The sequence below is a fragment of the Lethenteron reissneri genome, chromosome 31, assembly GCF_015708825.2.
Source record: "Lethenteron reissneri isolate LAM-NWPU_2019-01 chromosome 31, ASM1570882v1, whole genome shotgun sequence".
NCBI classification, from domain to species: domain Eukaryota; kingdom Metazoa; phylum Chordata; class Hyperoartia; order Petromyzontiformes; family Petromyzontidae; genus Lethenteron; species Lethenteron reissneri.
The window spans coordinates 761094-814920 of NC_083809.1; the positions used below are offsets into that span (position 1 = coordinate 761094).

Sequence of the window (53827 nt, forward strand, 5' to 3'; positions counted from 1 at the left end):
TGCATAGACCACCGTCTTTGTTTGATAGATCGCCAAGTCCGCTGCGAGGATGACCGCAGTTCGCGTGATGGTTTATGCTCCTTGACGAAATCATTTGTGGTAACCACTGTGATCACAACGCAATACAGCATTTGTTTAAAAATCACAAGGGTTTTGGTCAATTCCATTAATGAGTTCCTTGGCGTGTGTGAGTTCCTACAACACCTTGCAAGCCCTGCGTGTGGACACTCTTCCAGTACTGACCAGGAGACCTCACAGTTGGGCTCATTCAGGCCGGTTTGGTCGCAGGCAAAGCAATAGTCGCTCTACCCTTCCCTCTGCAGCTGCTTTCAAAAGTCAACGTGAGCTGTATGGTTTGTTAAAAAATGTAGATAATGCCATATTGTAGAGTGTTTACAAATTGTCACACTTAACATCTCCATCGTATTTCATTGCGATCCCTCATGATGCTGTAGCGGTGGGTGTTGTGCTAAAGAGTCCGAGACGCTGGCACTGCGGCGGCCAGCAGGCAAGCCACGAGGCGAGGCGACGGGCGAGTTGCTTTACTCTCCCCGCTCTCTGTAGAATTGTGGTCGGGTGAAAATCGTGGGGGTTCTGCCACCTCTTCCAAGACATCTGTCCAGCATGGTAGACGATGCCTAAATAGCTTCTGGAAGGGCTCTCGGCATCTCCCGCTGGTGGAGGCCGTTCCAGCAGCAGCGGCGTGAGCCAAGTCATTGCAGGGCTGCACCTTTACCTGTCTACTCAAAGCTACAAATTAGTTTTTCCAACCTCAATTTCCACTTATAAATGACTTTGCTGGGTCCTTGACTCGTCGAATCACGCTTCGCCGTGTGAGTTATCGTGTTTCACCGACTCGTTGTGTCTTTCCACAGCGTAGGAGGGAGGTGAATCTCCCCAGGCGTAAATGAGCGAGCTGAAGCACTAAGTCGGCTTCCCATCACGCGTCCGGGTCCTGTGCCTTACGCTCGGCCCGCCGGTTGAGACGGGGGGGGGGGGGGGCTCTACTGTCTTCTCATTGCCATAAATGCTCAACCAGCGCTAAATATAACGCATTAACCCAGCGGCGGCGATGGTGGGGGGGGGCATGGACACGGAGCCAGAATTTAAATAGCACGGCCGCACGGCCGCTGCCTCTGGCCTGGCTTTTATAAGTCAACTCCCCTGCTACCAGACGGCACTGCACAGCGGGGGTGGCATGAGGGTCGCTGGTCGCGTGGCTGGAGGCGAGACCGCGGGGTCGGCCTCACTGCGCGGTCCTCCTCGCCCCGCCCTCTGTGGGGTGTCGGCTCGTGGCGCGCGCGCGTTCCCCGCGATGCCCCCGACGTTTCGCTCCGCGTGCCGGAATTCCGTTGATCGGTTGAAGGGAGAAAGTGAGCCGCTCGATTGCGTTCCCGAAGAAGCTCCCACAGCACGTGGAGCGGAACGTCGGACATAGTGCCGGTTAGTTAAATAATTTACGCGATCTAACCCAAAAACCTCTGTTATAGATAGTGCCGGTTGCCAAACGAATAGATTATAAGGTCGCACTTATTACACAGTGCTTTCTAGCACAATATCTTGCTGGTCTGGTCAAGGAGCATCAACCATCAGGGAACTCCGGTCACCCTCGGAACGCCTTTTGGCTGACCATCGACCAATCGACCAAAGACGGTCACCGCATCGCTCGCTTTCAGATGCGCTGCTTCTGCGGCTGTCTGGAACGTTCTTCCTTCCGATATTAGGACGCCACTGGAGCTGTGCACTTTTACATTGACATTGACAAACTCATCTCGTAGGATTCATTTCTGTGCTTAGTTTTTTGTCGTTCCCCCGCACCTCCGATAAGCGCGGTTGTCTACGTACGGTGTGAAAGAAGTTCAATGTACTTTACAAACAACACGCGCGGCACGAGAACGCGTCTGGGAGCCGTGCGAGACCACCCCCCCCCCCCCCCCCAGCTCATCCGTGAGTCGAGCGGTCGACCGTGGGACATTTCTTAAAGCGTCCCCCGTTGTTTAACGAGCGCCGTGCATTGCGCATTTCTTGTGCATGAGTGTTCTGAACCATTACCGGGATTTCATCATCTCGCTCAACTCATCTCCACACTCTCCTGCCTCTCCCCTCTCATCTCACTCAACTCATCTCCACACTCTCCTACCTCTCCCCTCTCATCTCACTCTACTCCCCTCCACGCACTCTTCTACCTCTCCCCTCTCATCTCACTCTACTCCCCTCCACAAACTCTCCTGCCTCTCCCCTCTCATCTCACTCAACTCCTCTCCACACTCTCCTACCTCTCCCCTCTCATCTCACTCTACTCCCCTCCACGCACTCTTCTACCTCTCCCCTCTCATCTCACTCTACTCCCCTCCACAAACTCTCCTGCCTCTCCCCTCTCATCTCACTCAACTCATCTCCACACTCTCCTACCTCTCCCCTCTCATCTCACTCTACTCCCCTCCACGCACTCTCCTACCTCTCCCCTCTCATCTCACTCTACTCCTCTCCACACTCTCCTACCTCTCCCCTCATGTCACTCAACTCCCCTCCACGCACACTCCTGCCTCTCCCCCCACGCGCTCTCTCTGTCCCGCTACCAAGGCTTTCAGTCGAAATCCTTCTGCTGCCCCCATGGTCTGGAGCTGCTTTCCCTCAGCCCCCTGTGTTCTCGATTCCCCCTGTCAAGGTCAAGCTCAAGGCCATTATTTGCCTTTGCCAATGACTGACTGCCTCTCTATAAACTAAATATCCACGCTGTTTCTGTACGGCGTCCTGGGATGCGGTCGCGTTTAAACAAAGCCGTTATACATCCACATTGTGTTACATAATGTTGCCCTGGGGAGATATTCCTGATGCCGGCACTCAGCACGTGAGGACATTTCAATTCCAGCGACAAACTCTCACGAACAACCATACAGTCCTGTTGCACTGAACATAGATGTTACATGTTTGATTCATATCACATGTAAATGTAAATAGTCAATTCTTAACAAAACACAACCTCTTACATAACCGCAATGCTAACATTCCTTAGTCAGGTGAAGAATCAACGCCCCGTACATGAGTGGTGGGATATTACTCTGGGTTGGTTCAGAATTCTTTGGTTGTGAAATGCCAATCACAGTGCAGCACCGAACAACTGAGTCATCACTGTGTAACCGCAGTTGTTGGGTGCACACTCAAGAGCAGCCGTCGGCAAAGATCACGACTCGTTCTGAAGCAGGTTAGATGAACCTGGGAGGAGGGGTCGTGGGTGGCGCTCGAAAGTCGCGCAATGGAAGGCGAAGAGGATCATCTTTGACTCCTACAGTGGAAGTTGATTGAGCTCGGCACAGATCGAGTCCTTGAACGATGACGGCTTGAACGCAGCGATTTTGTTTTTAAGTGGGACGAGGAAGTGACTGGGAAGTCAACGACGACGTTGACACAACATGGGGGGTGGCGTTTACAATTTGACTTTGAACTCTGCTGTGCTCGAAACACGGCGCCGCTGCGAGGACGAGGTGGGGGTCGAGGTGGTGGGGGTCGAGGTGGAGGGGTTCGAGGTGGAGGGGAACGAGGTGGAGGGGGTCGAGGTGGAGGGGGTCGAGGTGGAGGGGGTCGAGGTGGAGGGGGTCGAGGTGGAGGGGGTCGAGGTGGAGGGGGTCGAGGGGGTCACGCAGCTCGTGGTGCTGCCGCGTCTCCTGGCGTGACGGCACCGCGAGCTCAGGTGTGAGGAGGGCTGCTCGGCAGCCTCCAGGTGCGGTCACGGCTCCACGACTGAAGCCTCGGCCGGCGTCCCGCCTGCACTTGACGTGTCGCCTTCAACAACTCGCTAGGGGCGTCTTCTCATGAGACGCATCGCGGCCGCCTCGACGCAAGGTCTGAGCGTGACCTCGAGTCTTGACGGAACTCGCGATTCGGAGCTGCGCCGCGTGTGCGCCAACGCGCGCGGTGTCTCTCCCACGTGGGCAGCGCGCCACCCGCGATGGGCGTCTGCTGCGTCGCTCGCTCGGCAGGGCGAGCGAGCCCCTCGGCAGGGCCCCGGTGGGCCCCGCTTCTCACGCCGCGTCCACTCCGCCTCGACGCCTGCGTTGTTTTAGACCCCAGAAAACACTCGGCGGGGTTTTGTCGGATTGAGTTTATCGAGGACTGTGTGTGCTCAAGACTTTCCCGTGTCGGGGTACTTTACACGATTGACATATAGGGAGCACTGAATACTTAACGCGTGGCCGTAAGGGTGGACATCTGTAAAAAAGTGCTGTAGAGCTCATAGGATTCCTCCAGTATACATCAATATTCTGATTGTGTGCATCTTTGGTCACGTAGTAGTTTGCGAACGAGCCCCTCTTGTTGACATTCCGTGGAGGCGTTTCCTTCGGTCCGGATGAGAACATCACGAAGCCGCCGCGCCTCACGCACCCAACGCACAATCCTCGATCGGCCCGCGGGTGGCACCGACACAGATCACGGCGAGCGCCGTCGAGGTGCCGTGATCTGTGCCCAACGAGCGGCAGCAGGAGCAGCAGGAGCAGGAGGGGCAGCGGGGGCAGCAGGGGCAAGAGGGGCAGCAGGGGCAGGAGGGGCAGGAGGGAGGCAGCAGGAGCAGGAGGGGCAGCAAGGGCAGCGGGGGCAGCAGGAGCAGCGGGGGCAGCAGGGGCAGGAGGGGCAGCAGGGGCAGCGGGGGCAGAAGAGGCAGCAGGGGCAGGAGGGGCAGGAGGGGCAGCGAGGGCAGCGGGGGCAGCAGGGGCAGGAGGGGCAGGAGGGGCAGGATGGGCAGCAGGGGCAGCAGGAGGGGCAGCAGCAGGGCAGGAGGGGCAGGAGGGGCTCCGTCTCTCTCTCTCTCATCACCCCCCAGCCGGGGCTATATCAAGGTGTTGCATCTGTTCGTGTCCATCACTGCGCGAGTGGCGGGGGGTGAGGGAGCCGCGGGTGGGGGCGGCGAGGAGGGCGCGATGTGAATGGTGGGGAGCTGCGGGTGGGCACTGTTTGGGAAAATGTCCCGGCAAAAATACTCCGCGGGCACCCTCAGCGGCAGGGCGAGGGGAGGAGGATGCACCGCTCGCAGCGACATCGCCGAATCGCTCGACGATAAAATTTGATTCTGCGCGTGCGTGTACTCGCAAGCTTGCATCTTCCCGGTGAGTAATTTACAGCAATTGCCTCTCCCCTCCTCTCCCTACCAACTGCACCAGCAGACGTCGGACGGAAACCCGTCCGAGAGTCGCGATCATCCTCCATCGCCGCCGCCTCAGGCCACATCGGCACGCGTCGCGGGACTCTGCCCGCCGCTGATTTGACCGCTGCGGGCAGAGTCAGACGAGGGCGTCCTGCACGCCGCACGCCGCCGGGGTATTTATAGGAGGAGCCGATGCCGCAGTGACAACGAAAAGCGAGCAAAGTTGTCCCGAAAATCATTCCCGACACGTTTCGAGTGCAGGGGGGGATGAGTCGGTCGTTGTCTGCTGAAAATCCCCCTCGTCGTGGGCTCTCCTCGTGCGTTCAGCGAGCGCGATGCTAAATCGCCTCTGGACGCGTGCAGGGATTTGCCGCAGAGCGTGGTGGTGTAGATTAGTCGGTTTTTTATCTTCTGCGATGGGGCTTATCCCTTGTGCCACAGCAGCAACGAACACACCGCGTGATTTCTGCCCTTTGCGGTAAAACATCTCCAGTGTTGATCTTGTGAAGTTAATGTTGATTTGCTGTTTATATGTTTTTTACATGTTCATCTGTTAATGGATATCTCTCAGGCTATCGGCGAAAAGAAAGGTAGTTGTTTATGACTTCCGATGAATTATTGATGACCGCATAATGAGGCAAGCGCCATAATAGTTTCGGATCGTTATGGACAGCAGAGGTCAATTGTTGTACTGTACTATGCTCCCACGTCAATGCCCCCCCCCCCACATTCACCAACCCGCACAGACCAGCGTGGTGAAGTATGGCCATATCGTGACGCCCTCACGAATCGCGATGTGGGGAAACCCTCACCCAGCCATGGATTGATGAGGGAGGGGGCTTTACGCGTAGAGATATATACTGCAGCGCATTACTTAATTTGTATAATCACGTGGTTTGCAATTGCAAGGGGTGGAGGCAGTAAATCGTGAGCTCTGTGATAGCAAAGTTACGTGCAGACGCAGAACCAGCCCTATCTAAGGATACATTTCTAAATTCGTCCGTACTATTTGTGTATCTCCATGGGCATACATTCTAGTAATGCATACAGTACATCTTATAAACATTTGTGCATATCTGTAGAGATATGTATCCTCGTATGCTTAGACTGTAACTCTTCAGAGAGGCTTAAACAGGCGTGAACTCAAAACTGTGGCTCATTTATGGGAGAGTTTGACATTCGTCACGAACAATATTCACTATATTTAACGTTTTAAAATGTCCAGTGGATAGTGCGCTGCGCCATGAACTCTGTGAACCTGAGCTGGATTCCCAGCCTCGGCTACCATCGGCAGCGAGTGACTTGTGAACCGATTCTGGACAGTCCCCTTCACGACCCTCAAGTCGCCAGCGTGGTGACGTGTAGCCAAACACTCGTCCTTGACCGACACGGCCTGCGGTGGCATTCATCCGGCAGTGGATTGAAGAAGGGCTGCAATTGTTATTATTATAATCGACACTTCCATTAAAACAATGTTCTTGTTTTAGCACTTGGATAAATACTATTTCCAGTGTACTCAGTCCCACAGAGTCCAGAGGCCGCTGACTATCCAGTTGCATGTATTAGGTACGGCCCTGTGAGCCACGCGGCTCTTGACTCGGGTGCAACCGTAACAAACAAAAACATGAACAAGAAACATCTTAAAGTGACGACGCGCAACAGAAACATCCAAGAAAAACCAGCAAAGTCTTCCAGAAAAAAGCACCGTGTATCACTGAGCCGTGCACCCCATTCGTTCGACGGGACTGGAGTGAGTCACCTACACAATGCTGAGTGGGTCTGGGGACCGTGACCGGAATCCACAAAGTCCGCGCGCCGGTCTTTGAAGGTGCCAGCGCGCCCGCGTGCTATTCGCGTGGCTGATGGATCGGCTGTGCGTGTGCGAGTCTGTAAACAGCTGATGGCTCGATGCGTCTCGTATCGTCGTCTCGCTATCATCGGCTGCACCCCCGGCAGCACTGTGGATTTTGTAGATGCCCCCTCCACTCCCCTTATAAGGGATTCAGTGAATAACCTCTTCACCACTGAACATTGCTTTTGAAAAAGCCCCGTTGCGTGATTTGAATTGTAAGTGGTGGGCTGAAAATTAGTTCTACAAATGTTCTTTGTTTCCCTTCGTTCTTTCTATCATGGCAAACAGAATGTGCTTTAAAGTTTGGTTGACTCTGTTATGTTATTTAAATCCACACCAAATTTCACGGATGTTTACGTTTCGTGCTCGGCCGCTGACAGCCTGAATCTACTTTGGTTCTGGCAAATTGTCGATTCCTGTCAAACACGTGGAGTTGTGTGGTGCGCGCGCAGGGCGCGGTGCATGTGGCACACCGACGTCGTCTTCACGCGCGCGGTGCTTGCTCACGCGCGCCTGCGCGTTGCCCAGACCTGGCCTGCACGGCTCTTCCCTTCGGCCACAGAATCCTGCCTTGAGTCGACGTCAATCGCATTGCATTTCTAACGTAAAGGCGCAGCCCTGCAATTGCGCGCTCGTGTCACTGCTGGCAGAAAGGCCTCGAATAGAGGGGGCTCTCGAGGATACTCGGCCTACTCTTCCACGCTGGCCAGTACGTCTGGGAAGAGGCGGGAGTTATCCACACTGTTCCCCCAACTCTACCCATTGATACCGCTGGGCGGACAGAGGTGGGAGGGATTTAAGAAACCTGCACCTTTGTTCTAAGCGCCATGCCAGGGGATTGCACCGGCAATCGGAGACCCCTGGATTGCAAGCCCAGCGTGCTAAACAATAATCTACGGCAGCAGCTGCAGCAGCAGTATCTCGTACAGTTGCACGTGACCGGTATTGGTGTTTACACCTCACCCTTTGCCTGTGCTGTAAATACTTTCATGGCTCTGCTGAAAATCGCCCCATCTCCTCAACGCCTGACTTCACTCGTCTTATCGTCTGTCGATGATTAGAAAAACTGATCATTGCCACTTGTTTCCCAGTTGACTATTTCATCCGTGGTTGTTGAAGAATGTTAATATTCATTATTAGTATGCAGACACTTTATAAATCACAATTGCAAAACACAAGCATACCTGTAGTCAATAATAATAGTCTTGTCAAACATCGTGTCATATTGCCAGAGATTGGTTGTGTTTAGAGGAAACTAGCTCACGAACAGAAGGTCGCGAGTTCAAATCCTTCCACAAGGTCAACTCAGAGTTTCTACTTTCAGTGTCAAAAATATATATACCTCTTTGTGGGAAGCTCACAGTGGCTGTCCACTCAATCGGCTGGTCCCTCTGTATGTTTGTTGAACTTCTTTTACACATACGTAACCAACCGTGCTCATCAGACGTGCGGGGGAAGAACAACAAACTAAACACAAATAATGACTGTAAATAAATAGGTTTTCAATCTAGATTTAAAAGTGTATAGCTCCAGTGGCTTTCTACTTTGAGGGAAGAGCGTTCCAGATGGCCGCAGAACCGTATCTGAAATAACATGATATGGTGCTCGTCTTTGTTCCATGGCTAGCCAAAATCCGCTGCGAGGATGACCGAAGTTTGCGTGATGGTTTATGTTCCTTGACGAGATCAGCAAGGTAAAAAGGTCCCTGCCATGGGAATGTCGAATTTGCACCTCTAGCTTAAGACCTGCGATGACCGCTCTGTAAATCTCTCTTGAGCAGCAGTAAGTAGAACTTGCCTCCTTTCTTTTGGCTAAATGCTGCAGTGTACGTACGCTGCCGATCTCATCAGATCTCAAAAGCCAAGCAGGTTTGGGCCACGAAGGTGCCTGGGTGGGCGACCACCACACACGGCAGGCTTGTCCTAGGCAGCTACGCTGTGGGCAGCAGAGGGCCGTGTGGGAAAACCCATTGTCGTACTGCACTTCCATGCTCCCACGTCTACACTCCCCGCCGTCACCAAGCTGCACTGACCAGCGCAGTGAAGTACGGTTCTATAACCCCCACGATTATCACGCGGCGTTGAGAGGTCCTCGTCCAGCGGTGGGTTGGCAACAGCATTTTGTGGAGTGGTGAGATGTGGTTGTTCTATGATGCACTGGCCTCACTAATATGAACATGAACTTTCCACTGCTGGTTTGTGTGGTTGTAGAATGGCAAAGGGCCGTACAAATACGGGGCGAGGACATGGTCCTGCAGTCACGTGTTTGCTGCTCGTTGCAGAGATTTGCGGTTCGATCTACACAGCCACCATGGTTAATACTGCCGGTTTATTAGCCATAAAAGACACGCCGTCTGCTTCACAGTGGCATTTAAATATCCCACGACGGTATTCCAAAAAAGTTGTCCATGTGTGGTGGCAACATGTTCCAAATTTGCAAAAAAATGTAAATCAATCGCATATTACTCAATTGCGAAAGGGCCACTTAACGGCATTGCGAACTCACTGGCAGGCCAATGGCCACTTGCAGGCGGGGTGCTGCGTTCACCTCGTGCCACACGGGGACCGCTGCCCCGTGGGCCAGCCCCTGGGCCAGCCCCTGGGCCAGGCTGCCGCAGGGGCAGCTCGCGGTGTATTTTACGCGACGGTGAGATGACCACGACGACGATGATTCTCGTCCAGTAGCCTCGGAGGTTCCATCAGTAGCAGAGCGCGAGATGCTGTTGCGATGACACAGGCCGCGCCGCAGGGGCTGCGAGTCCCCGCCGGGAGCCGTCGGAGCCGCCGTCTGCGTCCGGGTGTCTCTCCGTGGCGCCGCGGAGGAGCTCGCCATGGCTGCAGCGCTCCCGCGCGCCGAGCTGTGCGCCTACGCGGGCGTGCTGGGGGCCGCGCTGCTGTGGGCGGCCAGCTGGGTCGCTGCCGTCTCCGAGGGTGCGGCACCAAGGCGCGCGCGCGCACACACCGATACGCAGACAAAGATCCCCCATGTAGCCCGTAACAGGCTGTTAGGGCAAGTGCTGTCAGTGAACGCCGATGAAGGCCGGCACAGTGAACCTATACACACGAGTACATGCATACACGAGCACGTGTATACACGCGCACACACATACCTGTGTATTTACACTATGCAGGTAGACTAAGACAAGATCCCCTGTATAGATGCACAGAGTGTTGGGGCAAGTGCTATCAGCCAGGAGAGAATGTGAAGGACGGCACGTTCCACGAGGGGGTGGGTTGGCCAGCACGACAACCGGCCGCCTTTCAGTTCCCCGTGCTGTTTACACACCGCTCCAGATACTCATTTAAGGCTGAGTCGACCTCGGGTAGTGAATTTTGTGAACACCAATCCCAGCCGCACTGCAAGCACAGAGACCAAACTGTTAGCTTGCCAGGATGTGGTTTAATGAGCGGAGGGACGCTGTTGATTGTTCGAACTGGATTCGTGTCTCGTCTCAGAACACGGGGGACACTTCAAGGAAGGTCTGCAGGATGGATGGTCCTACTTCGGAAGGAAGAGGGTGGGTATCGCACGGCCGCACAGCCACACGCCCACGTGCCCTTGCGCCGGTGGGTGGGTGAGTGAGTGATTGGATGCATGGGCAAGCAGCTTGTAGATGTATGGGCGGGTGTGTGGGTGATTGGCTGGGGAAATTATTTGGTGGGTGGGTAGATGGGTGAGTGAGGGATTGATTGGGTGCATGAGTGAGTGGGAAGGTAGATGGGAGTGATGGTCGGTTGGGTGAATAAGTGAGTGCATCAGTCAGGGTGTGAGTGAGTGGATAGATGATTCACTCACTAACTTAGCATCCGCTCATCCATTCAGCTACCCACTCACACCATCATTTATTGCACTCAATCATAGATGAGTTCGTAGATGGGTGAGTGAGTGAGGACGTCGTTGGGTGCATGCGTGAGTGGGGAGGTGGATGGGTGAGTGAGTGCATAGGTGAGGAAGTTCGTGAGTGCAGAGGTAAGGGAGTGAGTGAATGAGTGAGTGGTGGTGGGTGGGTGATCGAGTGCGTTTTTGAGAGAACGAGTGAACCGGCAATCGCGGTGGCCACGAGCGAGCCATGGGAGAGGGAGCGTGGAGGAGCTGTCCCTCGTCACCACCCCAGGACGCGCCTGCGTGACGACGACGTCTCCTGTCCCCCGCTAGGACATCGCGGACTTTGAGTGGCTCATGTGGTTCTCCAAGTGGCGGAACTGCATTCTGCTCGCCTTGTCGGGACACGTGCTCTTCGGGAAGTTCGCGTCACTCCTCTTCCCCGAGGTACCCGGCGCCTGCATCAGTCGGCGCACGCGAGGCGTGGGGGGGGGGGCAGGAGTTGGGGGGCGGCAGCAAGTCACGTGTGGAACTACTCAACATGTGCAAAAAAGAGCTTTACAGCTCATCCGATTCCTCCAGTATAAATACAGATTCAGATTCTATAAAGCTCATTTAAGATGCTTAGGGTTCGTTTTAATGCCCCAGTTCTCACTACGCCAAGTTTTGGGAGTGGAATAGCCAATGGGAAATTCCTGTTTTCCATCTGCTGCAATGTAAATTTTCCGGGTTGGACCCAGCTGAAATTGAGCTCCGAATAAGTCGCCAAACGTCGTTGATGGCACGTGGGTGGCCTCGTGCCGAGCTAATGTTCATTGTGTTTAGTTTGTTGTCCTCCCCCCGCACCTCCCAATAGCGCGGTTGGCTACGTGCGGTGTGAAACAAGTTCAACAGAGTGAAGAAACAATAGGAATAGCTCTTACCCTTTTCTGACAACAAAACAGTTCAGTTCAGGTGTTGAGATGTTCAAACACCTAATAGATACCTATTGCAAGGCATCAAGTCTGCATTAACCACACACATTTGTGGCAAAACATGCAAACAGACGTGCTCTGATAATATAATATAGACATTGTCTTCAAAACTGATTATCCTCCACCGAGATAGCCTTCTTCATGGGCTTGTCGCACCAGTGTTACCACAAGTGCGTGTGGTTCATGCAGAATTAATTCCTTACTAAAGGTATTTATGTGGTGTTTGAACATCGTAACACCTGTTTTATTGCCCGAAAATGGCAAAACCCATTCTTCTTGTTTCATCATTTCGATGCTGCCAAAAAGGCCCCGTAGATCGAGTTCCCCGTCCGTCTGGTGTCCGCGTGCTCCGCAGCGCCGCTCGCTGGTGTACATGGCCTACGGCGTGCTGGTGGTCACCGCCACCATGGGCCTGCAGTACGTGCTGCTCGTGGCGTCGCACTGCCTGCTGCTCTACTCCGTGGGACTCGCCAAGCAGCGCTGGCTCTGCTTCCTCGCCGGACTCGCATCGCTCGCCACCTTCAGGGTCGAACCGTTCAACAGCTGGCAGGTGCCACGGGGGAGGGGGGGGGGAGATGTTTACTGGCTCGCCCGCTATAGAGGAGTCAGTCGTGGGTTCCATCCAGACCCTGACGCTTGTATACCTGGAGTTTGCATGTCTCTCTGTCTCTCTCCACGGCCGCGTGGATTGTTGTCCCGGTCCTCCGGTTTCCCATCCACATTTAGAATCAACACGTATTTCGCTGTTATAAATGTCCACATGATGAGCCACTTATATAGGATATAATTTGTGGGCAGGTCGCTTCTGAAAAATAGCTATATAGCTCAGCGGGCTTTATCTGGTAAAATAAAACTTTTTTATATATAGTTCAGTTCGAATGGGTAGGATTGCCCAAAAGAGTCAGGATGCTCTCGGGGATAGGAAGACTGGATGACTGGGAGAAATACACATGCATGGTCTGGAGTGGTATCGTGGTATCTTTATGCAACTACGACTAAAGGGACTTTAAGTGTCTAGAGAAAACGTACAGGATTTAACAGGGCAGCTATTGAACGTTTTAGGATTATTTTGTGGAACCAGGTGGGAACTGAAGAGACGAGGATAAGTCTCGTTTGCAAGGCTGGCCTGTGTCACAAGAATCACCAAAGCAAATAACATAAAGTAAATTAAAACGATGAAACATATAACAATCAGAGCAAAAACAATCAAATAGCAATCAGAACATAAACAATTAGAAATAAATCAGTGGCAACTCTGGGGATCCAGTCCCTCCAGAAAAACGCGATTATGCGATCGCAAGATTCCACGCAAAATCAGCCAAAGTCCGCATATTTATGCGGGGGGCGCGTTTTTTCAAATACGCCGCACTTTCGCCGCATAAATTGCAGACTTCCGCGTGCAAAATATGCGGGCTTGCATGATTTCATAATCCCCGCATTTTCGTTGCAAAAAGTCACATATATCTTAGCAGGAAAGTTGAAAAATGTTGCGTTTACTTCACACAAGCGCAGCCATTTCCCCTGTTGCCATGGGAACGTTATGAAGTGACGTCACTCATTACAGTTGTAAGATTGCACTTTTTTGTTAGTAGTATGTAAATTTACATTACTGTAAGACTGTACTGTTACTGTATTGCTTACGTTACTGTGCACTGAAAACACTTATTTTAACAGAAGATGTCTGTTTTGTATAGCTACCTCTGTAAAACAGGAAGCACACATTTTATTTTTTAATATTTTATTTATTCATTTTTACAGAAGTTGTAGCATATTCATTTTGTAAAACTACAGAACTTGTTCGACTCAATGTTTTGTAAGTTTGAGCCATCTGTTTGTTAAGGTCTGAAATAAAACAAGATGAGAACTTAAATATTCCCAGCACTTTCTGTGATGTAGTATGCTTGCTTATCATAGGAAGTAATAAGAAATTACTCTTTACATTAAAGTAGTAGCCGAGTGAATAGGGTGTTGGGGGAATCATTTTTTTTTCTCTTTTCATCAAACCGCAGTTTTTGCAAGTTCCCGCAATTTTTGCAAGTTCCCGCAATTTAATCGCATAAAATTGCATAATATCCCGCATATTCCATCGCATTTTTTAAGAAAACGTGCCGCATAATCAACGATTTTTGCCCGCAACAATCACCAAAAAACTCCGCGTTTTTCTGGAGGGACTGGGGATCGAGCTTGTTCATGCAGGTCTCGTGAAGCTGTGACGCCTTGTACAAGAGGATTACACGCATTGAATATTAATCCACTTGAGGTAAACAAGATTTTAACAAACATTAATGCGAGAGGGTAAAAGTGAGATCGTGTATATTAATGATGGAAAATGTCACTTTCCCGGTGATTTAAAGAAATCGTCACAATTCAGAATCATGGTTCAACTCAAGAATACATTGATTGACATTGCGGTGAATGGGCCGCGGGGGTGACGTGAAACCATCACGTAACGCCGTGCTAATCAAAACGCGCCTATTCGTACACGCAATATTAGATGTATGTAATGAATATTAATGAGTCGATGCATCGTTCCCCAAATCAATAAAATGGGGAAGCCCCATATCACACATCAGCTCTGTGACCGTGAGCTTAATATAGAAACCCGCAGCTCCAGCTGCCAGGCCGAGTTCCTGTACCCACGCTGTGGCTGGAGGGGCCTGAGCCCCCTCCTGAAGACTCGGTTCCACCTCCGAAATACAACGATCCTTCGCCAACCGCGGGGGTTACGCTCCTGAAACCCGCCGTAGTTAGAACCCCCCCCGGTTGGCAATTTCTAAGGCCCTATGGGAAACATGGGGTCAGGGAAACATGGGGTCAGGGCAGCCGTGGCCACGGTCACACTCGTCAAGGCCTAACCAGGTTGCCTGTTCCTTCACTCAACGCAAATAAAATTAACAGTAACAAAATAAAATTTCAAATGGCATAATCAATAAAAACTAAATAACGTTATTTACCTTTCATCCTGAGGGTTGAAGTTGACGAGGTAACGTGGTAGGTGGTTGTTCGAGGCACGAGGAGCTCTGCCCACTCTCCAGCTCCCCCTGGTGGTGGGAGGAGAGCGGTGGCCGGGGGCTGGAGACGAGGCGATGCATGGAGCGGACACCGCTATGTGGGAGATTCTCAATGACAAGTGGCAGGTCGCCGTGATCAACCGCGGATATGCGAAACTCCATACCGCGTTAGCAAATTGGTATTCCGAAGGAAAGACGTGGATACGTAAATATCGCGGATGTGAAAAACTCGGCTGGTGAGGGATTGCTGTACTGAAAGTCAAGTCAAAATATTTATACAATATGTCCTCTATACACATCGGGTGAGAGGCAGCGGCATGCACAATCAGCAAGAGTGGTCCTTATCATTACTCTATTCAGCGGTTGGCTTTTGTTTAAATTGGTTTAATTATATTTCACACGTAGGCTTTCGCGACCAATATTATTCATAATAAAGGTTTCTAGGTTAGATCGAGTAAGTATAAACGACACATTTATACTTACGCGATCTAACCCAGAAACGTTTATTATGAATTGGTTTAATTCTGCCGTGATCGCCATCCACCCTGGCTATGATTGAGAGCTTTTGCCCATGACGTCTGGATCTCTCTCCACCCCCCTGTGTTTAATGCGCGGCGCAGAACGGCTTCGTGTCGGGCGACTTCCAGCTGCAGGACGTCCTCTTTGCGGGCGGCTCGGCCTTCACCATTGTGCGCTGCCTGAGCTTCGCGCTCGACAACTGTGATTACAAGGGCGGCAGCTACTCCTTCCTGGACCTGCTCAAGTACAACTTCTACCTGCCCTTCTTCTTCTTCGGGCCCGTCATGGTCTACGACAAGTTCCACGAGCAGGTGACCGCGCCACGACTTCTGCCGCACGCCGAGGCCTCCTGCTTAGCGGCCGTGTGGCTCAGAGGTGCCACTGCTCAGATCTTGCGTTCGAATCCAGATTTCAGCCGCCTGCGATTTAAAACCAGGTACTCGGGTGCAGTGAGTTAAATATTTTAGCCCCGTCACCATCGACTGCAGATGTACATTTGCCTTCTTAAATTTGGTTTTGCACTCTATATGGATATTAAATCATATAGGTTTGAATGTTTGCCGTGAATTTAGCACTCCATAACAGATCGAGTTGAAACGTGCTACCCACTCGTGTGGTGCACCAGAGGTCACTTGAAGGGATCTAAGAGGTAGTTTGTGATTTTCGCTTCCATGGGCCGTTCTCTAACACTCATCTTGGTAAACAGTCACGCGTTTAATTAGTCTGCAGCCCTTTGTCAATCCACTGCTGTGTAGAAGTCGGCCCATGCCATGGGTGTTTTTTGACCATTCTATGCCACGCTGGCCATTACGCGTTGGTTAACGGTGCACACAGGAGGCATTCATTAATGAGCTGCAGTTTCATCGTATCTTGTTTTAGTATCACTTCCCACCGATGGTTTGTGCCCGCGAGTGCATTGGTGCGGTCAGAGGGAATGAGCACTGATCCCACGCGGGTCCCACGGGCAGGTGAACGACTCTTCGCTGGCGCGCAAGGAGCACGAGCTGTGGGGGATCAACGTGGGCGTGTGCGGACACCTCCTGGTCGTGCTGCTCGTGGACATCCTCTTCCACTTCCTCTACATCGTCACCATCCCTGCCGACCTCTCCCTGCTGGAGGACACCTCCGACTGGGGCCTCGGTACGGCGGTGAAGCACCCTCCCTCCCCCTCCCTCCCCCCCTCCCTGCAGACCACGCGGGCAGCAGGAGAGAAGGAGCGATCCTTTAAATAGGATCGCAATTATTAATAACAATGCAATTGCAGTGACACAATGGTGCTTTCCTTTAAATTATTTAAATCATAACAAAACAGAGTCCATTAGAGTGTCTCCTCATTGAAGGAGGCCTGTCTGAAATTAAACGCACTCCGGGCTTCCCCCGCGTGTGGGTTACCCACGAGCCCCGTCTGGGTTATTTAGATTCCCGTTGCACCGATTGAAACAAAACGCCGCCACAGTTGTCATAGTAATCAGCAGCAGCTGTCTATCCAATGGTGGATGAAGAACTCCCCATGCTGGCGCCATCCCTCGTGAGCCGGTGTAGCTGCCGTCCATCTCACTCCTGCACATGAATTGATCTCATCGCTTCACCTCCTCGGTGTACATCCCCATGGACACATTTCTCTGTTTTGACCGCCATTCTGTCCACCAGTTTTGCACATCGGCCATCACCCCATCTAGCAATGGGCCCTGCCCAATCACACTTATTATTGTGCATTGTCAAAATGATGTCACGACCTGCATCTTCCCCCTGATCGACGTCTTCCTTTTTCTGTGTCCCCGTTTAATTGCGAGCATGGATCCCGTCACAGTGCTGACGGCTAAATTCCGCCCTCTTGCTGTGAGCCGATGACCGAGTCGTGTGCGGTGGGGGTTTCTGTCTGTCCTTCAAAGCGTTCCTGGCGTACGCAAACCTGGTGTACGACTGGGTGAAGGCTGCTATGCTGTTCGGCGTGGTGTGCAGCGTCGCCCGCCTGGACCACTTCGACCCCCCCAAGCGTCCCAAGTGTATCACCATGCTCTACGTCTTCGCCGACACGTGCGATACACCGCGCACACACACGCACACACACAACAACACAAGGTCCCCCGTGTAGCCTTTAACAGACTGTTGGGGCAAGTGATGTTAGCGAGCACCTATGAAGGCCGGCACGGCACACAAAGGGGTGGGTGGCCAGCACCACGCCCGGCCGCCCTTGTCTCCCGAGTGGCGATGTTTACACACCGCACCAGGTACTCATTTGAGGCCAAGTCGACCTAGGGGAGGCCCAGGACCACGTCAGATAATCGTCACTGCACACACGTGTACACACACATATACATGTACACACTCTCACACCTATACACATACAAGCATGTGTGCAAATACTTGTACACGCTCACACACGGATACACACATTCAAACAAATGCACGCGTACACACTCACCAGCATACAACTAAAATGAAATGACGCATTCACAAGAGCCAGAGATCCCCATATAGGCCAAGCAGGCTGTTGGGTCAAGTGCTCTTCGCAAACGCCTCTTTAGGGCCAACGTGGCACTCGAGGGGGTAGCGTGGCCGGAACTATGCTCGGCCGCCGTTTTCCTCCCCAGTAAATGTTGTATGTATGTAGCCAACCGTGCTGATCGGAGGTGCGGGCAAAAGACAACAAACTAAACACAAAAAGCAATGTTGACACCGCCACATCAGGTGTGAATTCGTTTTGAGGCCGAGTTGACCTAGGGGAGGTCCAGAGCAGAACTATGGCGGGGCAACCTTGTAGCGACGTGCGCTGTCACTCGACCCGCACGAGTGGCGGGTGCCGCTCGTGACGAGCGGTGTGGGAGGTGTCAGGGAGGATCGGCTGTGGAACGCGCGCAGGCATGCTCCAGGTCGCAGCATGTGGGCACCGCATGTAGCTGCTTTAAAAAAAACAAATCGATAAACGTTGCTCCCTCAGCAGGAGAGGCATAATTATGAGACTACCTACTCTCCTTACACTTCGCGATTTATGGGGTAGCAACCTTTAAACACTACTGTTTATTTAAAAGAGTTAAATTAATCACAATTCTCATTTGTGTTGCAGGCATTTTGACAGAGGAATCAACGACTTTCTTTGCAAGTAAGTACCATTGTTATTATTGTTGCGGATAACAGATGGAGTAGGATTTATGTGCCTAGTAAATTACCTATTTTTGCACAAGTTTTGTAAATCTTCCATATGAGGTCAAAGTGAGAGTCAAACTTGGCAAGGAGCTGCAGTAATTACATCCAAAAAGCAGTTATTGACTGAAAGAAATAATTAATTGGCACCTTTCCATTTGCCCCATAGCCATTACAAGACGCATATCACGTAAAGTGCCTGTGACCGAATAATGTGCAACGTGCCCGGTCTCATCAAATCTTGAGAGTTTCAATGGGGGTGACCGCCATGCATAAGACAACCGGTGTTGTCGACTGGTGCGAGACTGCATTGTTACCAGAGGGCAGTGCAGCAAGATCCATTGTACTGTACTGGAAGGTATTGGCACTCGAAATGCATTGCGACTGACGGATACTGCTGCATGTAAGCTGGACCCAAAGAGGAAGCAACATAGATGTAAGAAAACGGTTGCGCAGAGAAGAAGACGACCTGATGATGCAGGCAGTGATGAGAAGGAAACTGACACTATTTGGACACATATGTAGGATAGATATATATATGTAGGATGGACATATGTAGGATGGACAACACCAGGAATTTTAAAAGTGTGTTTGGAAAAATGTAAGTAACTGGAAAAAAAGAAAGACCTGACAGAGGATGACTTGATGACAGAAGAGATTAGTGCCAGAAAGATGTACACTACTTAGCATATTGGTACAAGACAGAGGAAAGTGGAAACAAATTTGGAAATGTGCAGTGGACACCTACGGCTGTCTGCCCAGGGATTGTGTTGATGATGATTGTGCTCCAACGTCTATGCTGAGGCACGATCAAATAACCTCCACGGCCCGTGTGGTATTGGAATGGTTGAGATGAGACATTCGGCACATTGAGTTGCTCAGGCATTAAAGCAAGTTTCCTCTCTCTGCACGCAAATCCTTATCCTCAATCCTGCACTTCCCCAGATACATCTACGACCGCTATGGAGTCAACCACGACAACATCCTGAGGGAGCTGCTTGGCACGGTGGCGACGTTTGCCTTTGCCACGCTGTGGCTGGGCCCGTGCGACGTCGTCTACCTGTGGTCCTTCCTCAACTGCCTGGGCCTCAACCTGGAGCTGTGGGTGCAGAAGCTGTTTGCGCTGCCTGCCCTCACCCAACTCGAGGTAATTGCCCTCGAACAATGTTCACGTGATTCATAATTGATGTTTGTGTTTCCCCATGTAATGATCTTGACTAGTTGTTGTGACGTAACCCTGCACCAACCGACAAAGCTAAATAAAATTGGCATGTGCACAAGCGATTAACACACCAGGTATTGTTTAAGCTCACCGGTGAGTTGAAGAACAGTTCACAGAAGCAAACCTAGTGATTAGATGACGTTTCACTTGCAAATGTGTCAAACACCTTTAGGTAAAAAACTAGGAAGTCAGAATTACCTCCTGGAGCTGTGGGTGCAGGAAGGCAGAATTGTTTTCCTTGTATCTAAAGATCTTTCATGATATCGGGTGGTGGAGGGTTACACAACATAAAACGTGGACAGTTCATTTGAGGCCTAACCCAACACTCGGTAATGAATTGCAGTTGAGTTGACCTGATCATATACATGGCCAAGGCTTCGAAAACCCTTCCCGTTAAGTGTTAATGTAGACGGAATTTTAAAAAAAAATCAGTGAGTCATAGTCTCGTCAACATCAACCTGTGGAATATTTATGTGTACACCCGCGCGTGTGTTCGTGCGTTCCCATGTGGCTGCGCCCCCCAGGGCAAGCGGCTCACGCTGGAGTGGTCTCGCCGTGTGCGTGCCATTTTTGGGGCGGCCAACTACTGGACCATCATCCTGTACAACGTGCTGGCTCTCAACAGCACCGAATTTGCTGAACTCGTCTCCTGCCGCATTCTGCTCTACGGTCAGAGTCTACGCAGTGCCGCACCGCAGCATCACAGCACCTGCACAACATTTCCCCACCACTCTGCATCTCTGACAGTGAACTGAATAAAATCATACGCAATTTGAATACTTATACAGAATCACGTTTGACGCAACTACATGTCGTTCTGGTTGTACTCTATAGCGACCCGATGTGTAATCGGGTTGTACCGCGTGTTGTAAAGTGTGATGCCCAACATTTTGCTCGACGTTCTGGTGGCTTCTACAAGTTCCGATAAAATTCTAGAAAAAGATCCGAGCAGGTGGTGAGAAACGTTGGACATCAAACCCAGACAATACACGTTACAAACCTTAAACACATCAGATTAAACAAAAAATTAAAGGGTGGAGTGGCCACAAAATTCCCGTATACGCACTATTAATTTCCCCTTGCGCTAAGCGCTGTCACATACTTCCTTGCTTGCACTCAGCGTTGACCACCACAACCACCTTTCTTGTGTGAGCCATACTCTGTGCATTGGCATCCTATTGCACTTACAGCCTTGCAGGGTTATGTTATATAACTCACCTCAGATTAAATGAAGAATGTAGGCAGGAGGCACAAAACCTTCTAGGTGTCTATGGCGGGAGAGAGGGCATGGTAGGTGAGACAGTTTGCCCTAGGCTTCCGATATGGAAAAGCCTCAGATCTGAGGGGGCCTCATCTTGCATTCTGCCCCAGGCTTCCATAAACCTTTCAGCGGCCTTATAAACGGCGTCAGAGGTCTCACGTGACGAATCTCCATCCATCCATTCATCAATGACAAAGGCCTGTTGATGCTGTTTTGTAGGTTTTCCCTTCACCACCATCATGGTGTGGTTCATCACATACTGTGGGGTACAGCTTGTCATGGAGAAGGGCCGTCTGGACGCTGTGAAGGAGAAGACTGAGTGAGGTGCCCCCATGTTTGGAGGACGCCGTGCCATTATACGGGGTTCGTCAGGAAAGACTGACGTTCAGCTTGTAAATCCCAACTTATGTTGCCGACACTATACTGTCATTAAACCACGCGTAGCATTTTATTTTAGTTACTCCACAATTGTATCAACAAAATATTCCTTAAAAAATGCAATGTCATGCCCCATGTCAAGTACAATTTTAATCTATTACCAAACTGTATGGTTAAACTCATTATTTAAAGAGGAAAATGTAACAATATTTAATCAATTAAATTATACCTTGCGAGTTGAGTTGTGGATTATCGCCAACTGTGGTTACTTTGTCCATGTTTATGAACATTAATAACACTCAGCAATGCACTGTGAAGCATCTGCGTGGCCATTACCTGCCGAACGTACCTGTGCCACTGTGTAATTAAACATTTGTAACTGTGTAGCTGTGTAACGCATTGCCATGTTTACTGGGGCATGTGAAGCTAGGAGAGATGAGAGTGAGGGGCTGGGGTGAGTGGCGAGTGGTGTGGGATGTTGCATTTAATTGCGTGTGACCACTGTCCACCATGTACACAACATATATGCAAATGCTATGGTAAAGGTGAACTCTGGCTAATGGAGAGAGGAAAACTGTTAAATATGACAGTACAAATTCTTTTGAAAAAATTAGACGGTGAAAACACGACGAAAAAATAATGTATTGTGACTATTCAAGTTCATACAATAATTGCGGGGTGAATAGTTACATGTCTATGCATGAAACCGCGCGTCCAATTTCTCCCTGAAGTCAAACCGACCCCACTCAAGCTGCACCGCTTGGTGACAAATCAACAGTGGTTGTTTCTACTCGGCAATTCACAGACAATGTGGAATTTCTAAAACTGCCTCCGGATTGCCAATAGATTTGAGCACCAATAAGCAAAAATATAAGCATGGCGACGCTTTGATTTTACGATATCATCACTATCCTTCCGAATATTGCTTAATTCACAGTCTCCCTTTTCCATTAGCATTCTGTAATGGACCCCCCCTGGTCAGTTCTGTACGACTTTTGCATTTGCCCCAGATTTTGCACAGCCTTCGTGAGGCCCCAAGGACGTTTCTCACGCGACATTTACTCGGGCACAATTTGCAGCTCTACAAGGCGTCTTGCCACCTCCTCCCTCCAGCTTCTACCAGCAGCAGAAAGCAACGACAAGATCTCCACTGCCACATTGCATTTATGAATACATGTAAATTAAATACTTAGCACGCCACGGAGGTCTGCTAAATGTGGAATAGATATCTTGTATTCCACATGGAAGCAGAGACGTTAAAGGAAAATCCCCAAAGGACATTAGCTTTTTAATATTTTACAGGGTATTATCATGTAGTGTAAACATAAGTAAATACTCAAGGCATGGAGTGCGATGTGATTGTGTGCAGCCGAATGGCCTTGCAGTGATAATTTTTGGACAATCAACCCATACTGATCATGGATGCTGTGGGAATTCATACGGATAAATGCAATGTCTTATCTGAGTAAATATATGGAATGCAATATAGCTCAGTTCACTCACTTCGTGGAAGATATGATGATGATGATTTTACTTAGTGGTTCGTTCCCCCCCCCCCCCCCCCCCCAATTTTAGTGGAATTAAACAACCAACAACCAAATATATATTCTCAACGTACGTGGAAGCAAGTGTAAATCTGGATTCATCCAGAATGTTGGAAAAATGAAAGTGCTGGCGAGACAAGAGCATGAGTGGTGTTACAATTGGTGTCTCTCTTTATATATTTGGCTTTGTGAAGGATATATAAATACTGTACCGTACACACAACAGTCCCCTATACCAAAATTTGTACAGTCTAGAAAATTAATTTGCATATAAAATACTATAGATATTTTTAGACAGCACAGAAAATGTATAAAGTGCACTCAAAATCATGGGAGGTGGTGGTGGGGTAAAGTGTGAGTGCCCCCATTATTTCCAAATGTCTGCATGATGGTCGAATGTTTTGCACTGTCTAAATTTTGTGTTTATATTTACAAAAATATGCATTACACTTCTGTATAGTGTACTGTACATGGAAAGTAGGTCCTGCATATTTATGTGATAACAGTTTCTATTGAATAATGGAGAGGCAATTGAAGAGACGAAAATGAAAAAGGGGCCGTGATTTAAATAGGTCAGCAACAGATGCAGTGGTCGATCTTACAGCTGGGAGATTTTGCAGCTGGCGTATTGGTCAAGCAGATAATATTGTTTCGCAGGCCATTACAATAGTGGATATCAATATCGTGAATTAACTTAAGTCTGCCACACTTACATGTTTTTCCTCCGATTAGCATGGTTGGCTATGTACAGCGCGAAAAAAGTTCAACATACATACAGTATCCTGGACACCGGGAAGGAGACCGGCACTCTCCAAAGTTTAAATTGATTTCACGGTGTAGAATTTGACAACTAACGCTAAGCTTTTAAGTCATAGCTGGCATTGAAAACCAAAGGCCAAATCGACAGCGTGTTAAATGTTACAGATATGAAATGACATCCGTAGAATTTAAGATTATTTTGGAATAAAGGCTAAATGGTGACATGTAATATCCGTTTTGAGCTGTAGGAAAATGAAGCATAATGGAGAATTATATTAATCACCAGGATAGTAGCTGCAAGTAGAGTGCATTCAGCCAGGTGGATGAGTGTAAGATAAAGTGGCTCGCAACTGCAAGGTTGCGAGTTAAAATCCTGGTTGGGGGTTGACTCAGCCCATCATCCCTCTGGGGTCAATAAAATGAGTGCCCCTCCTCGTGGGGAAGTCAACAGCGGCGGTCTCTTTGGAGAGACCCACCTTGCCATAGGAATGATGAATTCCCACCACGAACTCAAGGCTATAAACAGATGAGCACGGCCTCATTTCTGAATTGAGCAGAAAATCGCTATTTTGTATAATGGTTGGAGAAGGTGGTGGGGCAAGGGCCGCATACTTTTATTAATATGGCAAGGTGAGGCTTAAGACTAAGAATAGACTGCATAACAAAGGCTGAGCCTTTGTTTCTAATGTTTTTACCGACGTGACTTTACCGAAAAAACCTAAGAATAGGAAGAATTCTGTTTTGGCGGGAAAGTCGCCACTTTTTTGTTCTAACCACGACCTCAACGGCTCGCGGCGCGCGCCGCCGTCGCGTTCAAACGTCGCACTTCGATTGGTCAGCGGCGGTGCCGCGTCACGCGCTCGTCGCATATAAAAGGGCGCAGCCACGAGCGCACGTGGAGCCTCGTAGCGTAGCTCAGTGGGGCGGCGTGCACCGATATTGCAATGTTCACAACAGCAAAAATAACAACACAATGCCACGAAAATAACGTGCAAGGTGTTTGTTTCGACACGTCCCAAATGCCGATGAAATAAACGATGAGACCCTCCACCATATGTACTCGTAGAGAAATTGTGCATCGAAATCGTTTCCACGAGCAACCCCCCTCCCGCGCCCACCCCGCGCGTTGGCTCCCGAGTCCCCGGCGCTGGAGGCGGCTGCGCGGCGCGGTGCTCTCGGCGGCGAGCGGGGGCGCACGCGGCGGGGTGACACACGGGACGGGCCAGCCCAGCCAGGCAGGCGGCCCCAGCCTCTCAGCCATCCCGGTGAGCCCGCCCGATAGAAACGCCCGCCCGCCCGCGCTCCCCTCCCGTCCGCTCTCCCGCCCGCCCGTCCGTCCGCCCGCCCGTCCGTCCGCCCGCCCGCCCGCACACCTTGCCCGCCCGCCCGCTCGCTCGCCTGCGCGTCCGCCCGTGCAGCCATCGCTTCGCACGTATCGCATCTCGGTAAATTGTGAACGAGAAGGCGGAGAGGAGAGAGGGAGTGGAGGCGAACGTCGCTTTAACGCTGCCGCGCGTGGTTTTTTACAACGCAGCCGCGCCAATTGTTTTACAGTTCCGCGTCGTTGAATGCGATTCGCACATCCGAGTGGAATGGTCGTCGTCGGTGCGGCTTTGAGAAGAGATGCCCGTGAGTTTGTCGTGAATGTTCTCGCTGTAATTTAATTTTAATTGTAGCGAGGCGCGCGGCCTGGCGCAGCGCGGGAGCCTCGGAGTTTCCTGACCGCCATTCCGCCTCCAGCGACCTTCGGGGCCGCGGCGGCTCCGGGGAGCTCCCCCACAGCTCTCGCAAATCCCCTCCTCGCAACATCCCGGCACAGATTACACGCCAAGTACATGGGAAATGTACTACAAATACAGTGACTATAACATCAGCGGGACGCGTCGTGATCGTTGAGCGCAGCGTCGTCGTCTCGGCGGTAACGAGGCGGCGGTGGTGCGGGAAATGGAGGCGGCGGCGGCGGAGGGGACGCGGCCCCGGGGCGGCCGCCTCGCTCGCTCGTTTACACCGCGACTACCACCGTCGTGCGCGTGTCTCTGTGCGCGTGTGGTGGACGTCGTCGTGGTGGTGGTGTTAGTGGTGGTGTTAGTGGTGGTGGTTGTTGCTGGAAGGTTTTTGTCGCGAGTGCGCGGCCGAGAGGTTTTGGCCCCGCGCCGCGCGCCGCGGCCGCTTCCTCTCCCGCGTCTCGCTTCGGCTCTTGTGTGTCCGTCCATCTTTGCCCGTGCCTATACTAAGAGCATCAGTAGCCTATACTAAGAGCATCAACAGTCTATACTAAGAGCATCAACAGTCTATACTAAGAGCATCAACAGTCTATACTAAGAGCATCAACAGTCTATAGACCGTGTTTGTGCAATGTCCACGGTGGTGGTTTAGAGCGAGGCGTGGGGGAGGCTTTTGTTGTTGTCCGATGGAGTCGTCCCACTCGACCGCCTCCATCTCCCCGCAGCTGTTTCTGCTCCAGTCGGCCTGCATCACGTGCGTGCACATAGTGATACTGGGGGCATGTTTATAGTCTCTCACACACACACAGGTAACGCGTGTTTGTAGGATATCGGCGGTGTTAGTGTGTAAACACGGCTGGCGTTATACACGACGGGGAGGCTCCGCGTAGCCGAGCTCCGCGGCAGTGGCGGGCGCCTCCTGTGCCACGCTGCTACGCCCGACGGTTCTACGTCTCGTGTTTATGTTTACCATGTGAGTGCATGCTCGATGTGTGTAATACACACTGCTCTGTGTGTGTACACGAGGCTGGGTTTAATCGCGAATGGGCGCAAGCAGCCATCTCGCCGGCGTGGCCAAGTCTCCGCGGCCTCCCCCCGGGCCCCACTCGCGGCGGCTTGGGTGGCTTGGGCGGCTGTCTTTGTGGTGTTTTTTTGCATTTTTTTCCGCTCCCGTTCATTTCCTTCAAATGTTTTGCTTCCACGGCCATTCATTTATTGTGTCCAAAAGTGTTTCGCTTACTTCTAATCGGTCGCTACTTATTACAATAGAAAATGTGTAAGCATTCGCTTAATAGATTTCCCTGCGCTGCGATGGTTTGCGTGCGCGCACGTGTTTTGCGTTGTGTTCAGAATGGTTTCAAACTCCAGACTAAAGTAACTCAATAGTTGAGTGTTGTATCTCGACGTTTTGATGTAACGTTTTCAAATGATGGGGTCCCTGCAGAGGTGAGGTTTAAAACTTGTCTACTTTGGCCGTGGGTCGTATTAAGGTAAAGTTTCTAAGTTTCTGCTGCCTCCGTGTTTAGTGGCCACTTGTAAGCGCCGAGCTTCAACGCCGCGTCTCAGAGCGGACAGCTGGGACATCGGGCAAGTTCACGTCTCACCTTTTAACCCACTACGATTACATCAGGATAATTAATACCTTGTAGATAAACGTATCACTTTGCATACATCGGGTCAATGTTTGGTTAGCATAAGCTTTTTGTCGGTCCACTGCTAGATGAATGCCCTCCCCAAGCACGTGTTGTTTGACCATACTTGACGCTGGTCAGTGTGGCCCAAGACTGATTCGCATATCCACTCGCCACTGGCGAGAGCTGTGGCCGGGATTGTCACTCGGTTCGCCTTGCTCAGAGTGCAGTGTGATAACCACACCGCCACCGGTCCCTAAAAGCGATTCCAGTACGGTACTTAAGAACATTACATACGAAGACACGTGCTTTAACTTGCGTACCAGACGGATACATGACGGGGTTCTGCACACGTCCAGAGTAATAACTAAAAGACACGACATTGTAATTGGCATTGAGTGTAGGGGGCTTGCGGCCCCGCAATTTGGACACCACGGTACGTTAATTACAAACGGGGAAGAGAAGAGAGACCCCCTTCACCCACCACCCCCATGGCCCTGGCCCCAGTGTTACCTTTGGTATGCAGTTATGTAAAACAGCAGACACAAGTGTGTTGGACATTGCTGCGTGCATCATAACGGGCGTCTTTTGCAGATGTGCAAGGGCATCCTTTGAGCATTCATCATATCATGGTCACTAACTCACCACCTTGGGCCTATTTGTTCAGCTCAGAGTAAACTTAAGTGGATATAGAGCTGTGAAGTGGATCGGATTAAACCATTTCCGAGGAATATGCATTAGACAGTTAAACGTTAATCGTGCCACATTACTGTACAGCCAGCAAATCTTGGTAAATTATTCCTTGACAGTTTTTGAATCTTAATAATTGGCAAAATAAGGAGTTGTCACTGCGAGTGATGATCTTCTGCCTCTAACGGTGCAGGCAAAACGAGGCCTTGACGGGGTAGCCACACTTTGAAGATTTCTGGGAATTTCCTTGTGATTCGCGGCTTGAAAAGTATTGTTGCCACTCCTGCGAGTACACGAACATCTGCTAATTGGCAAGCAGAGCCGGCCCGGGCTTGGTATGCGGCATTCACATGCGGCGGCGCACTGCTGGCTGCTGCTGCTGCAGCTGCAGCAGCAGCCAGCAGTGACGGCGGCTCCGCGGGGTTGACGCCGCCGAATGAAACGCTTCACCCGTTGCAAATTCACTCCGCCTACCCCCACAGCCACCGCGACCCACGCCCACCACATGCGGCGGGCGGGCAGCAGCAGCCTTGGGGCAGAGGAGGGAAGGGGGGGGGGGTAGGCTGCGAGCTGCAGGCGTCCACAGGGAGCCTGCGTTGCCCCCAGCTCGGCTTGCCTCCACTGCAGCCGCAGCCGCCGCCTCTAAGGGGTGGGGGGGGGGGGTGCACCGACCGTGCTCACACGAGTCCAGCGAACGCGCTTGTTTTTGTTAGGTACGTTATGCGCTGTTGAAGTATACTCGAGTGTTATAGGCTTTTGCGACCAGGATTATCCGTAATTAATTGTAAATGTTGCGGGTTTACTTTCCGACACACCGGTTTGTCTACGTGACAAACCTTACTAATTGGCTGTATCGCGTGGTGGCGGGTTTAACGAGACATTTATGCGATCTAACCCCAAAAACCTTTATTATATCAGAGTGGTTAATTTGGTTGTACAAAAAATTGGCAGCTGCTTAGTCTGGTGGTGCGCTTGTCGGAAATGCTGAAATGCTTGGTGGAATTCAACACTGCGCGTGCAATGAGGCACTTGCAGCCCGCACAGAGCAGCAGCAGGTGGTGGTGGCCTCTCGCGAGAACAATGAGAGGCCTCTCGTGGGTTACAAAATAACAAAAAAGCTATTTCCTCGTCAAATAATTTAGTCGACTATACGTTAAGCAATTAATGAAAGTGTGTTGCTATATTTGTTTAGTGGCGAGTTTTATCCGTTAAGTTACTTTTTAGACAAGGTTTAGTTGTGGCTACTTCTTGCACTGGTGGTCAAAATGGCTCTTAACATGGTGTGCATGAAACTCCGCCAACTCACTTCTTGTCATGGAGTTTCCTTATGTTTTTGGGCAACAAATTTCGCCCCTTTATTTTAAGAAAATAACTTTTCCCTTTGTTCTTTTAATGTTCTGTGTAGCAGAATATAACATGACATCCAAGTCGATGGTAATAGTCGTATATTTGCATCCTGCTTCATTCCTGTGCTGTTGATATTGCTACAGTGCGACTTCCTCAATGATAATTGCAGCACAGCCTCACTGACAACCCATTCCAATTGACGATTAGAGGAAAGTGACAAGAGTCTTGGTCTAATCCGTCGTTGACGTTTATGCAACTTGCAAAAAATTTCACCATTAGCTAATTACAGCCTAGATAACTGCCCTCGCAGATGGGAACTCGCCAGTAATAAAAAGCGGCTGTAACACAGACGTTATTGATAGTACACATTTGTGCGTGACAGCTGCTGCAAGTGCAGCATTTGTTCGAGTCACAGTAAGCCACCAGATAGTTATTTACCATTGAAGGAGTTATAGTCCATTGCACAGCTTGCTACTGTTTAGAGGTGAAGATGTATGAATGAGGATTTTGAACATTCCTCCTGCATGCGCTGCTCAGTTGGCAGTAGACGTCACCCTGTGGTTAAGGGCTGCCCCCTAAAGATATCCGCAAGACTGCGTCATCCTGTCTGAATTTCTGATGGATTTATTATGACGTTTAAAATGGATTACCGGTTTCCAATGGTTTGTGATGTCAGAGTATGTTTGGTCGTAAACATTGGTAAACAATAATAATGGTGTATATTATTACACATTGCATCGAGCCTTTTGTGATGTTTGGTCTGAAACCTTGGTACCGATGAAAATCCTAACTGCTCATTATTTGTTTTAAAAAAAATCACACCTTGGCATTCTGCTTTGGTTAATAACTTGGACCACAGCCTCATTTTGGTGGTGGTGGTGGTGGTGGCGACAATGGTGGTAAAAAGTGTACTACAGTTTTGGTATTTGCCTTGTTATTTGTTGCGGCTTTGTTGCCGAAGATGGATTGTGACAACCCGTAGCAGCAGTAGCATTGTTTTGTGTTGAACAGACCTCGAGTGGAGTGACGCACACGGGGCCACGAGAGGCTCAATCCCACTGGGCAGGATGAATGGCGAGATGAAAAACGAGGCAGCCGGCGAGGCCCCTGCCACCGCTGACAAGGACGCTGGTAGGAAGGAGTTTAACCCTCTTTAAGCGGGACTCTCATAACAGCGAATGCCCCAATACATGCAGCACATGAAGATTGAATGTATGCTGTGTTTGGTGTGTTGTGTTCTTGGATCTAACATTCTGGCTTTTAAAGCAACATGTGAAAGCCCTTTAAATAGTTATTTATCAATGAAAGCCTCATAGGGTCTCCAGACATTTTAAGGAGGGTGCTGGTTGGTAATTTGCACCAATTGTAATATATATTTATTACACAGTATAAATAGATTTTATTTGTCATACATTTTTTAAACTTTACTTTCAAGTCATAAGATTGTTGTGGGTTAAGAATTTATTTTCCCCATATTACATGTTATTCGGCAATTTCCGCTATGCGGCTATGGATATGTTTTATTTATAAAATTACAATCCTTTTACGCCACGTTGGAGGCCATTGATTGTTATTCATTATCTTGTTCAAAAAAGGCTTGTGGCCAATTCTATAAATACCTAAAGTGGCTTTTCCCTAATTATTTTATCTAAAGCAGTGTAAACTAAGCTTGTGAACAGTGTTCACAGTAATTGAAAATACATGTTCGCGTTTGTTGGCACAGGCACTGAATACAATAAAACATTTGACAAGTACAAATATTAAAACTACTTATGGTTAGGCTCTACTCAAGCCGGAAATCGGGGTATGCCGAAAAGGCTGCCTGAATTGTTTGTAAAAAAACATCCTGTCAAACACTATTTTCATGCTCAGGAATCTGTACGTGCAAGGATACTGTGATCTGCAGGCATTCCAGGTGGGGCCCCTGAGGGCATGAGGCTACCCCTCGGTGCCTTGGTCTACTACGTCCTGTGCATGTGGAAACTCAAAGCAAATTTTTGCACTTTAATTGTCTCAAGTAAATTTTGGTAAATGTGAAATGTTGTTAAATATTATGTATTACATTATTGTGTAAATAAAATACCGCAAATACATTTCGCAAAACATGAGCCTAAATGTGTTTCGATTTAAAGCTTTCGTGACTGCAGGGATTCATCTTCTTGGTTCTTTCGGTAAAGTCACGTAGAATGGAAATAATAAAATACTAATAAAAATAAAAACATACTAAAATAATTCTCACGACGACGAAGACAGAGTCTGACTCTGTCTTCTCGACAGACCTGTTCTCCACCTGAGGACGGCTGCTTGCGTTGTGGCCGAAACGTTGTGAGTATTATTTTATTATGTTTTTTTTTTCTATTCTACGTGACTTTACCGAAAGAACCAAGAAGATCAATAAATGTGCTTTTCTGACTGCAACAAGACCATACCATGTCCAAGTAACAGGAAAGAAATGTGTGGCTCCGTACTGAAGAAACATTTGCCCACTGAATGCTCTCAGTAATGGCGATGACATTATTAAAAGAAAAAAAGTGTATTCGATTTTATTTTATATCTACGTGACTTTACCGAAAGAACCAAAGAGTATGGATTCCTGCAGTCACGAAAGCTTCAAATCAAGATTGTAATTAGATATTAGTTTAAATTGTGAATTAACAAAGTGTCAGGTGTAAACTACAGCACATATAAATGGGCCAATTATGTAATTATTTGAAGTATGATCGACATCCTTTGTCAGAGAAAGGCTCTTGCCCCAATTAGTCCAGTGCAGAGGTTGTATTGTGTGTACATGTGTACACACACTCAAGTGTGTATGCAGCATATAAATGAGCAACTCACCAACCTTAACCTGTACGAAAGCAGACTGGACCACGTCCAAATGTGTCGTTTGTGAACAGGAACATATGGTCTACTACGTCGGCCTTGAATGCAACCACTGTTCAAATATATAAACTTTAGAAATGCATCAAAAACAGGTCAGGTCACAAACCATTCCAGTAATGTTAATTGGACCTTTGGAAGTAATTTACACTTACCTGTGAGCATTATGTGCTTTGGAAACATTCTTCCAAGTATTTTGTTGCACAGTGGTGAATGTTTGGTGCATTATATAATGGCACAGTAATTTAAGTAACATTTTGTCCTTATTTTTGTAGTGCAGTACGGTGATATTAATCCTATTCAGATCCAGGTCCAGGACGCAGGCACTTTGTTCATAACTGCAATATGATGTATTTATGTAGCCATTTGGTGTACATCACAAGTATGATGAATTGTATAACGAGTAATGGTGATAATATCAATAATAGCAATTGTGGTAATTTTCCTGGTATTGTGCTTATCATTGGCTGAACAGCTTATATAATTGTAACAGTGTGTGATATGATAAATGTAACAGAGGTGGCCATGCATCCCAAACTATGGACCATAAAGTAAATCACTGTAGTCTGCACTCATTGAACGGAGGAGAATTAGCAGAACTACACAAACTCTCTCCTGACTCCCTCCCCGTCATGGCTTACAGACCTCGACATTATCATCTATCACCGGAACATTTCCATATGCAAGAATAGAATGGAATAGTTCATGGTTAACAACATGAACAAATCCAGATTGGTATAATGGGGTTTATTGGACAGTACAAGTTTTTGTTTGCATAATTTTTAGATTTATTTATGCAGTTTGCACAATCGTCACCGTCTTCCGAGGAAGTTTTGGGTTTTGGCTTTAGTTTCACTGATTTCCCCATTGTCTGAATGCCGCACCTGCTCCCGGTGTCTGGTGTCCGATCCCCCAGAGGATGTCTGGTCCAAGCAAGACTTGTTCATGCTACTGGAGCGCATGAAGTCTGTCATCCCAGAGAATGACAGCATGAAGTTCAAGACAACGGAGCAACACCTCAATTGGGAGAAGGTTAAATTCTCCAACTTCACTGGGGACATGTGCAAGGAGAAGTGGCTCGAACTCTCCAGCGAGGTCTGTGATTATCCCTGGACATTTTTGTCAGTTTTCAGTATTGTTAAAATTGTTTATTTGTATGGAAAAAAAACTGTTAAAATATCACTTACTAATAGACGAACTCCCTGTTCTAAAGCCACAGTGGATAGAACTCTTTAAAGCCTCCTTGTTAGGTATGTGTGTATACATTTTACAAAAATATCGCTGTGGGTTAGTACCTTGGAACAGGGACAGAGGGTAATAAGAGACTGCTATTTGTGGTTGTTGCTTCAGAATTTAGAGTCTTGGGCTCAAGCAGTGCCACAGCTCATTAACTTTTTGATGGATTGCTTAGACGTAGCCAAAACGACTGCTGTAGTTTGTGATTCCGTGTCATGTATGCTGGCAATTGCCCAGGTCAGGTCCCGTGCACTTGCAGACTTTAAAAAGTGTGAGGGTGTGTAAAGTATTCCTGAAGTATCTTTCATTTTAGTTTCCTGTTAACACTCCTCCAGGAAATGAATTTGCGATCACAGTATTTTGATAGTTTAATGTACAAATTGGTACCACTCTATGGCTGCAAATGTAATTTGGAGAGAACATTGCACTACATTTCAGGAAAATTTACATGCTTTTCTTTCCACATTTACTTCAGCCAAATTGAGCTATTGTAGAACCATGCGTGATCTTATTGTAATCAAATATTTTTCACAATAGAACCCCTTTTGTAACTGTATTGATATCAACTCTGATTAATGGACCTCAAAGACAATACTTGTACCTATTAATCAATGGGTTGGTGAAAAACATGTACTTGCCCTTAAATGCATAAACACCATTCATAAATATAAGGGCAAGGATCAGTTTTTACATTGCACCCCTCTTCAGTACCCAGTCCCCCTACTGGGGAAGCTAATGATCCACGCAGCGGACATAATTTAGCGAGCTTCAACTCTATAAATCCTGATCTTGCCACCACCTGCAGCTCGAATGTAATGCAACCTCCTGTTCCTTGCTGCTGGTGCCGCTAACGAAGGTCTGCGCAGCTAAGCACAGTTAATCAACATTAACACACACACTAATAAATATATGCATTAACAATCTAACACTTAAACATTTTAGGCGCATGTGTAAATAGATGCATGCAGTATTCATTTAAATACAGTTATGTTTTGTCGATATACTGTGGCTGATTGTTTCCCAAGGGTTATGTTGGGCAGCGTAACACACTAAGGATTTGATGAGCATGCATTTCTTGCAGATTCGTAAATTCCGCACTCTTACGGAGCTCCTGGTGGATGCGAAAGAGCACGTCAAGAACCCCTACAAAGGAAAGAAAATCAAGGTATGCTACGATGCAATGCACCTTCCTCCTATACACGGCTGATTTCATTGCTCCATCTCCGCAGTGAATATTCCTCAGGCGCATTCTGTCCCTTGACTACCATGTTTATTATTCTTGACTACTGGCCATCATTCCTTTTAGTGGCGTGACCTGCTCAAGTCCACTATTCTTAATCGGCAGTATGATGTGTCTAGCTTTTATATGTTCTCCGATTGATGTGTTTCTCTGACATTTTTATTTATGTTCCATTTATTTGTCAATCCTCATTGATGACCTGTATGTCATGAGAGGTGAACTTGGACTTAGGTCACCTTTTTAATGCATTTGGGACCCATATAAATATGTCACTGTGCATGTGTTCTGCAGAGCCACCCAGACTTCCCAAAGAAGCCGCTCACGCCATACTTCAGATTCTTCATGGCGAAGCGTGCCAAGTATGCCAAGATGCATCCTGATCTCACCAACCTGGACCTCACCAAGATCTTGTCTACCAAGTACAAGGAGATGACAGAGAAGAAGAAGGTGCTGACTTGTGCTATGTAGTCACTGACTGTTAATGGGTTGGTGAGGATATGTGATTCTTAGAGACTAACTATATGCTGAAAGAATTGTTGTCATTCTAATATTTGTATTTTGGGGGCAAAGGCCTCATTTTTAAGGTAGGGGACACCTCATGCTCTTTTTAGTTATCCCTATGTTTTTTTAAACTTCAAACCCATATGCATAATATTCCAATGTTCGCAAGTAACTGGACAATACACTTATAATTTTAGTTACATTTGTGGATTTGCATTATTGTCCACTGTGGCCGTAAAAATCTGCTGAATTTAGTGGCATAGTCAATAAATTATTCATATATCATTAGGTTAAAAATAACCACGTGTTTTTTGTTTTAATTTACAGTCTTAAAACATGAAAGATAATTAAACGTACACATACAGTATTGCTAAATTTCACTTTTTGTTCCTAATTCTTACCTTGCAAGAACACGGTGATGTGGATGCTTTAGGCAACGTCATGACAAAATACTTAATGTTAATGTTTAATGTCCATTTTATATTATATTTACGAATAGCCTTAACTCCCATACAGTAACATTTATAATTTGTTTCTAATTCCAACAAAACAGCAAAGCAAAACAGAAGTGGACAAAACAGGATGCACTTATTAGAACTGTGTAATCATTGAATATATATAAATATTACAAGTTAAACGACAATTCACTTGAGGCAGTGTAGTTTAATGTTGCGTGAATTATCCGGAAATCAAATAGGAAACAAAGTCGTACATTGAGGTACATTTTACATACGTGGTTTCAATCCCCCTTACAACTGAATAAACACATCTATACATTAAACACTAATGAATACAAGTTAATAATAAGATAAGTGCCATGTAAAAAAGGCACAATGTGAGCGTGAGCTACACATGACTGAAAAGGACTCCCTCTAGATTATTGTTGGGTATAACTCATCGAATGTAAAACATTACAGACAACAAATAGTAGGTGTCCACCCAGCCTCTTATGCTCAGACAATTACAGACAAGTCACTTCATGCTGAATCCCCATTATAATCCATGCCCTGAGGCCTGTTGGTTATATGAGGCAGTAAGTGTTGAAGTGAAGCCTCTCAGGCTTAAGTCCTTTCAATTTTACAAATCCATACATGTCCTAAGTTGAGAGCCTATGATTTGGGCTGCTTAAGCTGTCCATTGTTAAACATTGCAGTACATCAACCGACATGGTCATTTAGCGGGGAGAGACATTTCTGGAACCTAGTTTTACTGTGAAATATCCTGTGTATTTCATCAATATATATCTTATGCTCATGGGTATATGGAGCTAGTCTTTTGAATGTTGTCCTCGTTTTGTTTTGTACAGCTGAAATACATGGAAGATTACCAGCGAGACAAGGAGGAGTTTGACAAAGCTATGGCCAAGTTTAGGTGAGAATATAGTTATAGTTATTTGTGAATGCAATTGCTTGTAAATATAATTGTTAAAGTGGCTGTGGGCTGGTTTGTGTGTTTTATAGATCCTGAGGCACCACTCACAATATAATATATAGATTGGTGTCACTGCATTGCATAGTTTTCCAGTATTAATGGTAATGTGTGTGTTTTTTAACACGCATGTTGCAGTCATGTGTACATTAAATGTCTATGATGAACTTTGCTACACTTAACTGTAGAGCTTTTCCTGAAAGGTATGAAATAATTATTGTATCAGATTAATAAATGTGGCAATAGTAGGGCCCATAGAGTCAAACTTACACAATTTCGTTGTGACTGCTTTGCATCAGCTATTTAGTGAACCTAATATGGGGAAGAAATAGATTTAAAACGTCTGCAGCAGTGATGTCTTTTGACTACAGAGCTGCCTTGTGTAAGTGTCTTATCTCGAATCCGGATATGTGCATCCCGCTTGTTCTCGCAGGGAGCAGCACCCAGACCTGGTGGAGGTTGCCGTGCGCAAGTCAGACGTCCCCGAGAAGCCCAAGACCCCGCAGCAACTGTGGTACCACCACGAGAAGAAGGCCTACATGAAGCTTCACCCCGAGGTAAACGAGCCAGCCTTTGGTTAGGGTTCACTTTGTTCATGGATGATGAGATAACAGGTCTCTAGAGACCATCTGGGCCCTTCCAAAAGTTGCCACCACGAGACTGGCATAAAAAAGTTATTTACCTAATGGTCGCAGTCCCGTTAATGAGCCTTTCCTTCCATTATTAGGAGAGTAGTTGAGGTGGGATGATGCTATGGATATATTCTTATTTGGCTGCGCACTTTGACACTTTTTAAAATGTCAGTTTTAGATGTGTTAATATGTCATATAAAACTTTCGTAATTTTCTGCAGAAATTTCTAATAATCTTACATGCATGCATGTTAGCACCTTTTTCGTCGAATCTTGGAAATTGATACAACACTAAAGAAATGTTGCATACCAGCACTTGCATACTTAATGTTGTTTACCAAGCAAAAGGTTTAATTTTAATACAGGTAGTCCTCTACTTACGATGGAGATGCGTTACGACGACCCCATCGTAAGTAGAAGATATTGTAAGTCGAAGATGGCCGAGCCTACCCAAGAGTCTTAAAGAATGGTAATAATTTAGCAAAACAGAGCAATTTACAGTACCGTACTCTATAAACTATATACTGTATGTATTTATTAATTACAATACTGTATTGCACAGTAAAATATAAAGTCAAAAACAAGATAAATACCTCGTACGCTGCTGCGTTTGCCTGCCGTGCTAATTTGTAATATTTTACAATTTTGTTGTATCGCCATCGTAAGATCGAAATATCCTAAGTCGGACCAACGTAACTCGGGGACTAATCTGTAATTGCAGCCCATTTTGTCAATCTACGGCTGAATAAATGCCTCCATTCCTTGTCGGTCGTCCGAGTTGTCACCATATTCACCACACTGCTCAGTGCAGGTGGGGGGAGGTTCAGGATCCAGTTTAGATATCAGTCCACTGATATAAGCTATGGCTGTGAATCTAAATCGGATACTGTATATATATTTATAAGTGTATGATTGATCGCGCAGTGCAAGAACCACTGAACCACCGCTCCAGTCTGGGTTGCATTAAGAACCCGCTTTTTCTGTTCTTTCTTTTGCTTCAGATGAACCTGAAGGAAGTGAACGAGACACTCAGACGCCAGTGGTCGGTGCTTCCTGATAAGAAGAGGCTCAAGTGGATCGCCAAGGCCCTGGAGCTCCAGAGACAGCACGCGGTTAGAGCAACCCCCATGCTAAGCAGCGAGAAAGATGCACTGAGCGCGCTCACCATCTGCTGAAAACAGTTTCGCACTCATTTTTAAAAAAATAGCAGCCCTGCACCTACCTCCCTCCCAGTGAGCCCAGCTAAACCTTTTTTTATATGATAGTGAAAGTTCCCGTCGTTGAACGATGGTCCTCCCCCACTCCTGGGTGCCCCCCACTCGCATGTAACAACCCCCAGGTCACCCCTACCACCCGCATTTCACGCTCCTCCTCGCGCACTTACCCCCCACCTTTGCTTCCCCTTGGTGCCGCGGCCCCCACCATGCACTCCCACCCACGCACCCCCTCTCCTCTGCACGCTGGGTGGCGCATGGCCTCCAGCCGGTCAGAACATGCGCCGGGCAGTATGTGGCCAGCCAGCAAAACTTTTTTTATAACATACTATCATGCATAAGTGTGCCCATTTATTAACTATTATGGTTGTAAAACGTCATTTGTGCTTTTGTCTTTGAAATTTGTGTTGATCAGTCTGTTCACTTGCTGATGGTATCTTCAAGTAGCTATGTCCTTGCAGGCGAGATGGAAAGTAGGTGAGTGTGCTGCGTATGGCATGATCTAATATACATGTTGACCGCATTCCTTTCCCAGTTGGAGCTGAAGGAGTACATATGCACACACCCAGAATATGTGCCCAACGACGCCAAGTCTGTCCTCTCCAAGGCTGAGTGGCTGCTCAAGGACAAGCACGATGGACGGCCTACCAAGCCACCCCCGTAAGCACGCACTCACCCACTCAATCGCCTGCCTGCCAGCTCCACCGCAATATTTGCTCTTATTCATTTTCGGTAAAGTCACATAGATAGAAAAATAATACAAAATAAAGTTAATAAAAATAATTTAAAACACTAATGTAGACTGTAGCCTGGTTCTTAACATGAGTGAGTCTACTGGCAGTTTATAATGTAGACTTATTCTTGGTTCTTTCTGTAATTTAAATATAAAAAATAATAAAAGAAAAACAACAACAAAAAGACGTTTTGATCGTACACAAGCTGTCATCAGGAAAGAGGGGGTTAGCCTCTAAAGGCAAACTGTTTATAAAGGTTTAGAGATGGGCTCTCTCCACCCCTCTTGCCCTGTGTCCAACTTGGGCTCTTGTTTTATTTTACACAAATGCATGCTGCAACAGTCCAATTTTTGGAAAATATCTATCAGCGTCACTGTGAATATACTTGGTGTGAGATTCACCTCGTATTTTGTTTATTCACGCAAATAGTTTAATGTAGGCTGTAAACTAAATTCGGTTCAAATGACAGTGACTTTGCAGACTATCACCTACGTCACAATAAGTGGCCACTTTCTTTGAGGTCTGATTTCAAGCTTTGGAACAACTACCGAGTTGTATGTAAAATTATACCTTCTAAAAATATCAAAAAGTGTCCTGCAATTAATACACTACATTTGCACGTATTTTAGCTGATAGTCTTACGTAAACATTTGCAAGTTATTGAGAACTTTTCATACAGTGGTTGCTGCCGCTTATACACCCACTCAGGAACGGCTACTCCCTCTTCTGTGCGGAGCTGATCGCGAGTCTCAAGGATGTCCCCAGCACGGAGCGCATGCACGAGTGCAGTCGGCAGTGGAAGGTGCTCTCGCCCAAGGAGAAGGATGCATACCACAAGCGCTGCGAGCAGGTGAGACCTGCCAACCACAGCCCTGTCGATCATTTTTAACAGCGCCGTACTCCTGTGCAGTTCGGCCTGCTGCTGTCGGGCTTATAAGTGTGCGATGACACCTCTGCAGTGACGTAGTATGGTTGGAATGGGCCCAGGTACAAGAAATTATACCGGGCCTTGTGTCCCAATTTCTCTCCGCTTTGTTTTTCAACAACTACTAGAAACTATTTTAAATCATTACGAGATAAGGCCCACTGAGCTATACATCTTTTTCAGAAGTGACCTGGCCACAAATGATAGCTCAAAGAAGTGGATTATTACGTGGAAATGTATAACAGCCAGATACTCTAAGCGCATGTTTCTAAATGTGGAGGGCAAACCCGGAGAGAACATGCAAACTGCAAATATACAGGCGTCAGGGTCAGGATCGAACCCACACCCTCTTGCATACCAGGCGAGACAGGTAACATCTCGCCTACCGTGGTGAGATGCCTGGGGCCCCCTTCTTTCCCTGGGCCTCAATGCACCTACAACACTGCCAACACACTATAGCTATGCCGTTGTGTTCCACTGAGATGAAAAATATTAATTACATTCACTGTACATGTTGACCTTTATTTCCATGAGGATGAAAAGAATGTGAGATATACCTTGTCTGTGTATATGAATCTGGAAGTGACTTGAAATCGTTGTAGATATTAGTTTTGAATCCTTTGTCTGATGTGTTGTGACTTTGTTTCTTGCAGAAAAAAAAGCAGTATGAAATAGACTTTCAGACATTTGTTGAGGTAAGGATTACCCATTGTGTGCAAACTGCTTTCTAGGTGTGGTGGCACATGCTTCATTCTGGCACTTTTGTAGTGCAGTAGAACCATGTGGAGATGAGGAATTCTATAAGGGCTGTTGTCGTTTAATCAAACACTGTCACACTCGACATCCTACACCAGGGGTCGGGAACCGTTTTGACTAGGAGAGCCATAAAAGCCAAATATTTCTAAATATATTTCATTGACAGCCATATAGTATTTTTAACGTATAATAAATTAAATATGTCTTACTTTTAATGCGACTTCTGGTCACGGGAGCCGTGACCCGAGAAATTTTATCTTCAAAACTAATTTCTGTTTACTTTAAAATGACACAGTATTATTAAGCAATATCACAAGTATTTTAAAATCAGTTCCAAACTGATTTTATTTTTATTTTTTAATGATTATTTTTTTCAACTCAAAATTGTCTGGGAGCCATATGCCGTCACCAGAAGAGCCATATATGGCTCGCGAGCCATAGGTTCCCGACCGCTGTCCTACACTCACACCAGTGTCGGTGCACTCTATCTGGGTCCTTCACCCCGGACACTGAATACTATTTGGACCCTACCCTCGGCTACCCTGTGGGCTCTCTCACTCGTCTACCCGGAGCGGGGGTTCAGCCAACACCGCTCCGCAACGAGGAGAGAGACCCTCTTCCAGCCGATCCCTAAGACAACCCCGCCTCACCGCAGAGAACTGTAGTGTTACGACCGCACTCTATGATAGCTGACACCAAACTGCCACACGCCCTCCCGCATGGCCTTGTGGGAGCCTTGGTACCGATAAAGTTATTTTATTTCTAGTTTTTCTTCAGATTCGGCTCTGATGATGTACACATACATGTACGTCATAGGAATGGGAAAGGGTTAATCACACGTCTGTCCCACCAGATGCCACATCGTTGTTCTGACTTGTCATGCACCCATCCACCGCTGGATATGCAGTTTGTGGAGCACATTGCATTGAACCCTGTTGCCTATGGAGTGTTTCTGAAAGGACTTCTTTCCACATTGTGCAGAACCTGACTGACGAGGAGCGCGAGCGAATACAACTGGAAGAACGGGCCAAGGAGGGTGGCAAGATGGCAAGTCTCGCAACAGCTGCCGCCTTGGGAAAGGACATAACCAACTCCCCGGGACCCACTGTGAGTCGGCAGCTGCATGAGGAGACACCTGGCAGTCACGCTTATTGAAATAAATTGCAAGCAGTTGCATGTAGCTGTTATTAGCTCTTCCAACTAATGTTGAAAACGTTAATGTATTTTATCTATAGCGGAGAAATACATTAACTCTCGTAAACATCCAATTTAAATACATTTCAGCATGATGTGTTGCTATTTAGGACTTACCTTTGAGAAAACTGGCTAAAATAAAGGGTTTTCTCAAAATTGGAAATAAAAAAACAAGCATATAAAATGGATTAACCTCTTCGGCCGAAGCATGTTGACTTTCATCAATGTGCTTGCCTCCCCGTGGCGTTATTATGTGTGACATCATCTCGCAACGTCATGCGCTGTGTGACATCTCGTGTGGATTTAAGTGTAACATTATTGATAATTAAATACTTAAGAGTACGGACCCTTGTTCTAAAGTGTTACAGGATCTACGCATATGCAAGAAGTTTCTTCCTTGTTTGCTTTTGCAACAGAGTGCTGTAGATCGGCCTCAACGCCCCATCTCGGCCATGTTCATTTTCTCGCAAGAGAAGCGCAAGAAGCTGAGGAAGAAGAACCCAGACCTCCCAGAGAGCGAGCTTACACGACTGCTGGCTCGCCTCTGGAGCGAGCTCTCGGAGAAGAAAAAGGTAAAAGGGGGTGGAGCTGGGCTGCAGGTCCGTGAGCTTGTGAGCTGCTGTATAACCAGGTACATTGGCTGTAGTGTGGATGCATGCTCACGATATTATTATTATTATGCACATTTCCAGGCACGACGTCATTGTTGAGAATTGCCAGATTTACCTGTACATTGACTTTTGCGTAGCTGTGTAGGGATAAACCAATAGGTGGCGTCGCCTGGATGTTTGCAGGTTGAAATGTGCCCTTTTAAACTTCTCGGTAGGGAAGCCTTGCGTAGCATTTATGGCTCGCTTGAAAATACAATCTTAAACCAAAATTGCATGGGTTTGTTTGGCATTTCATCTAGTAAAATCAAGGACAATCAATTCGTATATAAGTAATGCACAGCTAAGAACCAAGCATTTTAGTGGACTACAAATTGACACAAGTTTTCATTGTATTCCTGACATCGTTTCATGAACATACAAAAATCCAGGAGAAATACAAGAAGCTGGAGGCAGCCATGAAGGCAGACTACGAGCAAAAGATGCAGACGCAGCTCAAGGAGAAGAAGGATTCTGCCAGTAACAGCAGTGCCCGACGTGGCCGCATGCCTGATCCCCCCAAGACCCCTGAGGAGCTCTTCCAGATGAGCAAGCTGGAGGAGTACCTGGCACGCTTCAAGGTAAGGGCAGCGTCGTAACTCATTGTATTTAGGCGGTATTGTGACACAGTGGTGACAGTCAGAAGGGCCTAGGTTTAATTTCTGACTCGGGCACCTTTCTCTGCATGGGTTTCCTCTGGGTGATCCGGTTTCCTCCTATAGCTTTACAAAAACTTACAATATAACTAGTACTGGACAAACGTCCTAATGTGCAAAAAGTTTACCTGCAAAATACTCTATTGGGATTACATGGCAACGTCACCCCCTCCTGAAAACACTTGGCAGGGCCCTTTTGGAACAGTCTTGAGACTCGGTGAGCCTTTCCTGAGTAAACAATTCACATTGGGAATAATGCACAAAATATATCATCCTGAAGAGGTGCATTGACGTGACTTCAGAAGTAGTTCTGTGTTGTCATCTTCCTGGTCATGTCTGTCAAACAGGATGGTCATCTGTTTGCTGCAAGAGTTCTGAGTGGTAATTTCGTTTCCTAATCATGCGGCTTAAATGGTACTGTTGGAATATAATTAGAAAACTAAAGATAATTTTTTTAATGGAGAATATGAACAAACATGTCATCCAACAATCAATTACTTGCGAAATAAGCCAACAGATGATTCCCAAGTTCTTGAAGAAGCTCAAAGGGATTGCAAGAGACTGGCAGATTTTTTTAAATTAAAAAATGCCCTCTTGATGTTTTTGAATGGCTTGTGGTAGAATGACCGAAAGAAGACGACTCGGGCACTTGAGGTGGAGTGGAAGGCTCTTGAGAAGAAGCAGAAGATGCCCTGGATCAAGGCGGCGGCTGAGAGCCAGAAGCGATATGATGTAAGTCCGAATATATATGAAAAATAACTCAACGCATTTGTCAATAACAATGGCTCAAAAATAAAAAGTATATAAGAATATTTAATAGGTGGCATTTTGGTCATTGACCCTTAACAGGACATAGACAGGCCAGAGTGGTGGAGTGAGACAGTGACTCTGCCTCTCTGGTCCTCCCTGTGTGCTGTGAAAGAGGAGGGCCATTGCCTGAAATGTTGTCTGTTATGTACCTGGTTTTTTTAAGGCAGTGTTATTGACAAATGTGAGTTTTTGTTAGTTGTACTTGTACACCACTTCCAATGCAGTATTATCATGAGTAGATGCAAGTCCAGACTTTTTCCTTTGAGCATCGCATTGACGTACAGTGACAGCTGTGGACCACATACATTAAAACAATAAATAGCATCGAGATGGGTTAGCGATGTATTCATAAGAGAGGAGAAATGTTGAAAAGAGAGAATTACGAGATAGTTTAGTAGAAATATAACATATATAGAGGAGAAAACATTTAGAAGAGAGATTTGAGAATTAGTTAACAGATTTAATCGGAGGAGGAATATCAGAACTCTTTATTCAACAGTGCTGTAAGAAAGGCACATTCAGGAGAGAGAAGTTATTGGAGAGATTTGTTCAGAATAGACTTATGAGAGCTCAGAGAATATATTCAGATGGGAGATATGACAGAGATAGGTATATTCAGAGGAGAGATATGAGAGATCGGAGATGACAGAAGAGAGATCTATTCAGAAGAAGGAGATGGAAAACGATGTGATCAGCAGACGCAAGAAAGAGGAGTGATGCACAGTAAGGGATAAATCGGTGGTTCCAGCTTCCTAGGCTCCCACCCGTTTCACCCCCACATGCCCACGTCACATCACGAAAGAGCCTATTATTTTACACAACCTATTACCGGATTTGTTATTTTAGACAGTGATGTGAAATAATTAACTTTGTTATTTAAATTTCAAAGCTGCAGGGGAAACTGCTATTAATAGTAAGTTGGAGTGACGCCATGGACTACATTAAATGTGTGAGGTCTGGATTTGTTCAGTGGTTACGTAGTCTTGATAATCCTGACAAATAAGCTTCTCTTTGCATAACGCCGGATGTTTTAAAAAAATGCTTGAATTTTTACATGAAAGGTTGTTGACGGTCCAGGTATTTATTTTACAAACTTGTAAATCTACTACTGCATGAAGACCCTCCCGGACACCGTATTGGCCATGGAGTTTGTTTGACCACACTGGTCAATGTAAAAGAGGTATGCATTTTTGAACGGGTTTAAATGAAGTGACTGTTTATCAACAGAAACAAGTTGCTGAAATGAAAACTGCCCCTGCAAAGAAAGCACACTTTGAAGGGGAACCCAAGAAGCCACCAACGTAAGTCATCTCCAGCCACCATCTCGACTGAATTTTCTCTGTTCCTTTCGGGAATGCCATTTATTTCAGTATCTGCTGCCACCAAGTGAGACTTGGCGCTAATGAGCCACGTGCAAACTTGTCTGCCGTGTGCAGGAGTGGCTACCAGATGTTCTCACAGCAGCTGCTGTCCAACGGGGAGCTGTCGCACATCACGCTGCGTGAGCGTATGATGGAGATTGGCCGTCGCTGGCAGAAAATTGGCCAGGGGCAGAAGGACCGCTACAAGCAACTGGCAGAGGAGGCTCAAAAGAAGTACAAGGCTCAGCTCGAGGCCTGGATAAAGGTAGTGCCCGTAATCCACTAACATTTTAGTTGTATAATAATATTGTGGCAGTGTTGGGAGAATTGCTTCGACATTCCCACTGAATCTGCCAAATAAAAGTACCTCAAAATATATTAACTGGAAACAGCTAAAACTGCACTATTGATCATTTCATACATGTTTACAATTTTGGATTGTGAAAGCAGTTACGTTGAGAATATATCGAATGATAACATAAATAAACTGTTATTTTGGTTCTAGACGCTGTCCGCAGCTGATAAAGCCCTGTACAAGGAGTTCGTCACAAATGTAAGTATTTGATGTGAGCCTTTACTTTGAAAGTGGTCGAAAGGGTCATTGATAACATTTTGGTCAGGGACATGCTGCAGTAAGTCACACAAGATGTAGTTTGTCATGTTCTTTTCATCTTGTGTTATGTGATTTGCTTCCATTTGTGATTTGCTTTCCTTATGAAGAAGCGAAAAGGTTCAGCAAAGCCCTCAGCCGTAACCGCAAAAGCAAAACCGGCGAACAAAAAATTGAAGAAAGAGGAGTCTGTAAGTAACCTTCTTGGGTGCCTTTCACTACATTGCAGTGATCCACCATATTCAAGGCTCAGACACCAACACCCTGTATATTCTGGCCATCATGGTACTTTGTTAACCTTGTATATCGTTACTGGACTATTTTGTTTTGTTATAACAACACATTTGCACATACTTAATGATAACAAGTAAAATAATGTGCACTTGCCACATTTGTTTCTAGTCCTATTCTGGCAACATTTTTACCTTTCTCACCTCGTTCCCCCCCACCCTATTCTCTTGCAGTCCCCTGCATCCACAAGAGTAGGAAGTTGGCACCCTAATATTTGGCAGCTGTTTTATTATATTTAATTGTAATTACCTGCAGAGAGGTCACATGTCAACTTTTAGGACATGGTTACTGTGTGCATGAGGTTACTATGCTTGGAGGAGTTACTGTGGACACTTAAGGCAGTGAACTTTAGGTCAGCTAAAGTGGCCTTCGAGTTTGTAGCCACAGTGCATTTGTGACTTAGTTAATCACTTGTATTTGATACAGGAGGATGAAGATGATGAGGAGTCATCAGAAGATGAAGACGACGATGAGGAGGAGGAAGGGGATGGCCAGGAGGAGTCTTCAGAGGGAGATAATGACAGCGATAATGACAGCGATGATGATGACGATGAGGTATACATTTTTCACTTTTACCCAAGTCGTGCTCCTGTACGTCAAATGTGTGCTTTTGCTTCATGTTCTCTGTGGTGTGTGTGTGTTTGTACTCTAGAATGAAGACGATGATGAAGAAGATGGGGAGGAAGGCAACAACAACAGCAGCGACAGCGAATCATCATCCGAAGAGGGATCCGATTCGGACTCTGACTGAACCCAGAAATGTTGGCTGAAATGTCATTCCTGGCAGCGGTGCTCCTCATAGTAACAAAATGAACTTCAATAAATGTAACTGACCAGGTGGTTTAATTCTTGTCTCATGTGGAGCATCAGTTAAATGTCACTTTATTTTACTCGCCATGTTTCAATTGATTTTGGCAATGTTACAGGACAGCAAAGTCCGGCAACATGACCAGATGCCGATGTTTAAGGAGTAATTTATAGAATGGGTACCCAATTGCGGCCATTGTCATTAGTTTTTTTATTTATGGTCAACAGGGAGAAATAATCCCCGAAAACCTCTTTTACACATGACTAGTTGGCCTCTGGCCGCATCTGGCACGAAAGGAATGGTGCCTGCTGGAGGTATTAAACTCTACGCTTACATTAAATTGGGAGTTCAACCTCTGCAGGGGAACTGCCTCTTCAGGGTTGTGCCCTTCCTCGTTATGCCCCCTTACTCCTGAGGGCCCAACCTCTTTCTATTTAGGCCCCAGCTCTTCCTCGTTTAGTTCCACGCCTTTCCTTTACAGGACCCACCCCTTTAGGCCCTGCCCCCTTCCTCCAGACACAAAGCTTCGGCTGGGTTTGGGAAGTGGTGGGGGGGGGGTGTGGAAGGACTGGAGGGATTGTGCCGTGGTGGGTGGGCACAGTCAGGGTAGGGGTAGGGTGCCTTCACTAAGATGTCCAACATCCCTCTTCAAACATTATAATAGATAAGTTATCTTAGCATCTATTATCGTATATCTTGGCCATCGCAATTTTAAATTTCGCCTAATAATGTCAAATATTGTTACATAGAAAGAATAGGAAGAAATTGTTGTATTGTGTTTGAAATACACGAGACAGTGGCATGATTCAAAGTTTGTGGTGTGTTGGTGAAGGGAAGGCCTGACCAAGACACGTCATTGGACATTTGTCATCATGCATTGCTGAAATCTGTTAAGTGAGCTGGCGGCTGATGCACCATACTTGGTGAAGGTTTATTATCACCCTCCGAGTATGCGAAAGGTTCGGTGTCAAGTCCTGCCTGCCTGCAGGCTTGGTTAAGTTAAAATACTGTAGATCAAAATGCAATTTGTTTCCAGAATATTTTTACATTTAAGCGAAAAGGCAAATTGGTGATTTCCTAGAGCGTGTATAGCATGCAGGTACATCTGTGTTACCGATCAACACCACCTGGTATACGTTAATTGAAATTCATAAAACAATCAGGTTAAATTGTAGCGGTGTTTTTATAATTGTTTTCATTCCCCTTCGCTTTTGTTTGTAAGGACTGTGAAGCTTTTTTTCAAGCTAACAAAACAAGGAAAACTCATTTTGAAAGTAAAATACACGAGCTTCGCAACAAGTTTTTGACCATACATCAGTCCAGAGTATTTCCTTTATAACTGGGTTGTTGCTTGCAGATGGTCATTTACGTTGTTACTTAATTTGTATTTTTTGTTGCACATTTATTTTACATGTGTAAATATTTTAGGTAAATAAGTTCAGTTCGTTTTTTTAAACAGTGTAATTTGTATCCTTGGTCCCTCCGTTGAAATGTGGGTGGAACCCCACAATAGTTATTCACATCTATTTTAGCTTATGATAATGGGCCAATGTTTTTTTATTGTTTATCATTAGAAGTAAAAATCTCCTGACCAAGCAAAACAACTCTTTATATTCGCTACCTGTTTAAATAAAACAAAAACGTGAACTATTAATTATTTTTGTTTAAAGCAAGGGCCATGTTTATAAATATTTTTTAAGATTTTTTAAATCTTTGCAAACTCTTTTGTGTGTGGGGCAAGTCACCTTGCACATCTTTTTTCCTGACCTGTACGTAAAAGTGGTAGCACAGTAGGTGGTGTCAACATGTTCGGCGTTCCTCAGTTTTATACATACAAAAAAAGGAAAAATATTGGTGTTATCATTTTATTAAAAATGTAATGTGATTGTAAGATATAGAAACATGTTTGAATACTTGCATGCTGATATGTAAGAAACGTAAAATAAATAACTAAAGGTTACATTTTACAACAAGTCTGTTACTGTTAAGGCTCGCTTTTAGGAAATTAAGGCGCTTGTTAGGTACAGGTGTGTCCGTTCAGTAAGAAATTTCCCCTATCACGAAAATTACTCCAGACCTCACTCATTCAATGACCTGGCTGCAGCTGTAGCTTAGGCAATAACAGCGTTAAGTTTAATATCTTCATTTTTAAGTAAATGGAGGCTGTCACTTCCATTATTTTAAGAAAGGCTTGTACCAACATTCACAAAGGTTGGCTGTGGCAATATTCTAATACTAAATAACCAGTCTCAAAAAATGTATTGCTCACAACAGAATGGCATCAGTCTCAACAGCGGCATGTTCAGATGTGGAAATTCCGTGTTCCATTTTTATGCAGCAGTTATTACATTTAAAACCTCAGTCTTGGCTCATCTATGAACATGTCCACTCTGCCTACTTTGCTGCAAGCCCTGCATTATCTCCCCACTTGTGGTTTTCTCATCTGTTGACTTTAAAATAAAAGTGAACAAAACACAGGTGGTTATCGCATCTGATGAATGGTGCACAATCGTGTAATTCCATTATAAATCCAAATTGTTAAGACTATTTATGAGTTATTTTTTACTTAGAAGCATAATTTTAATAGAATGTCATCTATGCATTGGCAAAGGTAGTCTTTTAAACGTGACAGGGGTTAATGACAAGAATTTTGGCATAAAACGTATACATGGCCTGACCCAAAACGTAGGGGGTCATATATTGGAATGTTTCATTCACTTCGTTGTTGGCTTAAATAAAGGGACTGCATTTTTGTGTCGGACATTGCAAGGTTTGGACGCAAGGTGTGTTTTTCCTTTACAAGTTTAAACGAACGCTTTTAAGAAGCTGTCAGCAGCTCCCATTGGCTGCGTTTCGGTTAATTTTCTAAACACAAGTAGGGCCCTGCCTTTTGTATTATGTAATCGAAATGTTTTATTGCCATTTTCACTGTGCTCATGAAACTTAAGATCAATTGTGAGTCATCACATTGTAGATGTGAATTTTACGTCTTCATTTAGCTTATTAAAACTTACATCTTAGTGGACGCTGTTTTGCTTCTTGGGTGAGTTGTATACGGAGCTTAACTTTTGACAAAATCTACAGGAATTGCCGCACGAACAGATCTTTGAACATGGATTCAGGGCTTCTGAAATATGTGGGCATTTGTATATACAGTAAATAAAGCCAGGAACAGTTTTCCATTTATTTGAAATGTGTTAATTCTTTGAAGATCTCCGCCCTTTCAGCAAGTGTTTCATTTGATGTATGGCTTTTCAGAATGTTGGTATTTAGTCTGAGGGCTTTGCATACATTTTACTGAGATTTTGATAATACCGTAATTGTAGATTTTATATACAAAAAAATCTGCCTTTTTCAAGTTTTCTGTCTTATCATGTAGACTCTTTTTTTGACTGGAACTGTAATACCGACTTTAAAATAAAAGTGAACAAACTTCAAATATCGTCACACTTTTTTAATGCTTTTCTACTTATGCTAAATGGTGTTTTTAACGTTTGCGTTTATGTTTGTGCACAAGGCAAAGTGACGTTTGAACTAACGTGGTAGTAATTACCACCAACCCCAAATTTGGTGGTGTTAATTGCACAAGTTTAATATGCATGTTGCACCCCTGTTGTCAATCCACTGCTGGATGAGGGCCACCCCACGTCGTGCAGGTAGTGAAATGTTATTTGACCATTCTTCACCTTCGTGAACAGAACCGTTGGGCCAACGTTGGCCCAACGGTTCCAATCACATGCCCAGCGTCGCATGTTTACCGGGACGCTGGTCAGTGCGGCTTCATAAAGGTGTACAGCATAGACATGGGGACACAAGTGCAGCACAACAATGGACTTTACTGAATTAGCCTCTGCTGCCCACTTCGTAGCCCTGTAGTAACCTGTAACAACCTGTTATGCATGGTGGTCGGTCACCCATTCATCCACGAACTATCCAGGCTTGCTTGGCTTGGTTCATTCCTGGTGATAACACTAACATTTTTTTTAGTTCCTGGGTAGTAAGTGTTATGTCCTAATTGCTTATGCCTCAAAAGTACAGAAAATGGCTATTATTCCCCACAAACTTTGCTTTTTCATTTCTAAAACGGGGGAATTTGTGTCTTAGTTCACATAAAGTCAGAAAAGACGAGATGAATCAAAATGAACATGTATTTATACTAAAGTAATTCAAAAATGACTACAAAAGATTTAGAAGTGAGTAGATGGAAACATCACAGCCAGTTATGACTTAAACTGGTTGATGACGTCCTTTCAATGATTACCGTGTTCGTCGTCCACATAAGGCAGATTTTAAACACGGGAGGACCCCAACACTTCAGCCGTGGCTGATCATTGTATTAATGCGGTTGGCTCACGATATTGATTTCTCTAAGACGAAGGTACTTTGCAAGGCCACTGGCTATCAACAGTGATTCGTTCATGAAGCCGTTCATGAAGCCATCCATATTTACAGACAGACATAATTTCAACCGAGAGAATGGGTACAAACTCAGCGATCATTGGAAAGACGTCAACAACCAGTTTAAGTCATAACTGGCTGTGATGTTTCCATTTAGTCACCTTCCAATGTTAGTTGTTATTTTACTAAAGATGGGATAAGCAATTCCAGTCCCTGCGGTGTTACCCCTGCGTTGGGCGTACCACAAGTTGTTAAGTTCTCCACGGCTCATGCGTCTACCCTTTTCTTGCTCTCCGATCTCACATTTACATAACCATCTCCGCTTGTGCTGGACTCAGGGCACTTCTACCCCATCCACTTCGTTCTGATACCAGGACGCTTGGGCTACGCCCATTATAAACCTTGAAAACAGCTTCCCTTTAGTGGCTCCCCCCCCCCCCTTTCTCACCTGATGACAATCGCTTGTGTTGCGATCGAAACGTCATTGTTTTTTGTTTACTTTTTACTATTTTTTACCTATCTGTAGTGGTTTAACGCGCGCCAATTGTACACACGTGCGGGTTGGGAACAGTGGGGTCGAATCGGGACGTGCTGCTGTTGCTGGGGGCCAACGAGTGAGTCAGAGACGGCCGGTTGGGCAATTATGGTGCAGGGCAGTGATTGGCCGGTTGTTGTTGTTGAGGACAAAGTGGCGCCTCCAAGTCTGGGAATAGAGACAGGTGGCAGCAAGGGGCGTGGGGGGGGATGCCAACTAATTAATTGGGAATTAATGTGGAGGGGGATAAATAAGGGAGCGTCAGAGAAAGACGGGGAGTTGTGCTGGGAGCTGGACGCAGTCGGTCGAGGCAGAAGAAGAAGCATAGAGTAGCAGTGGAGAGAAGCATAGAGTAGCAGTGGAGAAGAAGTGTAGAGTAGCAGAGTAGAAGAAGAAGCATAGGGTAGATAGATAGATATAGATAGATCGTTTATTGTCATTGTCACCAGTACAACGAAATTTAAAATGCTCACCAGTCAGGGCCTCATTCATAAATTTAAATTAAATAAAACAAGAAAATAAAATTAAATGAAAGATAATCAATTTATACTATATATAAAAACAGCCCAAGTATACCCACATACCCACATAAGGTTACATTTTGTCATTGCACATCTCTATTTCACAGTCAATTGTAAACGCTATTACTTAATAATTAATTAGCATTATTGAGTGTGGTGATCGCTGTAGGATAAAAGCTCTGTTTGAATCTGTTTGTCCTTGTTTTGACTGATCTGAATCGTCTGCCTGATGGCAACAGCTCAAACAGTGAGTGTCCAGGGTGAGAAGAGTCCTTTATAATGTTCTGTGCTTTTTTGATGCAACGTGAACTGTGTAGTTCTTCCAGTGTGGGGAGATGGCAGCCGGCGATCTTTTGGGCTGTGTTGATGACCCTCTGGAGCGCTTTCCTCTGAGCCACTGTGCAGCTGGTGTACCATACACAGATGCAGTATGTAAGAATGCTCTCGATGGAGGCTCGGTAGAAGGACACCAGCAGTTTCTGTGTGATGTTATTATTCCTGAGAATTCTCAGGAAGTAAAGTCTCTGCTGGGCCTTTTTCAGAAGCTCAGTGCTGTTGGCGCTCCAGGTCAGGCCCTCCCCAATGTGGACTCCCAGGAAGCAGAAGTCTGCCACCCTCTCCACACAGTCCCCGCTGATGATTAGTGGTGGAGTGTCCGTTTTCTTTCTCCTGTAGTCTATTATGAGCTCCTTGGTCTTTGCGGTGTTAAGGAGCAGGTTGTTGCCCCTGCAGTATGCTGTCAGCCGCTCCACCTCGTCCCTGTAGGCAGACTCATCCCCCCCAGAGATGAGCCCCACAACTGTGGTGTCATCAGCAAACTTCACAATGGTGTTGCTATGGTGGACGGCGGCACAGTCATGTGTGTAGAGGGAGTAGAGCAGGGGGCTCAGTACACAGCCCTGGGGGGAGCCGGTACTGAGGCTCAGGGCTGTGGATGTATGACGGCCCACTCTGACCCTCTGTCTGCGGCCCGAGAGGAAACTATATATCCACATGCAGGTGGAATGTGGAATCCCCAGGTCGCCCAGTTTTTCCACCAGTTTGTGTGGGAGGATGGTGTTGAACGCGGAACTGTAATCCACGAAGAGCATCCGCACATAGCTCCCCTGCTGCTCCAGGTGTGACAGTGCAGCATGTAGTGCTGTGGCCACGGCGTCCTCCGTGGATCGGTTCGCTCTGTAGGCAAACTGGTGGGGGTCAAGGTTTCGGGGCAAGCTTCCTATGATGTGACTCCGGACCAGTTTTTCAAAGCACTTCATCACCACTGGCGTGAGTGCTACTGGCCGGTAGTCGTTGTAGCTGCAAATGTGGGTTTTTTTGGGCAGCGGGACTATGGTGGAGGACTTTAGGCAGGTTGGTACGGTGGACTGTTCCAGAGACAGGTTGAAAATCCTTGTGAAGACTCCAGCCAGCTCGTCAGCACAGTCCCTCAG

The 53827-nt window shown here is 46.7% G+C and overlaps 2 protein-coding genes across 5 annotated transcripts; both read left to right on the forward strand.

The window, feature by feature from the left end:
- Positions 1-1366: 1366 nt before the first annotated feature.
- Positions 1367-21707, forward strand: HHATL (hedgehog acyltransferase like). 2 transcript variants are annotated; one of them, XM_061563212.1, is made up of 12 exons: positions 1367-1443; positions 9729-9922; positions 10448-10509; positions 11148-11261; positions 12144-12338; positions 15420-15629; positions 16287-16458; positions 17211-17355; positions 18386-18421; positions 19408-19609; positions 20209-20353; positions 21165-21707. In XM_061563212.1, exons 2-12 carry the CDS (start codon positions 9823-9825, stop codon positions 21266-21268), a joined length of 1485 nt encoding a protein of 494 aa, XP_061419196.1. In that variant the 5' UTR covers positions 1367-1443; positions 9729-9822; the 3' UTR covers positions 21269-21707. The 2 variants fall into 2 exon arrangements, with proteins under 2 accessions (XP_061419196.1, XP_061419197.1); XM_061563213.1 differs by lacking the exon at positions 1367-1443 and adding an exon at positions 4915-5102.
- Positions 21708-24523: 2816 nt separating this feature from the next.
- Positions 24524-50379, forward strand: UBTF (upstream binding transcription factor). 3 transcript variants are annotated; one of them, XM_061563210.1, is made up of 21 exons: positions 24524-24891; positions 30030-30149; positions 32815-32993; positions 34216-34299; positions 34666-34821; positions 36182-36246; positions 36737-36860; positions 37936-38046; positions 38684-38808; positions 39591-39732; positions 40461-40502; positions 41545-41670; positions 42174-42329; positions 42797-42985; positions 43682-43792; positions 45098-45171; positions 45307-45496; positions 45737-45784; positions 45952-46032; positions 46559-46687; positions 46785-50379. In XM_061563210.1, exons 2-21 carry the CDS (start codon positions 30086-30088, stop codon positions 46881-46883), a joined length of 2295 nt encoding a protein of 764 aa, XP_061419194.1. In that variant the 5' UTR covers positions 24524-24891; positions 30030-30085; the 3' UTR covers positions 46884-50379. The 3 variants fall into 3 exon arrangements, with proteins under 3 accessions (XP_061419194.1, XP_061419191.1, XP_061419195.1); XM_061563207.1 differs by lacking the exon at positions 24524-24891 and adding an exon at positions 25088-25255; XM_061563211.1 differs by lacking the exon at positions 24524-24891 and adding an exon at positions 25377-25470.
- The last annotated feature ends 3448 nt before the right edge of the window (positions 50380-53827 follow it).

What these genes read in the sequence shown, in the direction of transcription:
- UBTF (XM_061563207.1), top strand. Translation starts at nt 25,195, where the DNA reads ATGCGATTCGCACATCCGAGTGGAATGGTCGTCGTCGGTGCGGCTTTG. An exon ending in AGCTCTCGGAGAAGAAAAAG is followed by an intron (nt 42,330 to 42,796) that starts GTAAAAGGGGGT and finishes ACAAAAATCCAG; the next exon opens with GAGAAATACAAGAAGCTGGA. An exon ending in AGTACCTGGCACGCTTCAAG is followed by an intron (nt 42,986 to 43,681) that starts GTAAGGGCAGCG and finishes GGCTTGTGGTAG; the next exon opens with AATGACCGAAAGAAGACGAC.
- HHATL (XM_061563212.1), top strand. Translation starts at nt 9,823, where the DNA reads ATGGCTGCAGCGCTCCCGCGCGCCGAGCTGTGCGCCTACGCGGGCGTG. An exon ending in CCTACTTCGGAAGGAAGAGG is followed by an intron (nt 10,510 to 11,147) that starts GTGGGTATCGCA and finishes GTCCCCCGCTAG; the next exon opens with GACATCGCGGACTTTGAGTG. An exon ending in AACCGTTCAACAGCTGGCAG is followed by an intron (nt 12,339 to 15,419) that starts GTGCCACGGGGG and finishes TGCGCGGCGCAG; the next exon opens with AACGGCTTCGTGTCGGGCGA.